The sequence below is a fragment of the Panicum virgatum genome, chromosome 6K (genome assembly GCF_016808335.1).
Source record: "Panicum virgatum strain AP13 chromosome 6K, P.virgatum_v5, whole genome shotgun sequence".
Taxonomy (NCBI): Eukaryota; Viridiplantae; Streptophyta; class Magnoliopsida; order Poales; family Poaceae; genus Panicum; species Panicum virgatum.
Window position 1 is genome coordinate 41,460,579 of NC_053141.1, and position 65,199 is coordinate 41,525,777.

The window sequence follows — 65,199 nt, forward strand, 5'->3', positions numbered from 1 at the left end:
CTCCCCGTCCTGTCATCATCGCAGCACACACAGAAGAAAAGCAAGCAGGCAAGAGCAAAGCCACTCCCAGTCCCAACCCTCTCCCACACGCACCGCCGCCAGCCCAAAGCCGGAAAGCCAGCAGCGATGGCCCGCGCCGCCGTGTTCCTCGCCGTGCTCCTCCTCGCCGCCGTCGCGGTGGCGCCGCTCGCGGCCGAGGCACGCGAAGTCGTCGCCGACGCCGCCGAGGGCAGGTCCCTGGCCTCCGACGCGCCGTCCGACGCCCCCGCCCCGAGCCCCGACTCCGCGTCCCCTTCCGACGCGCCGTCGAGCTCTGCCGACGCGTAACCGCGGGGCTCGCGCCGTCCGGAGGGTCTGCAGCGGATGCATGGCACGACCCGGGGAAACAATTTTTTTTCTCTTCATAATCTCTTGGAATAATGTGCACCTGATGATACGTGGGTGCTTGTCCAATTAATTTTTTCCCGTCTTCTTTTGTACACCAGTCACCTTGCTCTTTTGTGGTGACATATATAATTTTTTTCCCTTTTTTGATTGAGCAGTGACACATAATATAATCAATTGATTTTTGATACCAACATTTTTATATGTTGGAGTACTCCCGATACCATATTTGGATGGCATTAGTTTTTTTAACAAATTCAGTGCCAAACAATCTTTTGTGGGATTTCTTGGATTGATGAAATGTACTTCCTCCGTCCCATGAAAAGTGCAATCCTGAGTTTGAAAAAAATCTCACAAAGAGTGCAATTCTAGAGATTGGATCTTAATTACCTGTCTAATTAAGTGATCAGATTTGAATTGCATTCCAAAACTAACTATATGTGGCAAATAATTGAGAGCATGATAGTCTTTTTACGCCACCACTGATCTGTCCGAAAAATCTAAAATTGCACTCTTTATGAGACGGAGGGAGTACGGAGATTGTTCACACTCGCAACCACTTTCTCAATTTCGTCCTCATGGGGGTCAGCATTTTGAAACTTGGAGAGACATACATTTTTGTGTCGTCAGTAGCTCTCACGTCCACGCTCAAAACTTGAACGGCAAACTACAAAGTTTTGCTGTAGATCCTAACTCTTAAGTCGAAATACCGAATAAAATTGAGGCAACATTAAATGGATCGTTTCAACAAACACAGCTATATTGGACGACTTGAAGTGCAACCACAAAGTCCACAACTATGCTAGTGCAATGCAACCACAAAGTCCTCAACTATGCTAATTGGCATCCTATCTATTGGGTTGAAGCTACAGCTTTGGCTATTGGCTGCTTGACACCATAGGCGGAAGATCTCATGCGGGTCATTTATTAAAAAAAACAATACAAAGTTAATTTTTTTATACAAACAAATGCGTAATGCTTGTCACACGATTTTGCGTTGAGGCTACTTTAGCAACAACAATGTAAGACAATGGTTCATTATTAATACATTACTTTGAAATAATATAATTTTTGAGTTTTTATTAGATTGATCGGTGAGTTTCATGAAGAAAATCATGAATGCACACATTAGACAAAAGTGCATCATGTTTTATAATAATACTATTGAAATTTAGCATCTACAATTTGCTATTAAATCCTCAGTTTGTTTTCAATTTCCAATAACCAGGATAACCGTAATTTATTACATGAGTTCATACAGAAGGACGTATGGCCAGATAATTGATTTAACCAGCAAACTTACCTCTGAACTATTAAAACAATTACTAAATTTAGGTAGGCCATATCTTTCTTTTTAGTGGAAAAAATCCAAAGTCTGAAACAAATATATCCTATTATGGTGAAAATACTAAGCTATGGTGAAAATATAATATAACATCACCAGCAAACTATAGTTCCTAAGGATATATATTGAATCTGACCATTTGGAATATACAACTGTTCATAGTACTGATGGTACTTAAACTATTTTCACATAGTATTTTCGAAGTTCGACATACTCATGCATTTAGAAATTGTCCTACCATAGACCATGTGTTTAGATCCGCGAAAAACTGGTGAAAAGGGGCACATCGGATACTGTAGTATATTATAGTACTTTTTGTTTGTTTGTAGTAAATATTGTCCTATTATAGGCTAACTAGGCTCAAAAGATTCGTCTCACAACGTACATCAAAACTATGCAATTAGTTTTTTTATTTACTTATATTTAGTACTTCATGCATGAGTTATTTGTTATATTTAATGTTTCGATGTAATTTTGATGTGATGGAAAATTTGGAAAATTTGAGGGAAGTGAACACAGCCCAAGGAGAAAGATATTCTAAAAAAAGCAAGAAGAAAGATAGAAGCTGAAAAGGTGCGATAGATATCAGTAGGTAGCTGGTGCTTGTGGGGCCCACCCACGCGCATTCGCATCGACGGCGCCGAGCGCAGCACGCCCACTGTTTTCACACTCCGCCTTGCACGTTGCCACTAATCCATTCACTGAAGCTACAGCCGCCGCTGATCCCCTCTGATTTACCTGACACGTGGCAGCTGTCTCTATGGCTGCAGCCCGCGCCGTCGCTGAGTTCGCGCGCGGCCAGTACCGCCCATGAGACAGCACATGTGGCCCGTAGCGTGGAAACGGATATTTATTTGAATGTCAGATTTTTGATCATTTTTTTTTCGATTATGGATAAATAAAATATAAAATTTACTATGTAAATTCATAGACTTGTATTTAACATTGATCTTGTAAAGATTCATAAAAACTAAACCTCAAATTTATCATATATATTCTCAAATAATAGATATAAAAATTCGAATACGGATCGGATACGGATTCAGATGTTTTTTCACCTTTTTAATTGTAGGGAGCAAATAATGCATAAAAATCTATACAAAATTTTATTCTTATGTGTAATAATATGCTTGATAATATAAAAAAAGGTTAGCATAAAATTTCACGCATATCTATTTTAAAATATCAAATTTATTCTGAGAATTCGGATGTCTAGTTCGACCCTTCGTACCTACCTTGCCTGAGCATGCCGCCGTCGTGGCATCGGGAGATGGTTTGGGAGAGGAGAGAGCTCAGTGACGACAGACGCGAGATGCAGCGGTGCAAGAAATAGCTAATTTTGGGAGGGTTTCGACTCATGTAACCATGGGCATTTTGGTCTACCCATGTCAAAACTGACAATGAAGAAGCGCATGTTGACGGAAAGCACTAACAAAACTAACAGTAGTGTTATTTTGGGAATAAAATTTAAATCTAATGTCAAATAAGAAAGTTTGAACTTTCGAGGGTTAAGAAAGGAATTAGAAACTTTACTGATGTCAAATAAGAAATTTTTTCTTACCTTTTCTTAAAAGATTGCAAAGCAACCCTTTCGTCATGATTTTTGTTGGATGGATGAAATGTACAATGTTACGTATGTGACCCATTCTCACAGCAAGGAGTCACTCTCTCAAATCATTCCTTATGGTAGTCATTATTTTTATACATGGAGAAACAAACAATTCATGTGTCATTATCTCTCGTGTATCCGTTCGAAATTTAAAGAACACGCTGCGAAATTTTATTGTAAATCTAAACTCTTAAGTGAAAATACTAAAAAAGTTGGGATCACACTAAACTAAATTTGTTTGGAAGGGAGATATTGGCCTAATTGACACCATAGCTTTTGGGTTGAAGCTATAGCTATGGCTGCCTGACACCGTACCCTAAGATCTCCCACGGTTTTTTTTTCAAATACAAGCTCTAAATTCTTATACAAATGAATGCACAATGCTTGCCACATGGTTTTGCACTGCTGCTACTTTTGCTACGACTATTTAATCATGATAGCGGTTCATTATTAATACACTATATTTTAATAATAGAAAGTTTTAATGATTTGAAGAAAGTTATGAATATACATTATTACAAAAAGAGTGTATCATATTTTTCAATAATACTATTGAAATCTAGCATCTGTTATTGGCTATCACATCCTCCACCTAATGTTAATCTCCAACAAATCCTTATACCCACTATCTATTACTCCATCTCTGTATATCCAGATGCATAATAACAGTTTTGTAACTAGAAAAACTAAAGTGATCTATAATTTAGGACAAATGGATTATATGAATTATGTATAAGCATTTATGGCCAGATGAGGTTAGTACTATCTAGGCTCCTAGAGACGTTTCCTGGCAGTGAAGTATGGAATCACCAAAAATAGACTCCTGTTTACACTTGACACGCATGGCCACAAATTATATATGTGTTGGCGCATGTCACCATCTTTTGCGGTCTTGCCCCCTCAACTATGTACATATGTCGTGTCCATTGTCACCTTCTCCTTCTCCTATAAAAAGCACACCACACCATCTTCTTTTCAGCAAAAATATATAGTGCTGCATTCCTTCATACAAAACAAAAGCGACTCCTGCTCCCGTTCCCACACACACACAACAACACCGCTGAGCCAAACCAAGCCAACGATGGCACGCGCCATGTTCCTCGTCATACTCCTCTTGGCCGCCGTCACGGTGGCGCCGTTCGCTGCCGAGGCACACGACGTCGCCGACATGGAGGGTAGGTCCCTGTCAGCCGATGCACCATCGTCCGATGCCCCAGCCCCGAGCCCCGACTCATCCTCGAGTCCATCCGACGCACCATCGGGTAGCAGCTCTTCCGATGCGTAAGCACCGAGTCGTCCTTGCCATCAAGGGATCTGCAGTGGATTTTGTGGCCTGATCGAGCAAGATGATCTCCTGCTTCCTAGTTCTTTAGAATAATGTGCACAGTTCACCTCATGATATGTGGGTGCTTGCCTGACTAGAATTTTTTTTCTCCCTTATTTTGTACACGGGTCACCCCATGCGCGCTATGCCCTTTTGTGGTGGCATAATTTTTTTACTTCCGTTCTTGAGTGAGCAACAAATGTAATATAAATCAATTTATATGTGCCTATCTATGTCAGCGATCCATGACAATTTATGGATGGCATTATTTTTCTTAGCAGACTGCCTAATAACCCTTTTTCAAGATTTGTTGGATTGATCAAATGTACAATGATTTAGACATCTGTATGTGACCCATTCTAGCAGCAAGGAACCACTTTCTCAATTCTTTCCTTGTGGCAATCGTGATTTTGATACACGAAGCAAACAATTTATGTCACTATCTCCTGTGTGCCTGTTCAAAACTTAAACAACAATCTACAAAGACTCTTTTGTAGATCTAAACTCTTATGTGAAAATAATGAAGAAGTTGAAGCCACATTAAACCAATTTGTTTGGAACAGAGATATTGGACATGGAGTGAAGTGACAGCTGTGCTAATTGGCATCATAGCTTTTGGGTTGAGGCTATAGCTGTGGCTGCTTGATACCCTAAGATCTCCAACAGATCTTCTTTTTGCAAAAAAAATACAAGTTTTAAATTTTTTATACAAAGGAATGAGCTGTGCCTATCACATAGTTTTGCAACAATGGTACTTTTGCTGGGATTATTTAGTCACGATGGCGGTTCACTATGACACTGTTACACAAAAAGTGCATCATATTTTGAGAAAATATAATTTAAACTAAGCATCTTTTTTTTTTTTGCTATCACATCCTCCACCTGATATCAGTCTCTAACAAACCATGATACTTGGTATTTATTACTTGATCTATTTGAAACTAGGCAAAACTATAGGTCTTTTATATTTGCTATATACATATGTATTAGTATGTATCTAGATATAGTGTATGTTTAGGTGCATAACAAAACTATGTAACTAGAAAATAAAGTCAAAACGATTTATAATTTGGTACGAAGCAAGTATATTTCAGTTGATATAGAATCACTTATGGCCAGATTATTGATTGTAGCAGCAAACTTAGCTTTGAATTATTTAAAAATAATTACTATAATTGGATAGGTCATATCTTTATTTTTAGTGGAAAAAATGCAAAGGAATAGTTGAAACAAACATATCCTATCCTAATAACAGTACTAGATTATGGCGACAATGTAACATCACCACCAAACTAAGGTTTGCAAATGCATTGAATTTGACTGATTGGAATATATAAACTTTTGGTATTTGAACCATTTTCACTTAGTATCTTGAAGTTTTCAGGATACTCATGCTCCAGAAAATTTTACCTTGGATCTACAATTATATACATTCAATCTCATGATCCTATATTCCAATCTATCAAATATGCACGAGATTAGTGTCATCCAGGCTCCTAGAAACACTTCCAACTGAACGTATGCGAGTGAAGGGTGGAATCCCCAAAAATAGTCAGCCATTTACACTTAATGCGCATGGCCACTGATTGTATGTGTCTTGTTGCATGCCTCCATTTATAGTAGTCGTGCCTCATCAACTATATATAGTTATGTCATGTCCATTGGCACCTTCTCCTTCTCCATGTAGAAAACACACCACACCGCCTTCTCCTTCTCTTCACAAAAATATACTTCACCTACCTTGCAAAATTACATATTGATCCAATAATACAAAATATTTCAAACAATGGGGCATAACCTCATCGTTACAATGCTTATTATTCTAGGCGTTATTGGAGCGGTGGCTACACCATTCGCTTGTGCATCCAAATCTCCTACTAGCTCTCAAGCCAAGGAATCTAAAGCAGCAAGCAAATCACATAAAGCAGCAGATGGGCCAGCTGAAGCACCCAAAGCGCCCACCGAGGGGCCTGGAGCCGTTGATAATGAGCTTGCCGCGAGTCCCAAAGCAAGTGCTGAAGGGCCTGGAGCAGCAATGAAATGGCCAACCGAGGGCCCTCAATTTGTTGAAATGGTAATCAAGCATCCCTTCTTCAAAACACCACCTCCATCTTTTTCATCTTCTAGTGACGGCCTCCCCACCGACCCGACTCCAGAAGGCAGCATGTCCTAAACATTGACCAAGTTTCAAGGCAAGGCCCCCAATATATTATGCATGTATCATTATATTTACTACGCCTTTATAGAATGTGCAAAAGTGTAAAGGATTACAATTTGTGCAGCATTTCACATGGTTAATTAGCTTCGTGTCTTATTTTACTAGCAAAAAAGAGATGGCTCAATTGTTCCATTTTCTATCAAATATAGATGTTAACACCTGCTAAGCATTGATGTCTAAACAAGGATTGGTTTCTAGCACCTCATGCATCCCATGTGAAATATTGTTTCCTTTCTAGTACCTAAAGCTATGTACACTCCCCAAAAATACACATAATCTATTTGGGTTTGTGGACATTATGGAAACAAGACAAATTCATGGTGGTCCGCCCATTCCTTGTCTATTTGTAATTTATCACTGCTAAGTATGCAAGTCTTAATCATTTTGAGTCATTAAATTGATTAAAAATATGGTAAAATGAACTAGAGTGTATAACATTCCATGCAGTTCAGTCTAGAAAGGAGACTACATATCACCATAGTTAATTAGTTGGCATAAAAAATGGTCGTTATGTACCCAGATCTATCCTTTTATCAACTGATGATGAAGAGGAAGCGTGAAGCCTCCAGCCGCGGGGAGTTGGGCTTCTTGTTTTGCCTTTTGTTAGCTATCTAGTTAAACTGCTAGTTTAGTCGTTGTTCTTTTCCTTGGGAACCCTGGGGTTAAACTTGGATCTTAGTTGTAATATGATAGTGCTCTTGGTCTGAATCAGGCCTGGAGTGTCTGAACGGCACTTGGACGCTCCCCCCTCTCTTCTGTCTCGTTCTATCTGTGGCAGAACCGCCCGAATTAATCCGGCTCAAGTGCGATAACTATCACCATAAAGGTAATCCCGGATAACACGCACTTCAAACGGAGTAATTCGACAGTCCAGTCGGGTAAAGTCCCGATGAAACCACCTGAGCTGCAATCAAAACCCAAAGCTTACATGCAACTCACATGAAGGTGAGTCCAGAAAGTACAACATTTCACAAATATATTACATTACAGAGTCTTAACTTAACTATTACAAACCAAATTCGAAATCTCAGAAAGATACTTGAAATTCAAATTGAAAGTAGTTCAGAGTTCAACTGTAGCGGAAATAAAGCAAGTTCTAAATGACGATACAAAATGTCATGATGAAGCCCGTACATGACATCACTCGGCATTGTCATCGTTGGCCGGAGTCGGATCCCACTCCACCGACCAACCAGGAGGTAAAGTACACGGTCAAGTCAAGCTAGCTATCTGATCTTCAAACGTATCACCTGAAAACAAAGTTGAGCCACAAGCAAGGCTGAGTATACTAATACTCAGCAAGGCTTACCCGACTATGGGTATACTTAGCCCACTACCTAGACATGCAAGGCTTTTGGCTGGAGGGGTTTGTTTTGCCGAAAAGCAACTAAGAGTAAATCCTTAATTTCCGATTTTAGCTTCAAAATTCTAGTTCAATTAATCATTCTAAGTGAGCATCTATCCAATAGCATACATGGTGGAAAATAATTATTGTTCATCATTCAACCATATTCATCATCATCATTGTTCCACTTCTTACTCTATGTGGCAAAAGAGTTAAGCAGTCTCAATAACTGCGAGAAATGGACGATTCGAATCGAATTTGTTAACCTGGCCAGGCAGACCTAAACACATGCATGAGAACCGAGTCCCCACACAATATTTCCCTTTTTTTCGGCTCGTGGATCAGGGTCACCATCCTCGACTACAGAGTACGCAGACTCTGTACCCGCATGTGCGCGCATGAGAAAAAGTTCAAAGAGGGTGAGGGAAAAGTCCACTTTCCGGTCCGATCACGTACTTAAGCTTACCGATTACCATATTTCTCGGCATGTGGTTAGTACATTCAAACGCTTAACCACCACTACCACACACTGCGGCCTTAACATTTTCACTAAACAGTCGGGGCATCAACAAGTACCATAGCCCCACCCATGGACCTTATGATTGCAGCAGGTAGTAGACATTCAACTCCTACAAGCTCGCGAGTGACAGGAAATCACTCGACTTCTACTGAATCATTAGCTTAGCTATCTAGCGACCTAAACCAACTAGTGTTCAAACATAGGTGCCTAGGATCATGCAACTAAGGTTTCAATCAACTTCTATAAACTTAAATGCACAAGTATATAGAAACAATAAGTTGCATAAATTTGAAAGTAATAGATCATGCTCCGGGGCTTGCCTTCCTGAACGTAGCTACCCTTGGGCTCTTTCGAAACTTGGTTCGGGTCTTCAGTGGCTTCAGTTAGATTCACTTGAGCTTCACGTTGCTCACTCTCGGACTCCGGCACCAGCTCGTACGTACCGTCAGTGAGAGTAGTCGAATCTACATGAAATGCACATGCATGAGTTACTTTAGTGGTAACGATTTATTAATTTCTTCACTATAGAGTTGTAATCCAACAACTCAAGTTCAGTTGTTAAGCATCTCATATACAAAACATTGGGCAATCGTTTATTGAGTATTATCTAACATGATTTAATTCCTAAAGGAAACTAGTGTTGAGCTTCAAAACTTTTATTCATTCATGCAACTCAAGTACTTTTACTCACACTAGTTAAAAAAGCATAAATCAAAATTCAGAGTTGCAGATATCCTATAGTCATGAAATTTTTACACAGGATGCAAAACTTAATCATCATACTACTGTAAAAATTTCAGATTTAACTAAGCAGTACACAAAGCATGAAAAATAGCACAATATATAGCTGCATGGATCAAAACTAAATTCCACAGACTGTTATACTGTGATTATGAGCTTCAAAATTTACAGGAATGGTTAAAAACTTAAGGAAAGTCTGTAGTAAAAATATTAAATTTTTCCAGGCAAAGAAACTATTTTTCATGATTTAGTACATTTCTTCTTACCATAAATTATTTGGACCAGTTTGACTTAACTAAAAATTGCCAAACTTTCTCTAAAGAATGCATGCATCACAATAGAGCAACTATAAAAGTTTAAGCTCATGAATAATATCAGAACAACTTGGATAAATAAAACTATTTATCCTAGGCATACAAAAAGTCCTAAATAAAACCTATAGCTAGGAGTGTCAAATGGCCACCAAATTTTTTTAAAAGGCTAATCTTCTAACATGAAACATACTGACCAAAAATGGTAGTCATGCAGTGTATAGAACTTGAGATCTAATTAAGTGCCTAATAAATTTGTATTTAATCTAGAATAAAAACCAGTGAGCAAATGAAAAAGTGCATGTAATAAAAGTTGTAGATACAGTAACATGGAACTCACATCAATTGAGTTTGTATTTTTCTGATTTTCCTACGAATTTATATCAATTTTACAAGTTTGCTATTTTTGAAAATAAAAAGAAAAGAAAACAAGATCTTGCATCTAGGTCCCTGGGAAGATTTGGGGGCTTGCAATCCAGCCCCTGGCCGGACTTGGAGCAGGGGAGGCGGCGGGCGGCCGAAATCCGGTGCCTGTGGTCTTCAGCGGCGAGGGCCCGGTGGGGGAGAAAATTGTGGCAGAACCGCCTAAATTATCCCGGCTCAAGTGCGCGGGCCATCACCACAAAGGCAACACCGGCTCAAACGCACTTCAAACGGAACAATTCTTGGTCTGTCGGGTAACGTCCCGATACAACCACCGGTTCTCGGATCGAACAAGCATACCCCGCACGAAGGCGAGTCCAGAGATATTACAACCACAATTTTTACATCACAGGCATAAAAGTTATTACAAACCGGTTCTAAAGCATTAATACTAGACCAAACGTAGTAAAGCAGTTATACAAGCCACAACTATAAGTTCAGAGTTTAAAACAGCGGAAGATAAAACACGACGGCTACAACACGTCGCAAAAGGACACCAGGCTAGCCCAAGCATGGTATCACTCGTCATAGTCATTGCCGGTCGCAGACGTCTCCCACTCTACGGATCAGCCAGGAGGCAACGAGCAAGGGTAGGTCAAGCTAGCGATCTGATCCTCAAAACTCATACATGAAAGAAAGTTCAACAGCAAGGCTGAGTATTCTAATACTCAGCAAGACTTAACCGCCAACGGGTATAAATAGCCCACTTTAGCTAGACTATGCAAGGTTTTGTGAGGCTCTGGTTTTCCTTTTGCTGAAAAGCAATAAAGAGTATGTCCTTACTTTCAATTTTTAGCTTTCAAGATTCTAGTTGATTAACCATTCTATGTAAGCAACTACTATTCAATCATGGTAGAAAACTAAACAAACATCAAGATTGATAAATAATATTGTTGCTCTTATTACTCTGTGTGGCAAATAGATCAAGCAGTCTCATTTCATCGTGAGAGGCAGACGATTCTGAATCAAAATTCAACCTTGCAAGGATAAACCTAGCACACACGTCTGGAACACCGTCGGGTCATTCCCAAACAACCGTTGACCTTTTTTTCCGGCTTGTGGATAGGAACACTCTCCCCGACTACAGGGCTCCAAGGTCCACCCTTCTACGAGGTCCACCCTTATCCCTTGAAGTCGCAGTGTTGCGCAACATAAAAATAAAACCTATCTCTAAGAGAGAGTGTCAGGTATATCCACTCCCCGGTCCAATCGGCTACTAGGCTTGCCGCGTACCATATTGACGGCATGTGGCTAGTACTTTCAAAGACTTAACCATCGCTACCACACACCGCGACCTTAGCAAGTTCATTAACACAGACGGGGTCTCACATGAAGTTATGATATCGATCACAACCCCGTCCATCGTCCTTATATTGATAACAGAAGTAAACAAGCAATGCCTATAAAGCTCGCGAGTGACAGGCAATCACTCGACTTTTACCGGTCCTATAAGCTTAGCAAGTAGTCAAACTTAGGTCTAGTGTTCAGTACATAGGTTCCTAGGATCATGCATCTAGGGTTTCAATTTAAATCCTAAGAACTGTAAATGCACAAGTAAATAACAGTAAGTGATAATAATTTGAAATATAGGTTATGTCCGGGGCTTGCCTTCTCGATAGTTGCTAACTATTTCAGCCCTAGGCTCTTCCGAACTTAGGTCCGGGGCTTCAGTTAGTTCAGCAGTGTTTACTTGAGCTTCAATATCACCTCCGTCAGACTCCGGGATCAGCTCGTACGTCCCGTCCGATAAGGCAATCATGTCTATATGTAATGCAAGAACAACATTATAAATACACACATGGGCAATCGTTTATAGAGTAATTAAATACCAAATTTAACTACACAATGCATCATGATCAACAGCACAAAAGAAGTTGACTAACTTCATAAAATGAGTGGTGGTTGATTCCTATAGCAATTAATTCCATGTTTGCTAATAAATAAATAACTCAAAGCACAAACAGTAATAAATTTAGCAAAAATTACCCTAAGCAGAACATGAACAGATTAAGCTACCCTGTAAAAATCATGCCAAGACATGTAGCCATTTAATCACAACAATTCATTCATTCAGACAACACCTAGCACAAGCTTGAATTATACAGGTCAAAATAGAGCAATTCAGAAGCACAAAATTTAAAAAAGGTTGACACATAAATGATCTAGCAACTGTGAATATTTCATGATTTTATCTATAGAGAATTAACTCTGAGAAAATAAACAAAATAGAAAGTGGATTAACAAGATTCATTTTTAGCTCCTGTTCTAGTCATGAACTGATGCTCAAACTTCCTGGACAAGCTAATCTACTCAAAAAGAACATGCACAAATATTTTCACGATTTAATATGAACAGAAACTATTTACCATAATTAAAGTCTACCAAACAAGGATTAAATCAAAGAAATAGCTACACAAGAGAACTGATCATGAAATTTTTATAGAAAAGCTAGTGTCACATGAGTAAACTACCATAAAAGTTTCACTACAAGACATGGCATTATACAGTATTTAAGAAAAAGATAAAAACAACCAATATTTATGCACTAGTAACACAAATCAAATTCTACAGCAAAAACTTGTAACTAAAGCCTAACATATTATGGTTCTACTGCATATATCTCTTCAAGAGGATTCCAAAACATCCAGATTTACTATTTTACGAATTTTCCACGAATTGATATTGAATTTCAAAGATCACAGCAAACTATTACAAACAAGTCCCTAAAGGCACTATTCATCTGAGTCTCTGTCTATTCAAATAACCCCCCGGGTTTTCTGGAATTTCAAACCCGAGGTCCTCGGGTCGGGTCGGAGGGGGAGCGCGGGTTTGACCGGCGGTTTCCCGGCGAGGGGCTCACCGGCGGCGAGGGTGGAGGGGTGCGTGAGCTTCACGGGTTTAAGGTGCACCTCTGGGTGGTCTAGGGTTGTGGGGAGGGGCTCGGAGGCGGCGGCTCGACGGAGCAGGGCGGCTCAGCGGTGGAGGCAACCGACGGCGAGGGTGCTCCGGTGAGGGTTGGGCGAGGGGAAACGGTCTGGGAGCTGCGCTAGGACGAGGCGCGGCTAATGGTGGGGGCTATTGGGGTGGAGCGGGTCTGTGGTGGCGGCTCCGCGGCGGGGTGAGCTCGCCGGGGTTCGGGGTGGTGCGGCGGCGGCGTTCCGAGGCGTGAGAGCGAGGGGAAAGCAAAAGAGAGAGAGGAATGGATTTCTGGGGCTCTTGTAGTGCTCGGGCGCTCGCTAGAAGGGTGCGGCGGCTTCTGCAGCGGGCTCTCCACCGCGACGGCAACGTGGCGGCGGCGCGGGTGCTTCTAGACTCGGCGGCGCGCGTGGCACGGCCGGGGAGCTCCAGCGCGAGGCAACAGGAGGGGGAGGAGGAGCAGAGCGACGCGTGGGTGCCAGCGCGAAGCGGAGTAATGGCCGGGAAGGCTCTCCCCGGCGCCGGCGGGCGGCGCTGTCGGTGGGCGGCGGCGAGAACAGAGCAGGGAGGTGGGAGATGGGGATAAGGGTCGTTTTGCAATTTCCAAAAATTCCAGGGACCACTCTGTAAACCAGCGATAACTTTTAAAATAGAGCTCAAATGAAAAAGTGCTCAACATGAAAGTTGTTCAACTTTTCAAGATCTACAACTTTTATGTTGTGCAAAAATTCATTTGATCAAAGATTCAAGATCTAAAATTAAAAACATTGAAGGGATTTTGAATTCAAATGAAACTTGTCTTTTTCAATGCAATTTCACTTTAAACTTACACTTAAAAGCAAATTTTGCTGCCATGCATTAAATGCACTGAATTTTTGCAAAAACACCCTCCACAAAAGCTATAATTACACAACTTATTCAACATAACTATAGAAAGAACCTTGCATAAAATTATAATTACACATATAACCTTTATATTTACAAAAAGATCCTTTTCAAGCAATTCAAGCACATGACGCATAATTTGGTTCTAAATACCCTAAATTGGCTATTTAAAAACCTGGGCCATCACAAAGATAGAGGAGGTCGAGGGCTACCACGAGGTGTGCTTGGACGGGGTTGGGGAGGCCGGGAGGGGGCTCGCCGGCGTGAAGCAAGGGGCGGCGGCGGGTCTGGCTGGCGGCGACGGTGCTTCGGCAGCCGTGGGCGGAGGCGAGCGGGTTGGGGAGCTTCACGGGAGCGAGGGGAACCCGTTCCCGGTGTTGGTTGGAGTCGAGGGAGGGCGGAAGGGGGTCCTCCACTGGGAGCTCCTAGGGGGGGCGGCCATGGCGGCACCGGCGTTCTGGCTCGGTGGGGGCAAGGAGCGGGCGGTTTGGCGGCTTTGGGATGTGGAGTGGGCAGTGGTGAAGCCGCTCCGGGGGTGGACAGGGGTGGAGGCCACGTGGAGGGGGTAGCTCGACGGCGAGGCCGAGCGGCGGCACGGCAATGGCGGGCTGCGCGCACGAGTAGGGTCCGAGCTCGGCCTTATATAGGCGCACGAGGGAGGGGAGTCGGTGCTGGGGAGGCCGGACAGCTCGGGCAGGCGGGCAGCGGCCCGGGCACGGCCGTGGCAAGGGAATGGCGGGCATGACGCCGCGTGCTTGTCGCTGAGCGAGCATCTGGACGCGACGGGCTCGACGAGCGGCGGGTAGCGACGGGGCAGGCAGGGGTGGTAGCAGCGGCGCAGGCTCGACGAGGCATCATGGCCGGGCAGCGAGCTGGCGTGCGTGCGCAGCGAGCTGCGCTGCGCTGCTCGGCTCTGCTCGGGTGCTCAAGTGCGGGGAGTGAAGGAAGAGAAAGAGGAAAGAAACGAGAGAGAAGTCAGAGAGTTGACTTTAGTTTTTCTCAAAATTTTCAATTGAAACTCGAAAAAATTTAAATATGGAAGTTGTTGAAAATTTAAAATCCTACAACTTTTGTTTCAGACACAAACTCATCTGAAGTTTAGTTTGAAAGATAAAATTTGAAACTTAAGTGTATTTGAAAAATGTCCTATATGCTTCGGAATTCGAATTTTTCTACCATTTTTGTGTGACAACTCAAAAAATTTGAACACGAAAGTTGTTCAACATTTGAAACTCTATAACATTGGTTTTGGGCAAAAGTTTATTGAGCTATGTTTTAGAAATTATTTTCAAAGCATATTTGTTTAAAATTTGAAAGATAGTTTAAATCTTCGAAAATTGTGATTTGAATGACACGTCATTTCATGTGCAAAATTTTATTTTCTCTCTTTGACTTCAACTAGACTTTGATTTATCATGGCGTTAAGATTTCTATTCATTTTCACACGCATGCTTGCATTGGGTTAAAAGTTATTTAAGGTTTCTGACCTATGCACATATACACATAAACACACATACATACGCATGCATTTATTTCCACGTTTCTTGGTTAATGATGTATGATTTGGTGCTAATGACCCTAGTTTAGCTAATTAAACACCTAGGGTGTCACACTATCCCCCCTCTATTTCTCGTTTCTGTTGTCTGAAATGGAAATGGGGTTGCGCCTCGTCTCAAAAAAAAGTTGAAATTAACCTTAATATATACATCATATCATGATTTCATTCGACATTGAGTGACGGATCTTACCAAATTTAGCATTGTTCTCCAACTGACTATTGGGCCCCTAATAATTCCTAGACAGGCGCCAAACGAAAAACATTTGGAGTCAAACTCCCGTCGTGCCAGATCCTCCCAGCCCACCGACGCGCGGGGCCTCATAACTCCACGTCATTGATCCGCGGCGCTCGAAAAATCCTCCTTCTACCTACCTCCCGCGCCATGTCAGCAATCCGTGTCAATCTCTATCTCGTTTGTCCTCTGGAATAGTGGAGCGTAGCCAAACCCACCTAACCCCTCCACGTCAGTGATCCTTGGCTCGCACATCTCACCAATCACGGGCTCGCAGCCTACCTCCGAACCTCTATAAAGCCGCACCCCCACCCTGCCTTCCTCTTCACCAAGGAGATCCAAATCCCTAAGCCTTTTTTGCATTTCTTCATCTCCGCCTAGATAGTCGAGAGGCCAACTCACCTTATCCCGATGGCACCTAAGGCCCAGAAGAAGCCCGTTGCGGAGGAGCCGGCGACTGAGAAGGCCCTAGGGGGGAAGATGCCTAAGGCTGAGAAGGGGCTGCCGGCCGGCAAGTCCGCCGACAAGGACAACGAGAAGCGCAAGAAGAAGGTGAGGAAGAGCATGGAGGTATACACGTTATACATCTTCAAGGTGCTCAAGCAGGTCCACCCCAACATGGGCATCTCCTCCCAGGCTATGTCCATCATGAACTCGTTCATCAACGATCTTTTTGAGAAGCTGATGGCGGAGGCGGCCAAGCTTGCGCGGTACAACAAGAAGTTCACCATCACCTCCCGTGAGATCTAGACCTCGGTCTGCCTCATCCTCCCTGGCGAGCTCGCCAAGCATGCCGGCTCCGAGGGCACCAAGGCCGTCACCAAGTTTACCACCTCTTAGGCAGTGTGGTTGCCTTCTGATAGTCTCCGTCGTGTTTAGATCTATAGTAGGTGCCGCAGCCGCGGTAGTTATCCTGCTCTCGTCAATCTATATCTATCTAGTAGTTGGTCTCCTGAATCATGTAAGGAGGTTGTGTGTGCGCTTTTGTGATCCTGGTGTCATGTTCCTGAATGGTATGGTTCATCATATATTGCAATTTCTAATTTTATTCTGATTCTGCGATCTACAATTTCCATGGATGTCCGGCTTGAGATCGTAGCACTTCTACTCATGGGGATATGGCTGTGAAATTGAGGACGAAATTTTACGAAACTTGAAAGGGGAAAATCAACATCTCGCGAGATTGCAATTTTGGAAGGAAAAAAAAAAGAAACTGTAGCATATCCCTCGTGAGCCGCGGCTGCCTAAACCAGTTCACCATCCCGAAACGAAACCGTTAACCCCACCACTTTCCCTTTCAAAATTTCGAATTCCGATCCCCACCCCACTCTCGCTCGGCCGCTCCGCGTCCACCCCGCCGCCCGGCGGCCGCCCCGCGCCGCGCCACCGGATGATCAAACCCTAACCCAAACTGACGGCCGCCGCCGCAGCCATGGAGGCGCTGTTCATGCAGGCCTTCGAGCGCCGGGACGCGGCGGAGGCGCAGATGCGGCAGCAGGTGGCGTCCTCCTCGCCGCGGGCCACCTGCCCCCGCTGTGGCTCCTCCCACCCGATGCCAGTGATGGGGCCTTGGAGCTTCGGGACGGGGCGGAGGAGCAGATGCGGCAGCAGGTGGTGTCCCACTCCCTGTCCCTCGCCTGCGCCCTCATCGCCGCCGGCTACCGCCCCCCGGCGTGGCTCCTCCAGGCCCCCGCACCCGCAGACGTCGCGACCGATGGTACGTACCTCGATTTCTCTCCCGCTTGTTGCATTATGGTTTGCTAGGGCTCCTGCACTTCAATTCCTTCTCGGGGTTTCCGTTTAGGTTTATAGTGTACCAAGCCACAGTTCATTTCTTTGTTTGGTGAAGAGCATTCGAAGTTCTGTGCACCTACAAATGACAATGTGATATCAGTAGAGGTGCTGAAGTTTGAATTTCTGTTCCAGTTGTGAGGGTGTGACATATTTAATGGCTATCGAGACATTTTCAATTTATGCTGTCACATAATAGTAGGCTGTCTGTTTCCATGTGCTATAGTTAACAAAGACCAAATACTGCAATAAATTGAGACCAAACCTTCCTACTTAAGCTGAATTGATCTAAACATGATAAAATGGATCAAGTGGGAGAAATTATGCACTGTGATTTTATTTGTCTCCAGTCTGGAGTACTTTATCATTATTTTTCCTCATTTTTGTGAATTTGTCCATCCATGGTTCTATAGAACACAATCTTTGGGGTTTTCTTCTGCAGGAAATAATGTAAAAAAGCTATTGGTTGATCTCGCTAATCCAAGAAGTGTAGATCCTGTGCATCGTGTATTGACTGAAACCAATCATAAGGTCAGTCTTGAAGCTGTTGGTGCCAAACCAGGTATCATGAATATTTCCAGTTCAGCAGAAATTTTCCATCATTTTTTTGGTATTACATATTGAAACATCTGGTAAACTTTCAAGCTCATCGGGGCACAAATTATATATATCATTTGAATGATGTAGTTCGATTGCGTATGATAAGGTCGTGTGTATTTTTGCTGAGTAACAGATGGTGGGTATGTTAGTCCAAGCTACGGTTCATGTCTTGTTTGGTGACAGTTATGTGAAGTTTGAGTCTCTATTAGGGTTATGACGTTAAAATGTTGTATTATTGTCTACTGATATTTACAGTTTGCTCCCTTTCACAATAATATGCCTATTTCTATGTGCTGAAAAATCATAAAGTTAGCAAAGTGTAACTCAAACGTTATGGTGTGCTTCTTGCTTAGCTGTACTAGTCATTAGCAACTAGTTGAACGATCTTTTGAGATGAATACGATAAAATGTACTCCCTCCGTTCCAAATTGTAGGTCATCTCGGGAAATCTAGATACATAGTTTTTATCATGTATCTAGATATATGCTATTGCTATGTCTAGATACATTGCAAAATCTATGTATCTAGATTAGACAAAACAACCTACAATTTGGAACGGAGGGACTGAGGGAGTACTTATTTAAGAAAAGGACTGGGAATATAGTGTGCTGCGATTTTGTTAGTTTCCAATATTGACTGCTTTATCATTTTTCTTCACAATTTTTGTGAATATCTATGTCTCTAGAGAACACATGCATGTCAAGGATTTTCTTTTCCAGGCAATACTGTATGAAATTTGTTTGTTGATCTTGCTAATCCAAAAAATGCAGATCATGTATTTCCTGAGATAAATCATTGGGTCAAACAAAAAACTGCTGAAGTTGTTGAAGTCGAACCAGTTATCATGAATATCACCAGTTCAGCAGAAGTTAATCAGTACCAGAAATGCACATGTGAAACTTTCATTCATTCTACGGGCATGTGTGTTTCAAGTGAAGGCCCATTGCCTCCCAGTTCTGTTGAAGTAGAACGTTCTGCTTTTAATTTGCTGCTTCAGAATGACATATTGCATTCTGTTGATGCTGGTTTCGATGAAGCACCTCATCCTGCCACCAGTACATCACCACAAAAGGAAGCATCACACGCTGCTGAAACTGAACCTCTTGAAGACCCAAGGTCTATTGGTACCCAACTGCTTAAGATTGATTCATTTCACTCACTTAAACCTAATTTTCTGGAAGGCCTTGATAGTGTAGTTGCATCAAATCCGAAAAATGACCGAATTGCAACAACAACAACAACAACAACAACAACAACAACATAGCCTTTTTTCCCAAGCAAGTTGGGGTAGGCTAGAGATGAAACCCGAAAGAAATAAGTTCAAGGTTCAGGCACATTGATAGCTAGTCTCCAAGTGCTCCTATCCAAAGCTATCTCTTTAGAGATAATCCAATCCTTAAGGTCTCTCTTAACCGACTCATCCCACGTCAGTTTAGGTCTACCTCTACCCCTCTTTACATTATCGACCCGCTCAAGAACCCCATTACGCACCGGCGCCTCAGGAGGCATTCGTTGGACATGTCCAAACCATCTCAGCCGATGCTGGGTAAGTTTCTTCTCAATTGGTGCCACCCCGACCCTATCCCGAATAACTTCGTTCCGGACTCTATCCCTCCTTGTGTGCCCGCAAAACCACCGCAACATCCGCATCTCTGCTACACTCAGTTGCTGGACATGTCGCCTTTTTGTAGGCCAACATTCAGCACCGTATAACATCGCCGGACGAATTGTTGTCCTATAGAATTGGCTTCATTACATACTCTGACACTGCTGTTGTTGATAAAGTGATAGAGGAAACTCATGTCATCAACGGAAAGCAAGTAAGTTATGTTTTCCACTATTCGGTGTCACCATTCAGGAGTCGAATTTCTCTATTTTTTAATTCTTCATTTCAGCTTTGCCGTGTCAATGGCTGCACTCTGTATACTTGAAGGTCCATTATGTGATAACTGTATATAACATCAATTGTTTATTCTTTGTGGCAAAAAATTTTGTTTTAGCCTACAGCACTTTGTTAAAAATCTGAAATTACACCTTGTGATTCAAGTGCCTATGTTTTCAATTTTTATGTTTAGCAGGATTTCTCATTTTCAATTATTATCTTTTGGTTAGCTAGTTGTGAATGCATTTAATCAAACGTGACTGTTGCTATGTTTATCTGTATTGCTTTGTTAATTCAAGCAATTGGCATGTCAGTGTCTATCATCTTGCAGTGATGGATTTGCATACTTCTAATGGTGTTTCTGATTACATTTTTTTTTACCAATTTTATTGCTTTGTTAAATTGCTCATGTTAATGGAGCTATAACAAATGTGATTTACCACTCCTCAATTTTCTATCTGATGTTTCATTTTGGACCATACCTCATCCGCACCATTTACCTTCGCAATCCCCATGTGTCACAGCTGACAGTAGTACTGCCTTCTGTTTACTCCAGGTTGAGATTAAAAGAACCATACCAAAGGGTGCAATGCAGTCTAGCTCTAAGGATTTCAAGACTAGAAAGATATTTGTTGGTGGGCTCCCCTCAGCACTAACAGAAGGTAATATCAGTATGGCATATGATGGTCAGCTTTGTTTTATATTGGTTTTTGCCTGATGGTTCTTCCATTTGTTTCCTTGATCAGATGATTTCAAGAGTTTCTTTGAAAGATATGGGACTGTGGTAGACCACCAGATTATGTTTGATCGTGAAACAAAACGGTCTAGAGGCTTTGGATTTGTAGTTTTTGCTTCTGAGGAAACTGTAGATGATTTGTTAGCAAACGGAAATATGACTGATCTTGCTGGTTCAAAGGTGAGTCTGCAGTTCGTTAAAGAATTGTCACAAATAGTTATCCCCTCCACAATGTACTTATGGTGTAAGATATGTATAGTAACAACAACAACAACAACAACATAGCCTTTTTTCCCAAGCAAGTTGGGGTAGGCTAGAGATGAAACCCGAAAGAAATAAGTTCAAGGTTCAGGCACATTGATAGCTAGTCTCCAAGCGCTCCTATCCAAAGCTATCTCTTTAGAGATATTCCAATCCTTAAGGTCTCTCTTAACCAACTCATCCCACGTCAGTTTAGGTATATCTCTACCCCTCTTTACATTATCGACCCGCTCAAGAACCCCATTACGCACCGGCGCCTCAGGAGGCTTTCGTTGGACATGTCCAAACCATCTCAGCCGATGCTGAGTAAGTTTCTCCTCAATTGGTGCCATCCCGACCATATCCCGAATAACTTCGTTCCGGACTCTATCCCTTCTTGTGTGCCCGCAAAACCACCGCAACATCCGCATCTCTGCTACACTCAGTTGCTGCACATGTCGCCTTTTTGTAGGCCAACATTCAGCACCGTATAACATCGCCGGACGAATTGCTGTCCTATAGAATTTGCCTTTTAGCTTTTGTGGCACCCTCTTGTCACAAAGGATGCCAGAAGCTTGCCGCCATTTCAACCAGCCAGCTGAAATTCTATGCCTAACATCTTCATCAATGTCGCCATCCTTTTGTAGCACCGATCCTAAATACCGAAAAGTATCCTTCTGAACCACCACTTGCCCATCTAGACTAACGTCTCCCCCCTCATGCCTAGTCGCGCTGAAATCGCACATCATGTACTCGGTCTTGGTCCTACTAAGTCTGAACCCTTTCGACTCTAACGTGCGTCTCCACAGCTCTAACTTCCTATTAACCCCTGCCCTACTCTCGTCAACTAGCACCACATCATCAGCAAAGAGCATACACCAAGGGATCTCACCTTGTATATCCCTTGTGACCTCAAGTGCAACAAGTGCTGAAAATGATCCAAAGTCAATTGATAGTGCTGAAAATGTTTCTCTTGGATCACCACATTCTACAGTTAGTCTTCTGGTTGAGAAGGGAATGCTGCACTCTGATGAAGCTAATTTTCTGGAAGAAAGTAACTCCATGGCTAGTCTATTGCTAGACAAGGAACCAACATTAACTGATTCTCTTGAAAGACCACATCTGATGGTTAGTCCTCTGCTTGAAAAGGATAAACTGCAGTGTGTGAATATTAATAATCATCATGAAGGACATTATTTCATGCCCAGTGTACTGCTTCATAAGGAGATAACGGATGCTGCTGAATCAGAATCTTTCCAAGGGCCAAGTTTTATGGCCAGCCCTCTACCTGAAAATGATTCATTGCACTCAAATAAACCCAAGTTTCTGGAAGGATCTGATTGTCTATCCAGTTCACCGCCAGAAAATGATGCAATTGAGACCGCTGAAAATGTTTCTATTGAAGTATCACAATGTACGACCAGTCCTCAGGTTGAAAAGGGTACACTGCACTCTGCTGAAAATGTTTATACTGAAGTACCACATGATACAGGAAGTTCCATGGTTAGTCCATTGCTTGAAAAGGGATCAACATGGGCTGATTCTCTTGAAGGATCACATGGCATGGCCAGCCCACCAGTTGAAAAGGATATGCTGCATTGTGCTGAAACTGATTTTCTTCAAGGAACTTACTGTTTGCCCAGTCTACTGCTTCATAAGGAAGCAGGACACACTTCTGAAACCACTCCTCTTGAAGGATCTTTTTGTTTGGTCAGTTCAAAGGATCCCTTGAACACAACTGATCATACTGGAAAATTAAGAAAAATCAGTCCTTTTGATAGATGCAAAAATGAAAGCTTCAGAACTCTAGAACAGAAAAGCTCAAGATGTCATGTGCTACCTATTCCAATCAATGAATCTGCTCTGCAGCCTTATCAATTGGTTGATAATACTTCTGAGGCACAGGATGTTTGTATTTGGAATAACAAAGATATACCTGCAAGACCAGAAGCTCCGAGTGCTACATCATGCAAGAGTGCAAGAGCATTGCACACCGCAGAAAGGAACAGTAGAATGTCAACAAGCAAAAGCTTAACTTGCCTACAATATCATGGTAATGTTTACGCTTCCTCCGGGTCAAAATTCTTGCCCTTAAGTAACAGCATGCTTTTTGCCTTCTTACTGTAACTCTTAATCATGCAGACACAGAACAGAAGGTATGCTTTTTTGGTAATGCCATGGAACTAAATGCTGATTCTTGCGCAATAGTGAGTGATAATGAAAACAAGTCTCCAGAACCTTCTGCCCAGCCCTTATGCAGTTCAGGATCTAGAAAGAAGTTTTCTTCACTCATGTCAGAAGCATCAGATGTTCAAGGAACTAATTCCATGGCTTGTCTATTGCTTGAAAAAGAACTAATACTAACTAATTCACTTGGAAGGCCACATTTCCTGGCAAGTCCACTGCTAGGGAAGGCTACATTGCTTTGTGTTCAAACTGATCTTGACAACCTTATGCCAAAGTATACAGATGATGGTGATGCTTGTCAGATCAGCACTGTTTCTTCAGGAACAATAATTAGTCACAATGATTACAGTATCGGTAGTGCTACAAATGACTTTGTATCTGCAGGGAGTGGTCACAGTGATACCAGTACTGGTAGTGCTAAATATGCCTTTGTATCTGCAGAGAGTGAATCAGCTCAGATGCAATCTTCATTGGCTAAAATATCTCTGGAATGTGTTAAGACTGGTACAGCTGTGGAAGCTCAAATGGCGTCTGCTGCTCAGTTCACATTGGTTGAGAGTGTCCAAAGGGAGTCAGTATTGGATTCAGTTAAGTGCCAGCCTAAACAGTCTGATCTCACTCGTGTAAAATTTTCAAACAAGGATAAATCTGTGTTGCCATCTGGCTCAAGTGGTGCTTCATCTAAAAGAGCAGGTGTACACTCCGCAGAAAGTAACATCACAACAAACGAGAGCCTTCAAACAGTGATCGATAGACAATACAACTCTCCAAAACCTTCTTGTGGATACTCGTGTAGTTCAGGATCTGGTGAAAAGTTTTTTTCACTCGAGTCACATTTTCAAAGAACTGCTAGTCACATGGACAAATTAAGTTCAAGTGGAATTGTGGTAAATAGGAATCCATCTTGTGAAAATGTAGAGATGAATGAACAATCAGAAGATCTGCACGATTCTTCTAGCACAATGAGCACATCATTATCATCCATGGACAATCAAGATGACATCCATGACCAGATAAATATTATAGGAAATCTCTCGGGGAAGGCACTACCTTCACTCTCCTTAAGTAGGTTGGGATCATGTGGATGCATTTCGCCCAATATTGAGGGAAGGAGCAATGCAAGTAACCAGACAAGTCCATTGGCACATGAAGTTCAAGCAGCTGCTAATTATTCACCTGAAAGAAGTATGTCTACATTGTCAGATGCTATCTGTTGTAGTTCTCCAATCTTACAATCTTCGCTGTTTAGTGGCAGCAGTCTGAATACTAAAGTAACAACAATTCCTCCTCAGAAGCCTGAAATGTACAGCCCGGCCATTAATGATGGGGCATTTCAAGCATTTTGTGAGTCTACAAAGTTGATCAGCTTGAGTTCCAGCCTTTCTGCAAAGTATAATATGAAACCACTCGATGCTGTGTATCAGTCACTGCCATCTAAATTTGAGAAACTTATGAAACGACCCCCTGCCTGTTTGTTAGACACTAACATGCTGGATCCAAGTTATGATAGCAAGAAATCAGGAGTTCCCGGCAAATATAGTTTGGATTTTGATGGTGCATTTATGATGTCCGATGACCATGGTTCTTTTTCTTGTGATGTCCAAGAGGATAGTGATATTCCTTTGAGCCTTTCAGTTGAGAAGTATAACCTGGAAAAGCTATCTGAAAGAACTGGATCAGGTTCAAATTATTTGAGCTCCATACCAGAAATAGCCTGCTTTAGAATTGACGAAGATAGGACCGTGCTAGGGGAAAATGAGAATCAAGTTAAATTATCCATTCCTATCAGTAGAAATTATTCAAGGCAATATTTGGCTGCCAAAAAGCCGCTTGGGTATGCTACCAACATAAATGAAAGCAAAGGAACAAGTAGCCTAGACTTAACAGCTAGAAAATCTTACACAAGGAAGCATGATCGCCGTGTGCATATTGGAGTTAACCAGGACATAAAGAACCTGAAGGAGAACCGTACTTCTTCAATTAGGAATGCGGGGAAAGTGACTCATCCGCTTTTTGACAGATTAAGCAAGACGGAAATGTCATTGAGCAAAGGTGAAAGGAGCAGAAGCAAAACAAATATTGAGAAAGGATGCAGGCCTAGAAATATAGTATCTAATATGACATCATTTATACCACTTGTAAAACAAAAGCAACGACCTCTAACATCACGTGGTAAGTTTAATCTGTTTGCAGCTATTTTTAATTCGAAACTGATTTTAATACAACTGTTCAAGTGTAGTCTTGCAATATTCTATCATCATAATTCATATGCTCGATGTTGTACAAAGTACTACATTTTCATTTTCCTGAATGGGCACATCAGACAATCCATTAAATAAAATTTCTCACTTGCAGTCAAAAGAGATGTTAGAGTTAGGGCACTTGAGGTGGCTGAAGCTGCAAAGCGTCGTGAAGAGAAGAGACAAACTGAGCGTGAAAAGCGCAAAGCAGCTGTGGAATTAGAGCGTGAAAGATTAAAGCAAGAGAAAGAGCACAGACAGAAACAAGTGGCGCAGCAGAAGAAAACGGATGCAGACATTATTACTAGAAAGAGGCAGAGTGAAAATGATGGAAAGAGGGGAAATGAAAGAAGAAAGAAATGCGTTGAAGGGGCACCAAAACATCAAAAGCAGCTGGTGGAAAAAAATGCACTCCACAAATGCCATCAAGGATGCTTGTCCAAACAATACTGTTAGTAAACACTACTACTATCATCACCATTTCAAATTACTATATGAAATACCTTTTTTTAGTCAGTTTAAACATTTCAGGATGTCAAGGATCCGGTAGAGAATTTAGTGAGAGGGTTGAAGAATCAATTATTATCAGATGAAAGGCTGGAATCTGTTCATAGGCTTTTGCCATCTCAAAGAAGCAGTATAAAGGGTGTGTCTGCTGATTGGAAATCTGAAGGTTCTGGGTTTCAGGTTCAGGAAAGCTTGTCACACGATGTGGATATGGTATACTCTTTCTATTGATGTATCTTAAATAAATTTAAACAATCAATAGGATTGACACCTTGACGGTACCTTTTCTTTCCCCCCAAGGGCTAAAAACTTCCAGTTTAAATCTTGAAATTGGAAAGGAAAACTATAACTTTTTTATCAATGAGAATAGAAAACGCGTAAACGAAGTCTTGTTTGGTGGGTCAGATTGTCATGACATCGAATTAACTGGGAATCTAGATAGCAGAGCTATTGCAGTTGTCAGTAGTAGATCTACACTACAAGCTGTTAGGGCCAGCACATGCTATCAATTAGGGCATTCCATTTCTGCAAACTTCTGAGAAACTTCTCCTACCAAAAATTCTGGCTATATGTCCCCGCAACAATTCTGTAATAAGTACAATTAAATTCTCTGTAATGCCTTTTCGAATTTTGTGGACATATAGTGTAGGAGAATTTTTGGTAGGAGAAGTTTCTCAGAAGTATATTTTGGGTCAATAACTGGGAATTCTGTTTTGGATAAAGTTTCTCAGAATTACTTCTCCTACACTATATGCCAACACGACTGTTCATGGATAAAGTTTATGGATAAAAAAATATACTTTTGGAGTTTATGGACTTAAGTGATACAAATTACAAGTTTATTGACCCAAAAATGCAGTTTCAAAGTTTGTGGACCTATGTTTTCAAAGTTTATGGACCTAACTGACACAAATTACAAGTTGATGGACCTAAAAATGCACTTTTGAAGTTGGTGGACCTAAATGACACACCCTTACAAGTTGGTGGACCTCTGGTGCATTTTACTCTATATAAAAGAATGCAACTGAAATTTTAATATAAACTTAGTTGTGGAATCATCTAGTCATTCTCTTGCGAGGATAACTTATCACACACATTGTGGCAATTTTTTTTTCTGCCTGTATACATATCAGTATATCACACGCAATCCGATGTATATCTGGTGGTACATCTTGAAACAATTGAAATGCTGAATAATTATAGAACAGATAATATATTGTTAAGTGTAAATGTATTAAAAACAGTGGGATCCTTTAAATCAAATGATGCGTTATTGATTAACTGAATGTACTGGTCTCCTTTGTGGTTGCATAACTGTATCCTTTGATAACTTGGAGAAATGCTCAGGTGACACCCGTCAGTTCATTACAAATGGGACTGAATTGCAGGAAGCTGCATTATTGGTTTCTTTGATTTTCTTTCTTTGCCATGTTTATGGTTTGAGAAGTCTCTGAATTTACTGCAGGACTATGAAATGTCACCTTATGAAGATTCTGATGAAGAGGATATTGACATCTTGGAGCATAAAAGGGAAATAAGACATAGACGTAAATTGATTCCATCATGGGCTGAGTAAGTACTCTACACTTAAAGTTATAACCAAAGTATCAATGAGTAATTCTTTTCCAAAGTCAGGTACTTTTTAGATAATACACTGGGCGCACTATCAAACTTGTTATGGGCCAGCTGTGCTCTAGTTGAAGTCGCATCTTTTTTTCTTCATGTTTGTTTTTTGCATCCTAACTTAATGTGAATCTACTTATAACATTTCTGTGAGTAATGCCCCTCTTTTGAAGCAGATTTGGAAATAGTCGTCCCTTACAGAAACCAAAAACTTCCTGCCAGGCTAATCTTTGAAAAATTGTTGCTAATCTATGTTCCAGTGCTGGATTCATGTTGATCCTGCTAACTACATTTTGTTCATACTTATTTTCAGGACACAGAACTTGAATAAAATCTTGCTATCCAATCAGGCCCTAGACCCTAGAGAAGTTTTTGCTTACAAGTGTTCTTTCAATTTATCTGATGGTAAGCTCCGCTGAACCACTTAATAATGGGAGTAACATTTATTTCTGTTATTTGTTATGACTAAATTTGCAGTCCTACTTTTTGTGCAGTTCTTACATCTGGCATTCCTCATTGACCTTTCAATTAGCTGCCCGTTAACAACTATTGTAATTCTGTAAAAAAAATAATGATCTTTCTCTTGCATCAGTAAATTCCTTCTTCGGCAACACAATGTACAGGCAAATCTCCACCCTCCCTCTCTGACACTGCTAATTACCCTTCAATACACTCTACTGTGGGAGCAATTCATTTTAGTAAAATTACTGTGCTGCAGATGGAACCACGCTGCGATCACTGTTGTACATATTATGACTTTCTTTACAATAGAATAGCAATTTTCTCTGATGCTAATACTGCTAGGTGCAGGTCGAGCATGTTTTTTTTGGTCAGATTATGCTCAGGTTTTAGACGTTATTAGTGCAGTGGAACTGGTCAACTGGCCTTGCTTATGTTCATTTTTATAGCGGAGATATGTGCTTGTTGGGGGTGGGTTAGAAGTCTAGTAGAAACCAGGTGATTTTGTTTATAAACTTGAGCAAGGGAGGGCTGGAAGTTGTCTACAGAGCTAGATTCAATTCCTGTACATCATATGTTAGGATATTGCGGGATTCTGGTTAGTTATTCTGACCAACTCATTTTTTTTGTAAGACCACAGACCCCTGCATTTTTACTGAATAGCAGTAACCAAAATGAGTTAAGTTTCTGCCTGCACAAAGAAACCTGGGACAGGATAATTCAACATTTTTGTAATCGGCAGATGAGGCTGTTCTGTGCTGTGATGGCTGCAAAGTAGGACCATCTTGCAACCCTGTCAGCACATGTGGTGTATTGAGATATCTAAAGTACCGAACAACAAAGCTATCGGCAGAGTGCCATGTAAACTGTACATCATATTGGGACCAAGGCCAATTATATATATTGCTGCTGTTTCATTCACCTAGTTCTTATTTTGACCTGCATTTGCCAACATTGCAAGTTGCAACTCTTGTCTCTTGATGCCTCATGCCGACACAAAGTGCAACTCTTGTCTCTTAGCTCAGTTGTAACCTCATATTTTCTTTGGGTAAAGTCCGTTTTTCAACCCTGAACTATCACGATAGTCTGATTTTGGCCCTTGAACTATGAAACCGGACATCCTATACCTCCAACTAACGAAACCGTTTGAAAAACAACCCTGGCTGAGCCAAAGTCGGTTTTGCTACAGTAAAATTTCCGAATTTCTGGAATTTCACACCTCTCTCAATTAAATAATAAAGAAAGCATAGTTAATATTGTCTAAAAATCATGATATTTTTTGGGAGGTAGATCAAAATACAAAGAATTTATTTTGGCTAGATGTGATACATTAAACATAATGAAATTTGAATTATAAAATTTTAAATATGGGTAGAATTCAAAATTTCTTGAATTTTTGGGTTAGCTAAACCTTTGATAAAAATGAAATAAAAATATGATAATTCATAATTTTTTATTTAGTTTAATAATGTATTTTTTATTGGCCCAAGTTTTTATGAAAGTTTTTGAATTCCTTCGCAATGCTCAAATTTGAATCAAATTTGATTCCTCAAATTTTAATTTATGAATTTTCTATAGAACTTGGGCCAATAAAAAGTACCTAACTAAACTAAATAAAAAATTATGAATTATCATATTTTTAATGCATTTTTATCATAGGTTTAGCTGACCTAAAAATTCAAGGAATTTTGAATTCTACCTATTTTTAAAATTTTATAATTCAAATTCCTTTATGTCTATTGTAGCACATCTAGCCAAAATAGATTCCTTGTCTTTTGATCTACCTCCCAAAAAAATATCATGAGTTTTAGAAAATATTAACTATGCTTTCTTTATTATTTAATTGAGAGAGGTGTGAAATTCTAGAAATTTTACTGTAGCAAAACCGTCTTTGGCTGAGCCAGGGTTGTTTTTCAAACGGTTTCGTTAGTTGGAGGTGTAGGATGTCCGGTTTCGTAGTTCAAGGGCCAAAATCGGACTATCGTGATAGTTCAGGGTTGAAAAACAGACTTTACCCATTTTCTTTCTTCCCTTTTTTTTCCCAGCTGCACTGCACCTTATATTCTTGTGTGGCATCTTTTGAATCTGCGTCTGCTTTTTTTTTTTGAAAAAACTCTGAATCTGTTGTTGATGTGTGCTTTTCGTGGAACCCCTGGGGGGTCTGTTCACCGCATTTGCGAGTGGAATCGACCACTCACAAATGCCGGTGCCCCCGTGTGTCTCTGGCCGCCTCCGCCTTGCGGCCTCGTCTCCGGTCGTCGGATCTCACAGAAGAAGAAAAACAATGTTGGTGCTTGAGGTGAAAGATAAACAGTCACTCTGTTCGCTGTGCTGTGGCTGGTGGCTGGTGCTGATTGGTTGTGAGAGAAAAGTACTGCTGGTTGGTGCTGGTTTGGTGTGAGAGAAACACTGTTGGCTTGATGCAGCAAACGGAGTGTCGCGGGTCCACTTGCAGCGACGGAGCTTTCTCTTCTGCGACGTGTTGGCCGCGCCTCGGGTGTACGATGAGTAGAACCCCCCGCCCCCCTCCACAAGTGGGATGATAATAGCAAGCACACTGCACGCCCTGGTCCATGGGATTTGGATCCATCCCGGTCAAAGACCAATCTGGCTAGTTTAACGAACATATTGGCACCTTGGATTCTGTCCTCCCATCATCTCTGAAAAATCCAGCTCCAGCGTGGTCGCTAGCTGCGCATGTGGTGCCTCGAGGACTAAACCAAGTTCTCGTAGGGCAGATGCCCTTCGACCGTTCCTGTCGAGGGGCTCCATGTGCCGGAGCTCATGGCTCCAAACCTAACTAGCCCTTGTTGTGCCAATGGAAGCTTAGGCTAACCTTCATTTGTTTACGCTGGCACTAACCATCTCATTGGCTCCTCTGATCCTACAAAGAAAAGAAAAAAGGCCAGCTCGTTTGCTGTTGATTGCTCGTGAGCCAAGTTTGAATGCTCGAGTGGTCAAACCATGGTGCATAAACAAGAGTAGTTTGAATACTACTCTTGAAAGATTCCTATCGACCTGCAGCCTGCCGCCTGCAGCTGCACGGCTCGGCTTGACGCAGTTGCACGGACCACGTGGAGCAGGCTCGCCGGGGAAAAGATTGCAGAACCGTGTAGCTTTGGCACAACGGAGGCATTGCTGTGCCGGTGTACGCTAGGGAATGTATGTCCCTGTTGACTGTTGCGCTCTGGCCCCCGGTGTCACTGCCCGTTTGGAAGCCGCAAACTCCCCTAGCCGCCCTATCAAAATCTCTCAAAAAATCCTGCGCTCCGGACATCCACCGGACCGGCCACTATAGCCGAACTGTTGGCGATTGATCTCTACCGATTCCCGTAGCCTTGGCACGCCATGAACCACAGGAACGAAGCTTGGAAGTAACCCCTGATGAGCAGGAGCTTTTGGATGGCGACGGCCGTTGGGGCAGGGCAGGCCAGAGGGCGGGAGGGGCAGCAGCAAAAGATTCCGCGGTCCTGGCCGGAATCTTTATGTGTGTGTGTGACCGAGTAGGGCTCTGACATGTGGGGACATCTCGATTGTTAAGCGCCGCGGAAATGGATTGAGAGGCCGGGAAAAACCGCGAAAAACAAATGCGAGGACGCGTCGGGTCTGATCCTGAATTTCCTGATCCACGGCGAGCAAAAGCTGATGGCCCGTGCAGGGTTAATGAGCGCTCACTAATCATTGCTCAAACCCTTTTTTAACTAAAAAAACACTTCTTTTTTTTGAGTGGATTGAGCACAAAACTCTTGGCCCTTGGTAGTGGTTTCTTAAACAAAAGACGGCCGCGAATTCCGAGGCGCAGACGGTGCTTTGAGCCTCGAGGTTAGCGGCGGGATTAACATTAGCGCTACCGGCTTCTACTGTTACCCAGAGGGCGAGAGCCGCGTCGGGGCATGGGCGAGGAGGGGACAGCGAGTGATTGAAGGCCGCGGAGGCTGTTCCCTGCTGCCATTTTTCTCTTGTCTTGGCCTCTTGGGAGCCCGGGGCCCTGCCTCTGCATTCCGAATCTGCCCCTCGAGAGACAAATGGCGTGGAGGCCTCAACTCCATTTTTGGCTTTTTGTTCCCTTTCAATTTTCTTTTTGCTTTTGCAGTGTCTCTCTCCCCCCTCGCATCGTCTTTGCCATCTTGGAGTCTTTTAAGCTCCGAAAAGTCACTGAAGTTGGAGTCCAAAACGTTTTGAATACAGTCCATCCACAAAAAAAAAAGGTTTTGAATACAGTACAAACCTTGTCCGTTTGGTATCCTGTCAGCAGATACTCCGTCTTGGGGGGCGTTTTCTAGTATTCTAAGCACGGTAGAAACAGAAACTTGCCAAGAAATACTCTTGTCACTGGCAAAGCAGGAGTACAACTGTACATGTACTATCTGATTAGGAGTAATTACAATATTACCAAAGATAATCACCTTGGATTGGAGGCTCCACCCAAAAGTGACGCTGGGTCGGTCAAAACTGGGACGCGCGCCGGCCTCGGGGACAGTGAGTGAACATGTGAGGAGTAAAAAAGAAGAGCAAATATTTTTTTAATCAAACTCAACAAGAAAAGCACTGCCCCTCCCCTCTCTCTCTCTCTGCCGTGCTGGGAAGTGGGTCAGATCGGCGACACTTGTTTATGAGCCCGAAGCCCCAGCTTTGGCCCAGCACCCCACCCCTCCCCTTGGAGCTTTGGCCCTTCCCTTCTTTTCTTTGCGCAGCCTTGCCCGCTCTGACTGCCCCCACACAGCCGCCGCAGGAGGAGCACGCCGCCCCCACTTCGTCTCTCTCTCTCTCTCTCTCCCGGTATATGATCGCAAAACATGGATGGGTGCAGTGCTAATCCACAATCCGTCGCGCATCGGCCCGGACATTGACAGTACATGCACTTGGTCTCGCTCCTTTCCTCCTCCCCCTTCACGGGTCGCGGCCGGCCGGGCCGGCAGCCGCCGCAGCGCCATGGCGGCCTAGCAGAGGTACCTTGGTCTCCCCCCCTACCCTACTCCCGGTGTGGTTGGTTGCGTGGCTGACTGATTTGACTGATTGGTTGGGGGCGGTCACCCGCTCCTCAGATGTTGGGCTTCTTTTCTTGATCTGTCGATGCAATGTCGCCCATCGCTTTTCTTGATCTGGTTCGTTTCGCTTTTCCCGGTGCATTTAATGCCCCCCCCCCCCCCCCCTTGAGTTACTGCCTCCCATGTTCCGCGCGCTAGATGGGGATGCGTTGCTCTGCCTGGCTCATGTGATTTCCGGTGTTCGTCCTCTACCACAGCCGGAGGACCTCTTCTTTCCAGGGGAGGATGAGGGAGAGAGAGAGGGCTTCATGATTCTGCAGCTGTTCCAGGTCGCAGTGCTTTTTTGTTGTTGCTCTCTTGTCCCGGCACCTCTTGGCCGCATTCATTCCCCCCACATCTTTTCCCGGCAAATGCTGTGGCCTCTCTGTGATTTTTGGGACCTGTTTGTGGTGTTGCGCCCTTTGGTGATTCTTTGGTTGATGCGCTGGATCTTGTGATTCTCGGTGTTTCGGCAGGTGCTTGGTCGCGCCTACCTCCTTGCTCCTGCCTGCTAATCTTGTGGGTAGCATCTTGATATTTGAGCTGGTTTATGGAATTTTTTAGGTCTCCCAGTTCCAAACCTTGCTAGTCCCAGGCAATTTTTCTGGTGTTTTTACCCCCTTCATGCGTTTCATTCTCGTGTTGGATTCGTGTAGAGCACCCAGTTCTTTGTTTTTAGACAGCAATATCAATGGGAACGTGCTAATGTTGTTTCCTTTGTTCTTCGTTGTCAGTTTCAGATGCCGAAGAACTCGATTAAGGCAGTGAGTAGTCTTGCTAGAGTTTGGATAAGGTGAAGCAAGGCCTGGGTGTCCTCTCAGATTTGCATTCGTGCAAGTCTACATGACCAGCATGTCTGTCGAGGCTGCAGAGCAGAATGTGCCTGGACACCAGGTCAAACCAGGGGCTGATCCAGTTCCTGCAAAGGAGAAGAAGAAAGATGTGGACGGCACGCCCGAGCTTACTGCTAAGGAGATTTTGGAGGAGCAAAAGCCCTCCCATCAGCGGCAAGAGTCTTCTGCATCTATGATGGACAAGGGTCCTTCCAGCGTTTGCTCAGACTCTGGTGTCCTTGACGAGCCGCTAACCCCACAAGGCGATTCTGGGGAGCTGAAGGATATTCAGAGCTTGGATTGCAATGGTAACCGGGAGAAGAATATATCGCAGAAGAGCAGCATAAGCGAGAGCTTTGTTTCAGCAAAAGCCAGCGATGGGACAAACAGCCTGAGGAAGACCAGTGGCAGTGCTAAGATCAGCGACCGAGCTGATTTCCCAGAGAGTGGGAAGAACAGCATGTGCCGCCCGAGTGCAAGCAGCAACATTAGTGATGAGAGCTCGTGCAGTAGCATGAGCAGCAGCATGACAAAGCCACATAAGGGGAGTGATTCTAGGTGGGAAGCCATCCGAGTGATCAGATCAAGGGATGGCATTCTTGGTTTGAGCCATTTTAGGCTGCTGAAGAAGCTGGGTTGTGGTGATATTGGCAGCGTTTACCTCTCTGAACTGAATGGGACAAAGAGCTACTTTGCCATGAAGGTCATGGACAAAGGGTCTTTGGCGAGTCGCAAGAAGCTTCTTCGAGCACAGACGGAGCGGGAGATACTACAGTCACTGGACCATCCGTTTCTTCCAACACTATATACCCACTTTGAGACAGATAAATTCTCATGTTTGGTGATGGAGTTCTGCCCCGGAGGGGACCTGCACACTCTTCGACAAAGGCAGCCTGGAAAGTATTTTGCTGAGCAAGCAGCCAAGTATGTTCCAACTCCTAAAATCACATTATTCCTCACATATATTACAATTTTTTTTGAAGTTTTCTAGTCCTATAGTGATTATTGTTCTTTGCTGCATCCAATTTCTCCTTCTCTGTTAATACTGACTACTGTAGTAGCTTGTATCGTATTTAATTATCCTTGCATTTTCCTGCACAAATCCGTTGCTTCTATATAGCACTTTGAACTTGTCTAGTTTATATTTGTACTATGATATAAAATACACTGCCTGAGATCAGATCGGAAATGCTTATTGGTCTTTTTTTAAGGTTCTATGTAGCGGAAGTTCTACTCGCACTGGAATACCTGCATATGCTTGGGATTATATACCGTGATTTGAAGCCAGAGAACGTCCTTGTTCGGGAAGATGGGCACATCATGCTGTCTGATTTTGACCTCTCCCTTCGTTGCGATGTAAGCCCTACTGTTGTCAAGTCTTCCAACCCTGGGTCAGATGCACTGCAGAGGAACAACCAAGCATACTGTGTTCAGCCTGCTTGTATTGAGCCGTCCTGCATCCAGCCGGCATGTGTCGCTCCAACTACTTGCTTTGGTCCCCGATTTTTCTCCTCCAAATCCAAGTCCAAGAAGGAGAAGAAACCGAAGCCGAAGCCTGAGATTGTCAACCAAGTTAGCCCACTGCCTGAGCTCATTGCGGAGCCAACTGATGCTCGTTCCATGTCATTTGTTGGCACCCATGAGTACCTGGCGCCAGAAATAATCAAGGGCGAAGGTCATGGCAGTGCTGTGGACTGGTGGACCTTTGGTATATTCCTGTATGAACTCCTATTTGGTAAGACCCCTTTCAAGGGATCAGGAAACCGGGCTACTCTCTTCAACGTTGTTGGTCAGCCCCTGCGATTCCCAGAGTCCCCAATTGTGAGTTTCTCTGCTAGGGACCTGATAAGAGGATTGCTGGTCAAGGACCCACAGCATCGTCTTGGCTACAAGCGAGGGACTACTGAGATTAAGCAGCACCCATTCTTTGAGGGTGTCAACTGGGCGCTGATACGGTGTGCGAGCCCTCCAGATGTACCAAAGCCTGTTGAGCTGGAACGCCCACCGAAGCCGGCCCCAGCTAATGATAAGGCGACTCCAGCTGCCAATCAGAATGGCACAGATAACTTTCTGGAGTTTGAATTCTTCTAGCATTGTTTTCCTTCAGGTTTTTGAGCGTGGGCTCATGCATGCAAGCTGGTGTATAAAAGGAGGAAGATCAGTTCGGAGGCGTATCCTGTGATGACCAGTGATGATCCGTTGTAGACTGTAGCTCTGTTTTGAGTAGGTCTTGTTCTTTCTTCTGTTGAACTGCTTATGATCCAATTTATACGGGTCAGTGTTGCAATTTTTAGAGAATCTTGTGGTGCTTAAAGGACGCAGGGAAATACTTTCACCCTGGCATTGTAAATCCTGTTCGATTTGGCATAAATTGCAACTGAATTTTCTTCATTGAGCATGTCTGGTACTGCATAACCACTTGATAGTTCTTGTTTCTTGGTGGCTTTCAATGTAAAATCATGTCTGGTTGTTGCAGTTTGTTGGCTGGAATGGGAGGTAGCTGGGAATAACCAGCATCGGAACCAAAATGTTGTTTGGTCGATCTCCATGTGTTTGATTGATATTTGTGTAAGAAATGGAGCATGTATAGCAACTGGAAAAGGCAAAAACTCAAAACATTTGGAAGGTGTTTGGTGTAGTGATTAACAAAGACAAACATTTGTTGTTTTATCATACTCAAGTAGCAAGTCATTCTCAAAAATTCTCTGTAGCATGGTGAGATATCCAGTTCCCCTGATGCTTGGTTTAATTTATCCATGTACGTACGTATGTGCCATAAGAAAGTATGAACCATAGTCACAAAGATTCGGGGTCGATGGGGTTGAGGAACGGGGTCGAGGAACGAGATACGGTCCTTGTGAGAGGTTTTTACAATGCAGGAACGAAAATGACCCCGCGTTTCCGGGTCGGGATTGGTGTTTCCGGGTCGAGGAACAGTACCCTCGACCCCGAATACTGTGACTATGGTATGAACTTGCGAGATGCGCAAAAAGAAAAGAGGGCAAGAGTGCCAGACTGCCAGTGCCCAAGGAGGAAGACGACGGTTTGCTATTTTCTCAGATCGGGTGGTGCTAGACGCAAATATTAGGAGTCGCTCGGACAACTGACAGTCAAACTATCACACAAAATCCAATAACTATTTTTTTTGTTCTGAAACAATTTTTTAATTGTTCGGAAAAAAAATTATTTCGAAAAAAATCGTTCTGAAAAAATTTGACTGAATTAGACATATAAATCGATTTATTAGGCTAGTTTAGACCCAAAACATAAAATCTAGAGTGGGAGAGGCCAGTCTGACAGGCTTGCGCCCGTGCTAGAGGAGTACAGAATGCACCACAGATACCATCATCATCCTTTGCCCTGTCACGGGCTCACGGCATGGCAAGTCGATTTTGTCACGGATGCTGGGCCCTCTTCCTCAGCAGGTAACAAGACGGCCCGTTTACACAAGCCCCATCGCCCGCTTCGTCGGCCCGGAATGGCAGACCAACTGATGCCAGCCGTCGGAGAGCAGGATTCCTATATATCTTCTGCAAGATATTTACTTACATATCTTCCGCAAGATATTTACTTACATATCTTCCGCTTTAAGATTCACGCGTAATATTAATTGGATGGACGAGATGGAATGCATTGGCACATGGCGCGGAGATAGGACGTTAGTACGCTGTCCATACACGCCAGTACCTAGGCCGTGGTGTATTGCTGGACGATTTGTACTTTTGCTTCTCAAATTTCAAAATTGATTTTCTCTCTAGTAATTCATCCAAATTTAATTCCGTTTGAACTAAGATGTTATTTAGAATTTTCCTAACAAAATGAGACCCAATATGACAAGTTTATTTTTGATTTGCTAGTGTAACATTTTATATAATCCATTTCCACATTTTAAATATACCATTTCAACACTATCATGTAAAATGTTGGACTATGTTTGCCAAAATGTTGAACAAGATTTAATGAAATGTTGAACCTAGTGTTTGAAATGTTGAATATGATATCTCAACATTTATACATGTTTTCATTTGCAAAAATAAAATTAAATACCACCCATCACTAGTTTAGTTTTAAGGATATGACAAGAGAGACAGAGGATTAAGAAAACAAGCGATTATGATGGGCTTATAGTATATTTATTAGCCGCGGAAGTTCATGCGAACTTTGCAGTGTCATCGTATTAGCAAACCATATTGTTTTCTATTGCGCACATAGAAAACGCGTAGCAACTCTGATGCATTTGAAGTTTCAAAAAAAAAAACTCTGATGCATTTATGCTTAATGGGCCGTTCTAGATGTATACTTGAGCCACTGATGGATCAAAGATGTATAACTAACTATCTAGCGGAAGATAGATAGGGACCCCCATCGGAGAGCCGTGGAGAAATAGGCTCGGCCCGGCTTCGTCCGGAGTTGTTGGCGGCGATCTGCCGATCCCGTTGTATCTTAGCTTGATCCTTTACATCTCGCGAGTGTTTCTGTACTCTAAACATCCATGAAACCTTGAGGATGCAGATTTCGACACGAATTGCAGGATGCAGTTTGTACTTCGCGTGGACCATATGTTCAGGACGCCCTCCTCCTTAGTCCTTTCCATTTTGCTGGCTGCAGAGGAGTAAAGGCAGCTGGGCCACGATGAGCAAGTAGTTCTTCTGAATGTGATGGCTCATGAACTCGTTTCCATGTGTTGGGTAAACAGAACAGGAGGCAGGTGGACAAACAACCAGCCTCGTTAGGAAAGAAAGCTGTGGAGCATTTGCAACGGCCGGGGAAGGATCCTGCACACGCATTCAGAACAGAAAGAGGGGCCGTAGAATCTGCAGTGAAATACGGGTTCGCTAGCTACCGGCCTACCGCCTACCGGTGAGCTGCGTGCCGACAAGCAGAGAGCTGCTGCATCTGCTCAATGCACTGACCCACTGACAGTCGCATCGCAGCTTGGGCGCATTATGTACTCCTACAGGCAGGCATGGAGCAGGTGCCCATTGACGCCTGCACACTAGCAGCAGGGTTCAGGGATTATCTTATCCTTCTCATAGGCCAATGCCACGAGCAAACTGCAAGCTTTGCTACCCCAAACACACTGCAGTACAGCAACAAGCAGCGAGCCGATGAGGCGCTGACAAAACCGGCAACGAGCCATCGCCTCTGCAAGACTGCAACTGCAAAGTGACCAAGGGTGCGGTGACAAAAAACTTGAAGAGAGTCACATGCTGGCATGCCGAGCAACGGGACACGGACTCGCTTGCTGAATTGAATCAATGCCGACAGGGAAAGAACACAGGACGGATTCTTCAGACGGTCACAACACATGCCGCCGTGATGAATCTTGTGATAGCCGTTGCGGTGGTACCTGCAACTGCTGCTTCATCTACATAGGTCATGTGACTCGCCACTTGCCACCTCCAAACTATCTTTTCGTGCTTTGGATCCAGTGCACTTCTGAGGCCTTGCTGGTGGCATACGGCCGGCTGAAAGAAAATCCAGGATGCCTCCCTCGTTAAGTTAGCTAGAAGTTTGCCAGTGAGTTCATGTCGGGGTCGACCTCGCCGTGGGCCCATGGTCTCAAGTCTCCATACTTGGACTGAATTGCATTTCTACTAAGCTAGGTCTTGTTTTGTTCTCTTCAAAATTCCAAAATTTTATAAGATTCTCCATTACATCGAATTTTTTGACACATACATGAAATATTAAATGTAGATAAACAAAATAACTAATTATACAGTTTGTCTATAATTTGCGAGACGAATCTTTTGAGCCTAATTAACCCATAGCGGGACAATAATTATCAAATACAAACGAAAGTGGTACAGTGCTTTACATCCAAAAATTTATGCATCTAAACAAAACCCTAGTACTGCATGACAAGGATGCGTACTGCTGGAGCAGCTTATACTGACTCTGTTCAACACAGACACACACTGCTACTTTGATTTTGTTTCAACAAGGCGGCGGCACCTCCTCTGTCCTGTCATTTCATTCCGTTGCCAAACCATGCTTGGACTTGTCAGTCGCCATTGCCACCCTATCAACGCATCGCACAAAGTCCTCTCCTATGATCGAGATGACAGCCGAGCACTCCATGGATGGTATCTTCTCCTAGGTTTGCAGCAAGGGAATCTGCTCATACCCATAGCCGGCTAGCTGCCTAGCAGAAGCAGACTAGTACTACCGATGCAATGCAAACGCGTGCTCTGCCGATGCCGCTGCCAGTTGAACTGTTGCAGGACGACACTGCGCCTGCTCGCTCCATTGCAAACACTAGCATGTGATGCTACAGCCCTCACCGTCCAGTGAGCTCTGGACCACCACCCACTTTTTTCTCTACTTGGCCTATAGTATGCATTGGTGCTCATCTCAAGAGGTCACATGTACAAATTGGATTAGAGATGATGGCCCAGAATATCCTATCCTTTGCAGTTCAGCAGCCTCCGATTGCATTAGAATCTCACGTGAGCGAGCCTGCTGTGAATCTGTGATGGGAGTCGTTAACTTAACGAGCAAAGCTTTTGCGTGCCCAATTCTTTAAGAAGACGAAGAGAATCTTGGTCAATTGTCAGTCGGTGTCGTCGGATCGAAGAAAGTTAAGGATCAAAGATGCTAAAGATCTAGGATTCCTTGGGCACTTAGCACGGCAGATCGAGAAAGGCAGCCAAGCATGGATCGACATCGACCAGCAGTGAGCACACGACGACGAGCGAGTCGTCGCCAACACAGCGGCGAAGCCACATCGACCGGCGGCGTCCAAGATTTCGGTGCCAGTCGTTCTCTTTGCTCCCCGGCAACTGCACGCGCGCGCTAGCTGCCGGACGACCGCCATCGTTGAATCTTGCCTCCGATTTTGTTTGCTCCAGACTTTCAGTAGTGCCAGAATTAATGGTTGGGTACTGGGGTCAGTCTGAAAGCAACGAGCAATTTTTTTTTTGAAAAGGAACAATTTTGATTTCCAGCATATGCATGTCAGCATGTGCATTGATGTATAAAATTGTCAGTACATGTAGCTGCGAGCAAAGGAAATCAAGTGTCACTTTCTCCATGAAAAACAAGCTAGGCAGCAATGTTCAGTATCTACACTGCAGAGAAGCATGGAAGAGAGGGCCAGGTCATGTGAGAAGGGGAACAAGCAAAGCTTTTGCAAGTTGAAGTTTTATTGGATAGCATCGTCGTCTGAACAAACGTGCGCCAGCATTTCGGTGATTTTTCTTTTCAGTGCCGTTCGTTCTCTCTTGGGCTCCGGCAAATGCACGCGCGCCCAAGGTGTGTCGGGCGACGGTTCTTGGATCTTGATAAGGTTGCCTCCTGTTATTGGGTGTTGTTTCAGTGGCTGAAATGGTTCTCCTCGTTGCTGGCCACTTGGGTCCGTATGAATGCGCCAGAGATTCCCGGCACATTCATGCATACACACACTGATCAACTGATGCATCCACCTTGTCAGTATGCAGCAATCTAGATTCTAGATTATTGACTCTATGTTGTCTTTTACTCTGAAGAAAACAAATCAGTTATGATTTTATTCTTTTGCAAAAAAAAAATCAGGCGTCAGAGACAAGTTGATTTTGGTATTGTCTGATGAGTAAAGTGCAACTGGATTTTGGCGTCTTAAATTTATTGAGGGAATTGCTTTGTGGTTTATTGGTGGATATGAATTCTTCAGTCAAGTACACTCCAGTGATCAGATGTCGCCTTCGCAAAAAAATAAATGAATAAATTATCAGTTGTTGGTGCTCCATGCCTCCATGATATCATATCTAGGATCCTAGCTAATTTATTGGTGTTAAAGTACCAGGATTTGCACCCCCTTTTTGAAGCTAAATCTATTCAGATTTGCAAAGTGGAAGGTAATTCTGCATTTCTGCTAGGACTGACACCATATGGTTATTGCTGGTTCTAGATTAGACACCTCCATTTATACAAATGTAGCATCTGGAGGTTGCATTCAGCACTGAATTTATGGTTTTTATATTCATATTATTTGTGAAGTGCTTGGATCCATCAGCTATCTCTTCAACTGTGCTAGGCATGGCAGGACCAACCATAAACTAGGAGAAAACACATGCTCCAAGAAAGCATTGCCTATCAGAAACAGTGTCTGATTTATTCACTAACTTTCACACATCTGGTGTCCGAAAGCTTTATCCAATCATTTTCAGACCTTAAACAATTGCCAGCATAATATCTACAATTAAACAAAGTACTACTTGCTAAAAGTTTCTATCTTTTTTTAAAGGATGTACTATTACTGTACTATAGACACTAGTGCATTGCAGTTGCCCCAGTGACTTTTTGTCAGTACCGACGATCTTCATGGCATCATGAATAGTCGAGCTGTTCCTTCACAGCTTTGAACTGCTTATGTAAATAGAGACAGACAATGCAAGGGGTGAAGGGGACCATGCAGCTGCAGAACAGGAAGCTCAGTTAGGCGGCCATATCCCTTGAGCACCACCCACATTTACTTGCAAGCTTCAGAGGAGGATGAAGACGACCCTTAACCTATCAATTTGTCATTTCGCCGATTCAAAAAAAAAAAATTGTCATTTCGCAGGAGCTACTCGCTACCAACACAGCCCCTAATTGGTCTGCCCATCTCGTTGTGAGGTGCCCCATCCAAAGAGAAACCTTCGTTTTTATATATAAGAGCAACTCTTAGGTGGAGGGTTGGCAAGGAGTGTCAGAAATCAGAATGGATCCTCAGCAAGTCGAGCTCAGCCACCTTGACGGCCAGGACGCCAGGCCAGGCACCAATGGTGGAAGAACAGGTGAGCTGTTCTTGCCTAGTTCTTGACTGAAATCTGACGAATTCTTCATCCAGAGAAGGAATGCTCCTCAGCGTGAAGCCTGCAAAATAGCACTTTTTGTTCAGTTCTGAGCTTTCCCATCTTCTGCAACAAATTTTTCGTTTTCTTTTTTCTCACTGGAAGTGAAGCAATAGATTCTTGTTCAGATTCTGAGGAGGAGGTAGACGACTGCCCAATCGAGGAGGTCCGGCTCACCGTGCCCATCACCGACAACCCGGCATTGCCGGCGCTGACCTTCAGGACATGGTTCCTGGGGCTCATCTCGTGCGCGCTGCTGGCTTTCTCCAACCAGTTCTTCGGGTACCGGCAGAACCCGCTGTACATCTCCTCCCTCTCGGTGCAGATCGTCGTGCTGCCGCTCGGCAAGCTGATGGCCGCCTGCCTCCCCACGAAGGCCGTCAGAATCAGGGGCACCAAGTGGTCCTTCTCGCTGAACCCGGGGCCATTCAACCTCAAGGAGCATGTCCTGATCACCATCTTCGCCAACACCGGCTCCAACTCGGTGTACGCCGTCGGCATCATAACCATCGTGAAGGCGTTCTACCACCGGGAGATCCATCCCCTCGCCGCCATGTTGCTCACTCAGACCACCCAGGTAGCATAGCCAGACTACCGAACATCTGATCCAAGTGATGGTATTTTTGAGTTCTTCTTTCATCTGACACTACCTTGAGAGTTGAGTCCATGAACAATGTTTTGTTTTCAGTTGATGGGATATGGCTGGGCTGGCCTCTTCAGAAAGTTCCTTGTGGACTCCCCCTACATGTGGTGGCCTGCAAACCTGGTGCAGGTTTCCCTCTTCAGGTCTCCACTCCAAAGTCCAATCCAATTATTTCTCTGATCAGTGATCACCAACCTGTTACGTTCTTGAGATGCAAGTAATTCAGTTGATTGTTCAGACCAAGCTTCTGAATTTGACTCTCCTTTTTTTTCCCCCAGAGCTCTGCACGAGAAGGAGAAGAGGCCCAAGGGAGGGACGACGAGGCTGCAGTTCTTCCTCACCGTGCTCATCACGAGCTTCGCCTACTACATTGTGCCCAACTACCTCTTCCCGACCATCTCCACCATCTCCCTGGCCTGCCTGGTGTGGAAGAACTCCGTGACCGCGCAGCAGATCGGCTCCGGCGTGTACGGCCTCGGCGTGGGCTCCTTCGGGCTCGATTGGGCCACCGTCGCCGGGTTCCTGGGCACGCCGCTGTCGACGCCGGCGTTTGCCATCATGAACATCATGGCCGGCTTCTTCCTCATCGTCTACGTGATCGTGCCCGCCGCCTACTGGACCGACGCCTACGGGGCCAGGCGCTTCCCCATCATCTCCTCCCACGTGTTCATGGCCAACGGCAGCCGGTACGACGTGGACAAGGTGCTCGACCCGAGGACCTTCCAGTTCAGCCAGGCCGGCTACGACGGCGCCGGCCAGATCAACCTGAGCATCTTCTTCGCCTTCACCTACGGGCTCAGCTTCGCGACGCTGGCGGCCACCCTGTCGCACGTCGCCCTCTACCACGGCAGGTCGATCTGGGAGCAGACCAGGGCGACGGTGCGGGCGCGGGCCGCCGCCGGCGACGTGCACGGCAGGCTGATGAGGAGGAACTACGCCGCCGTGCCGCAGTGGTGGTTCCAGGTGATGCTGGTGCTGGTGCTCGGGCTCTCCGTGTTCACCTGCGAGGGATTCGGCCGGCAGCTGCAGCTCCCCTACTGGGGCGTGCTCCTGGCCGCCGGCCTCGCCTTCTTCTTCACGCTCCCCATCGGCATCATCACCGCCACCACCAACCAAGTACAGAACACTTTTTTTACAGTTTTACTTTTAGTTTACCTCAGATGATGAGTCGATCTGATTTCTTGATGAGCATGCAGCAACCTGGGCTGAACGTGGTGACGGAGCTGATCATCGGGTACCTGTACCCGGGGCGGCCGCTCGCCAACGTGGCGTTCAAGACGTACGGCTACATCAGCATGTCCCAGGCGATCATGTTCCTGCAGGACTTCAAGCTGGGCCACTACATGAAGATCCCGCCGCGCTCCATGTTCATCGTCCAGCTGGTGGGGACGGTGATGGCGTCGTCGGTGTACTTCGGCACGTCGTGGTGGCTGCTGGAGAGCGTGCCCAACATCTGCGACCCGGCGAGGCTGCCGGAGGGGAGCCCCTGGACGTGCCCCGGCGACGACGTCTTCTTCAACGCGTCCGTCATCTGGGGCGTGGTCGGGCCGCTGCGCATGTTCGGCCGGCTGGGGCGCTACGCCGCGATGAACTACTTCTTCCTCGCCGGCGCGCTGGCGCCGGTGCCCTTCTGGGCGCTGTCCCGGGCGTTCCCGGGCGCCGCGTGGCTGCGGCTCGTCAACACGCCCGTGCTGCTCGGCGCCACGGGGATGATGCCGCCGGCGCGCTCCGTCAACTACCTCATGTGGGGCGCCGTGGGGCTCGCCTTCAACCACGTCGTCTACCGCCGGTGCAAGGCCTGGTGGGCGCGCCACAACTACGTGCTCTCTGCCGGACTCGACGCCGGCGTCGCCTTCATGGGCATCCTGTCCTACGCCGTGCTGCAGTCCAGGGGCGTCGACGGCGTCCGCTGGTGGGGGCTGCAGGTCGACGACCACTGCGCGCTCGCGAGGTGCCCCACGGCGCCGGGAGTCCGCGCCCCCGGCTGCCCCGTTCACTAGGCACCCAGGCAGTAGCATTCTACTAGTATAGATAATCTCAGTCAGAATTCAGAAAAGATTGCTAGGAAAATGAAACAACGCATGCAAAGGCATGCTCCAATGTCCAGTTTGCTAGTACAGCAACTATTTGTTCTACTCGACAAGCAACTGTACAGAAAAAACCTAAAGCAAAGCTAGTTTGTTAAGACACAAGTGCCTTTTCTTTCTCGTGAACCATAGCATCGTCATACAGTGCCTGTCAGAACATCATGCAGATATGGATAAACTTCGGTTTAAAGTTGCTCAAAATCGTTGAAGAGCTCAGAATTGTGAAACCGTGTAAAAGAATCAATAGTGAGCTAGATGAACTTGGTATCGGAGAGCACAGATAAATTACTAGACATTGCCCTTCAGGGATAAATCAGAGGATGCTAAGTGATCGAGACTGTCAATCCTAACTTTTCAGACAGCAGCTAATCTGTTCCCCCAGGTATGCTTACAGAGTTAATTTAAATCATCACAATACCAGAATTCTATAAAAATGCCAAACAAAAACCTTCAATATGAAATCTAGTCTGGATATGGGATATGGGATAAAAGTTAAACCTCAGGTGAACTATAAAACATGTACATGACATAAAGCTGGGTTGGAGGCTACCCGCAGCTGCATTTTCCTAGCAATGCTGGGTAGTGCGTACCCTCTAATGACAGGGAGCAAACATGCAGGGAAGATTGAGATGGAAGGGCTCTTCTTATCATCCATACGGGTGATATCGTCCAAATCCACCAGTAAAGCTTCCCTTATTCCTGTCAGGTGTGCTAGCAGGTCCATAACCACCTAGAGCAGGATCATATGCCACACCATAGGCAGAACCACCATAGCCAGAACTACCAGGGCCAGGGCCACCAAAGCCCTCATCAGCACCACCACCAAAACCAGAATTACCAGGGGCACCAAAGCTCTCATCAGCAACAGTGCGTCTATAGCCACTCAAGTCCCCACCAGCATAACCTCCACCATAACCTCCATATAACCCAAAGCGACTGGGATAACCATATGAAGATGCAGCTCCATATGCCCCTAAACCTGCATAGTAACGACCATATCCAACACCAAATTCACCCATCCCACCATAGCTGCCAAGCCTACTACCGCTGAAACCTGCATCGCCCCTATAAGGATCAAATCCACCACCCCTGTAACTGCCATAAGGATTAGCCAATCCACCATAGTTATCAGAAGAAAGGTGGTCCCTAGAGCCACTATCATATGAAGATCTAGAACTTCTACCACGCCCTGATGGAGGTGGGTTTGAGGATTTCTTTGGTTCTGCCTTCTTGATCTCCACCTACAAACAAAGCAAATGACCTAAGCCCTGTCAATAACCTATGGGGCGTTTCTATTAATTAAGCATGATGTTCCAGCACAGCAGTTGACTTGAATAGAATATTGCATTTTCTTTTTGTTGATGTTACTATACATATCTTACACCATAAGTACATTGTGGAGGGGATAACTATTTGTGACAATTCTTTAACGAACTGCAGACTCACCTTTGAACCAGCAAGATCAATCATATTTCCGTTTGCTAACAAATCATCTACAGTTTCCTCAGAAGCAAAAACTACAAATCCAAAGCCTCTAGACCGTTTTGTTTCACGATCAAACATAATCTGGTGGTCTACCACAGTCCCATATCTTTCAAAGAAACTCTTGAAATCATCTGATCAAGGAAACAAATGGAAGAACCATCAGGCAAAAACCAATATAAAACAAAGCTGACCATCATATGCCATACTGATATTACCTTCTGTTAGTGCTGAGGGGAGCCCACCAACAAATATCTTTCTAGTCTTGAAATCCTTAGAGCTAGACTGCATTGCACCCTTTGGTATGGTTCTTTTAATCTCAACCTGGAGTAAACAGAAGGCAGTACTACTGTCAGCTGTGACACATGGGGATTGCGAAGGTAAATGGTGCGGATGAGGTATGGTCCAAAATGAAACATCCGATAGAAAATTGAGGAGTGGTAAATCACATTTGTTATAGCTCCATTAACATGAGCAATTTAACAAAGCAATAAAATTGGTAAAAAAAATGTAATCAGAAACACCATTAGAAGTATGCAAATCCATCACTGCAAGATGATAGACACTGACATGCCAATTGCTTGAATTAACAAAGCAATACAGATAAACATAGCAACAGTCACGTTTGATTAAATGCACTCACAACTAGCTAACCAAAAGATAATAATTGAAAATGAGAAATCCTGCTAAACATAAAAATTGAAAACATAGGCACTTGAATCACAAGGTGTAATTTCAGATTTTTAACAAAGTGCTGTAGGCTAAAACAAAATTTTTTGCCACAAAGAATAAACAATTGATGTTATATACAGTTATCACATAATGGACCTTCAAGTATACAGAGTGCAGCCATTGACACGGCAAAGCTGAAATGAAGAATTAAAAAATAGAGAAATTCGACTCCTGAATGGTGACACCGAATAGTGGAAAACATAACTTACTTGCTTTCCGTTGATGACATGAGTTTCCTCTATCACTTTATCAACAACAGCAGTGTCAGAGTATGTAATGAAGCCAAAACCCCGCGGCTGAGATGTGTGCCTATCTTTCATTATTACTGAATCAATTATTTCCCCATACTGGCCAAAATGCCGCACAAATGTAGCTGCACAGAAAATAGAAGCACAAAAATCAGTAAAACAAAAACAGAGCTAACCTGAGTAGGGATGCGACTGGGTGCCACCAAGGGTCACTACCGATCCTCTTTAGTTCAACTGTTACTACTAGTTTTCCAAAAATGTGTCCTAAACCTGAGAATCTACTAATCCTACAAGGGAAAATTTAAGACGCGAACAGTCGCGCCCGCGCGTGACTGCGCGACCACGATAGTCTGCTACGGCCTGCGAGGGGATGACGGGCCGCTGTCCGGGGCCCATCTCTTTCTCTCATTAAAAAATATTTTATCTCACTCATACGAGTTCCGTTTTGAGAACCGATTGCACCATAGTATTCTACTCGACGAGTCGAACAAAACTAGATCCCACTTACATATGTTTCGATGACGTTTTGCAACAGTATCAAATTGCTATATGCTATAACATAAGTTGCACAGTATTGCATACATAGATTGTCACAGTTCTAATATACAAGTTGCCATAAAAAATAGCATTTCATTTATATGAGTTTGTCATAAAAGCAGAGTGTCCACCAACAACTCATTTGGCAACTTATGTGTAGGACATCCTTCTATATTTGTGGCAAATTATGTATTATATGTGTAGCAATTTATGTTTACGACACCCTTCTGTGTTTGTGATAACTTATGTGTTATATGTGTGGCAACTTATGTGTAAGACACCTCCTGTTCTCTGGCAACTTCTATATTACAAGTGTGACAACTTCGTATAAGATTTTTTTTCGGCAACTCATGTGCATGACACTTTTTCTAGTCTTTGTGACAACTCCTGTGCATAACAAATTATGATTTCATGATAAATTTCTTTTTTTCTTGACAACTTAAACAAAAAATGCTATTTTTTGTTGTTGCAACTCTTACTTTACAAGTGTGGCAACTTATGTGTAGACACCTTGACAATTTATGTGATAGCATATAACAACTTGGCACGAGTGAAAAATATCATCAAAATATATGCAAGTGAGATCTAGTTTTATTCCTCTCGTCACACAGAACGCAATGGTACAAACGGTTTCAAAAACAAAAATCGTATGATGGAGATAAATTATTTTTTTCTAAAAAAATATATGGATTCTATTTTTTTTTGGACAACACACCACCACCTGCTCTCACGACAGCGACGGGTCGCGCGCTGCCAGCCAGCGCGACCCGTCGCGCGTTATCTTCGTCCATCCTACAATTCACTAGTGTTCACACATCAGTTGATGAACAAATGATAAGCAGAATGGAACAAGGCACGAATTGCAATATATTGATGCATTCGCAGTGCTACATCATGCACTAGTCTATAAACTATTCCCCGTGGTTCTTCAGCCCTATCCCTCTATCTCATTAGGAAAAACTGGCATCTCACTGATTACATCGATAAGGCAGAATAGTTTACAAAGTTTATATAAACACTTTCTCCATCCAAATTAAAATAGACATTTTCAGTGGATGTTACCAATTCACAGATTCAGGCATTACATGTTACAATCATTGGCAATGGAATATAATACACCCAACAAGATCTTCATCAGACATAAATGCAGATATGGTAACAGGGCCAGTTGCAACTTGAACAGATTAGCTATCACTGTAGGGAAGCGTCAAAATTCTTGTTGTTTAGGTGCATTGTGTAAAGCTCGCACTGGTCACAACTCAGAACACAGCTTAGAATCCATACTAAACACAGACCATCACTGCAATCTTTTTTTGAAGCAAACATCACTGCAGTTTTTCACACGCTATAATTAATAAATTAGCCGAGGCAAGCTATCATCATTGCAGCACTGCAGCGCAAAGCACCACGCATCCGGATACCAACTGAATACCGCCCACGCATAACGCATACCGCTTCCTCCGACCCACAGAAAACCCCCAAAATTGTACAGCCGAATCGCAATCGCCTCACCAATCCACGCGGATCACTACAAGAATAGCACGCCAAAATTGTACAGGAATCGATCGGCCTACCATCTGTGGTGTCCCGCGGCAGCCCTCCGACGAAAATCTTCCTGCGAGCCAAACGCCGCGAATCAGACCGCCAAACCGAGAGATCCCGTAAACTCGGGAGGGAAGAGGGGGCCGGGAGTCCATACCCCGGGTTGCCACCGCCGCCTCCGTCGCCGCCACCGCCGCCGCCGCCGCCGCGCCGCCTGGTTCTCGTCTCCGCCTTCCCCATGGCCGCGCTAGGGTTGCGTACGGAGTTGGGCAGCTCGCCCTTGGTTTCACTCGCACAGATGGCACAACCGCGTGTCGGCGTGCGCGCTCGCGGCTAGAAACGGTGGCCTTGCCTGCAAACCCAAATATAGGGTTAATGAGGGGTTTTTTTTTTCCAATCCTACTCGCGGCCCGCTCGGTAGAGGCTGAAATGGCTAATTATATTTCTCGTGATAATTTCTAGTCGATATATAGGCCCAACTATCGAGTGGGCCGAGAGTAGGGGGAAAAAACGGCAATTCACCAAATTATATTCACTAATCTCAAAAAAAAATTATATTCACGGTAATACGTCATATGGACTCTGTTATATTTGTAAGGCGGAATTTGGCTAGTGATTTAAATAAGTGAGTAACGATTTCCGTTTGGCAATTTTGATCCAAAACTAGTTGAATCCTAGCCCCGTAAGAAATGTTTAGCTCATAAATTTAGATTTGTGGCCTTATGATCCGAATTTCCCGAATTAATTATCTTTATTGCATAATTCATGAGCTCGCGCTAGGGACTTTTGTTTGAACCAGCGTAATGTATTAGTCTTCCAGAGTCTGATTTACTTCACTGAACAAAAATAAAGAGATCCAACATGTCCAGAAAATTCTAACAACTTTTGGCCAGGCTGCTTAGGTCAGCGACCATAACTATTTATCGAATCATTATGCAAAGTCTTCCTAAGCTGTGAATTTATTTCTATGCACTTACCTAGGATTATTCTCAGCAGCTTTAAAACGGGTCGTAGTGCACCCACTCACCAATAAAAATATTTTAGCAAAAAACTGCGGACTGCCAGGCTGGTAAGACTGAACCATGCAAGAAACGTTGGTGAACTATGTCCGTCCAATGGTGCCCATCTATTTTCTTACATTTTTCACCTTAAAAATGGGGGTACTTGGAAAAATCGACAAGATTGAAAGGATGTGTTTTTTATGTAAAAGGACACAAGATGCAAATGGTATCATTATTGCCTTGTCAATAGGAGAAGTGTATAGGAACAAACAAAAATTCAGAGGTTTTGGGCATCCTCAAGCTCTTCCATTATAGTGGCTTTTGACATGAGTGGACTGAACCGGATCGGGTTGAAACAACTCCACCATGTGATGCCACCGACATGCATTTGTTGTGGTGATGCAAGAAGGAAAAGTTACTGTTCAAAGGCCATGCTCTTGCAGGGTGATTATTGACAATGAATGAGACTTTGGTACCTCATGCAAGAGGTGCATCTCGCACAACCGACCTGATAAGATAATGTGTCGATGGATAGCAGACGTTGTGTGCATGTCCAAGCTAGCGTAATTACCCAAATTCCTTTGACAATCAGGCGAAAGCTCATGTAGTCACGCTAAGGGCACAAATTAGTGATTTTTTAGCTTGGTACAAAGCAAAATTCTCCAAACAAGTTGGCAGATCTAGAAGAGAAGCAAATGCACATCTTTAACTCCATTTTCTGTGAGCGCAGAGGGGCAGCGGAAGCGTCAAGATTAGCAAGCTAATTATTACGAGCATTTCACCGAACACCTTATATCAAAACAGTCCTATAATTTCGATTCATCAAACATGGTGTTGTCCAAACTTTCCAAAAAGAAACATACTTGTAGAGATTAACTTACTGACACATCAATCCCCATCATCAACATATCAAAAACCCCATACATGCATCATATGCCAATCTCATCCATACACTATGAACTCGAACAATACGACACCAATAGCAAGCAGGATATCAACCAATCAATAAGTATGGCAAGATAAATACCGAATCACAGGTAGACACAAGGATTTACGTGGAAACCCCTTGCGGGAAAAAACCATATGCGGCAACGAGCAATCAATCCACTATGAAGATGAAGATACAAGAGGTGGGAGCCAACAAAATTGGAGGAGGCTCCAAATCCCTTCCGATTTCACTCTCTAAAAGATGGATTTGATAGATCAAAACCTCATCTCTCAAATCTCATCTCCCCCCTCTCAAGCCCCAAAGGGGAAGAACAAGTCCCTGCTCTCTGTCTATTTCCGAGTTGGGAGAGAGTCAAACAAAGACAGCTTTACAAAATAGCCCTAAGAGCTCTAGAATATTACAAACAACCCCAATTTCGGCATACAACATGTATAGAACTTATTTTGCATAACAAATGAGCTAATGAGCTTTCAAATTGGTGAAATTAGAAGCTGCACATCACATTTTCCTTTGACAATACCCAAAAGTTTAGGAGTCAATGCGAGCATGGGCGCACCAACTAGCGTCTTCTGCCAAGCGACATTACGTGGTTGTTTGGAAGGGCTCCCCAAACCGGCTTCACCGGTGAAGCTAGCGAAGGAAAAAAAAACCTAGCTTCATCAGACATCTAGTTCGTCTTCTGCCAAGCGACATTACGTGGTTGTTTGGAAGGACTCCCCAAACCGGCTTCACCGGTGAAGCTAGCGAAGGAAAAAAAAACCTAGCTTCATCAGACATCTAGTTCATTTTAGCGCTGGCTTATAAAATAGTTTCACACTATAGTATTTCGATTTGCGTTAACTAAGGTGAAGCTGAAGCCAGACTAACCCTTTCAAACATGCCTACATTGATGGACCGGTGGCTTTGTCTCTGTCACCATTGCAACCAAGCAAAGATGAACTGGAACTGTATTCATGATGTACGCGGAGAACATCCGGAAGGACACTAATAAGAGCATCGATGGCTGATCTCAACATTCGCCTAACATTGCTGGCCTCACCATATGGCGAAAAAATAGAAGATATTATTGGCATGATTTTCAGTTGTTTATGTTACCACAACTTATGTAAAAGCTGCTTATGATCAGTGCTCCTGCACGCCTTAAAACCACCTTCCTTGGATATGTTAATCATTGTTTACTAGTGCCATGAATCACGATGGATGGACGGCTGTGGGTCAAACACATTGATCGGCTAATCAAATCTCCGCGCCACAGCACGCTAATCGTACCTCCTTGCCTGGCATAGGAAGCTTCCTTGAAGGAGCTGGGACACCACTTGCAGCGTAAACTAGGGTTGTTTGGATTTAAGGATTAAACTTTATTCCATGTCAGAATTTTACTATTTTAAAGTATTAAATAAAGTCTAATTATAAAACTAATTGCAGAACCTTAGGGCTAAACTGCGAGGCAAATCTAATGTGGTATATTAATTCATAACTAAATAATGGTTACTGTAGTATCACTGTATCAAATTATGAATTAATTACTCATTAGATTCGTCTCGCGAATTAGCACTCATTTATCAAAAAAATTATAAATATATTTTATTTAATACCCTTAAATAATAAAGTTCTCTTTGATACGACAGAGGCTAAACTTTAGCCCCTGGAAACAAACAGGGAGTAACACAGAACTTTGAGAATGTTTAGATGTGACAGTTCCGGTAAACAATGCCGTCTGAGTGCGTACGTACGCTACCAAAACATCATTTGACAAATCCCTCAAAAGAAACATCATTTGAAAAGTGCATTTGCTCAAAAGAAAAATGGGGAAATGAAGGAGACAGCATTCTCCATGTCAACGCAGCTAGAATATGGTTTGGTTCTTGCCAGATATAGCGAGACAAGCTTTTTGTCTGTCGTGGACACCCAAAAATCTAGCAAAATTTTGACATCAAACAACTCTAGATGACCAGATCTGGTCAGAAAGTACAAAAGCTCGTCTCCTGTCTTCCCAAAACCTGCCAATTCTCCTGTAACTGAAGTTTAGGCCACTTGCGGACTGTTGGGGACGCCACCTCCGGCCATCGACCGAAGGCCCGCGGTCCATTCGGGTCCAACGACAAGGTCTTCAGCCGGCCAAGAACCTAAGCGATCGAAGGGCTCTGGGCTTCGAGCGAAGAGAGGCGAAGACTAAAGCGCCGACAGCGAAGACGAAGGCAAGCGGAGATAGGCGAAGACCAGGGCGCCAACGACGAAGGCGAAGGCTAAGCGAAGAGAGGCGAAGACCAAGGCGCCCATGGCGAAGTCGAAGACAGCGAGGAGATTCAGCGAGAGTCGACGGCGAAGCCCTACGAGGAGCTGCGAGGAAAGGCGTCGGGGAGCGAGCACGCCTGACGCCGCGAAGGCCAAATTCGCCGAATGATGACGTGTGTCTTTGGGCCCAGTGGGCAGTAGAGGCCAGAATGTAATCTATTGAATGATGTAAAAATACGGTTGATGAAGCGTCCCCTCATAAGAGAAGACTTAAATGTGATACAAACATCAGTCTCAGGAGACTGATGACACATTTATTACATCAGATGGTTCATTACCGTACAACTCTACGCGGTAGTGAGCAGAGAAGTGCCACTATCGCGAGGATTACAACCCACACCCACACAACGATATTAATTATAAAAAGAGGGTCCTCAGAGTCTTGCGACATGCGGAATCTCCTGCGGGTGACCCAAATCCACAGGCAAGGCTGGGTGCAGGACGGTACCCTACTCAACGTCCTCTGGAACGAAGTCTGGGTCTTTCTCTGTAAAAATTAAGAATGTGGTGAGTACAAACGTACTCAGCAAGTCCAACCACACCCATGGAGGGGGTATAAACAGAATATAATGCACAGGGTAAATCAAGGATAAGGCTAGGGTTTGATTTGCGGAAAGCAATATTTTGTGCAGGGGTTCATTTGAAAGAAAGCATTTTCCAAAACCAGTTTTCTTGTACCGAGTAACACGAGGGGTTGATCCACACAAGATCCAAGTTTTAAGCTGCTACCGGACTCCTCATCCGCCGTAGCACACGGCATAACTGCCGGACACATTTCCAAAACAACTCACGCCAGCCCATCCCAAGATAAACACTAGTTATGTGACCACACCGTAACTCGCCCAGTATCGTGGGCACGGCTATTCGAATAGATTCATAACTTTACAGAGGTGTGCAACTTTACCCACAAGTGGGGTACCGCAACTCGATCACCTTAGTGTCGGTGCAGATCCCAACAAAGCCATTACCCACCTTAGCTAGACCTGACTAGCCATCACGGGATGCACCAAGGGGTTATTGACCTATCACATAGAGGTTTTAACCGGGGCATAAGTCACACAGAGCTAATCCCTTCTCCTTGATCACCCGTTGCTCTCAACTCTCCTGGTGGCTATCAGACTAACTAGTGGGGTTTATGCTAAGCCGTTGCCCATACAACGGTCGAGTGGTTTGCACGATAGTGGAGTTAGGTGAGATGGTACACCAACTCGGTCCTTAGGGGTGACGAGATGGATATCTCCCTTCCTTGCTCTGCCACACAGGCACGAGCACATCAATCGGCAAATCACGCAGAAATGCCATCCATCCCGTCTAAACTTATCTTTCAAAATCTCACACTTTTATCCCTTCCCACACATACACCTTTTCTTTATAAAATAAGTTGTAGTTTGTATAAAATCCTAAGCGTTCTAGCAGCGATTAACGTCCAAACAATCACATTCAGACATTAATCTAGGTGGTCAAGGAATGGTTATAACAAATCAAGGGGTGGCTATCCAACCGTGTTTTCAGCAGGCAAAACATATGCAGGTTTTGTAAAACAGGCCAATGGGTTGTGTTTATAAAAACTAGGACAAAAGCATGCATCAAAGGATGGGATTGAACTTGCCGTCTTCGAAGCCTTCGGGGAGGTCCTGGTCGAAGCACTGTCCTTCGGGCTCGGGGTCGCAGAACTGGTCCTCGTTCGCTGGCTCGCAGTACTGCTCGTTTACGAGCTCTCCTTCGTTCACACCGTGATCTATGACGCATACAAACAAACACACAATCAAGAAACAGAAATAAAAGTTTTATCGTTGAGCTCGATTCGGAAATAATTAAGATATGGAGTTCGGAGTAATATTTTTGGGTGGTTTCCACATGGCATGGACAAAACTATGACATGAGAGGCGTGGTAAAGTTTCAGGTAGATCTGAGGTCGTTTGGCGCATGAAATGATAGGTTATATAGAGTTTTAGGGTTAAATAAGGGTCCAGGGACTTATTTGTAATTATATTTGAGAAGGCAGGGGCTTGGTTTGTATTTTAGAAACTATTTGGGTTATTCTAAAAAAGGTCAAGGGCTCAATTAGAATTTTGTTTATATGGGAAAAGGGTTTATTTGGGAATAGAAACTTAGACATGGTTTCTTTTGAAAAAAAGGGCAAAAAGGTGGAGGGACTCTTTAATAAATAAAAGAGAGGGGAGGGGGCTTTGGGCCAATATGCCCCCCTTCTTCCTCCTCCCTCCCGAACAGAACAGGGGAGGGGGACCGGGGCGTCGGCGGCGCCGATTCCGGCGGCCTGGGGGCTCGGGGGTGGCTGCGGAGTGAGGGAAAAGGGAGAGGGGAAAGAGAGGATCCGATCCCCGGCCACACCTCGTGCGGAGGTGGCGCGTGGCGGCCTGGCCACGGTGGCCAGCGGCGGCGGGTGGAGGCGCTAGCGGCGGCGGCGCGGCAGCTGAGGAGAGGGCGGCTAGGGTTGGCGGCGTGGCTCGTGGTTGTGGGTGTGGGGCTCGGAGGGCTCTTTATAGGGTGCGAGAGGCGGTGGGGCGGTGCGGGGTTGGTGGAACGCGGCAGTGGTGACCAGCGAGCGGTGCGGGGTGGCTTAATGGCGCTCCCGCCGCTTGCTCGTATCGCAACGCGGCGGCGCGGGCGGCAAGGCGGGATGGGACGCGTCGGGCAGACTGCAAGCGGCGCAGGTGGTGCTGTGCGTGCACAAGGCGGCCGGCGGTGAGGCGGGGCGCCGCACGTGGGCTCGGCGGGCAGGGGGATGATGTGGCTAAGCGACGGCGGCGCGGAGAGCGCACGTGGAGCAGTGCGTGGGCGGGTCCGGAGCAGGGTGAGCGGGGCCGGGCGGTCGGCGAGCGGCGCGCGTCGTGTGGCGCATGCGCGCGTCGAGGTGATAAGGAGGCGCGGCGTTGCGGCGTGCGCGTGCGCGCGAGCGGAGGGGGCAGCGGCGGTGCGCGCGCGCGTACGTTCGCGCGGACCTTGCGTGCGTGCAGGGGCGGGGAGGTGGCACCAAGCAGAGCGGGCGGCGCCAAGCGCGGCGAGCGGCGTCGCGGCCCGCGTGGAGCGCGTGCGCGGGGCGCGTGCCTGGGCGTGTGGAGGTGAGTGGGAGGCGGCCGCGCGAACGGGGAAGGCAGTGGCTAGGTTGGGCGCGCTCGGCGCGTGGGCGGGCCGGTGCGCGCGGCTCGGTGCGACGCGGTGCGCGAGCGCGAACGTGCGCGCGCGGGAGCGGAGCAGAGGAGGGAGAAGGAAGGAGAGAGGGGAGAGAAAAAAGAAAAGAAAAGGAAAATGGAAAAAAAGAAAAAAGAAAAAGAAAAGGAGAGAGGGGAAGGGAAATAGAAAAGGAAAAAGGAAAGAAAAAGAATGGGAAAAAGAAAAGAAGAGAGGGAGAGAAGGTGCGCGCAGGCGGCGATTGCGGGGTGCGCGGGCCAGGGGAGGCATGCGCGGCATGGCGCGCGGGCCAGGGGAGGCAGCGGTGCATGCGGCCGGCGATAATCGCGGTCGGTGGTCGTGCGTGTGCCGAGCGGCACGGGATGGGATGACGGCGAGGAAAGAGAGAGAGCGAGGTACGGTCGGCGAAAAAAAGAATGGATGGAAACGACGAATGGGATCTGGTGTTGGAAATCAGGTGTTCGGGACAGAGAAAAATTCCGGTAATTAGGGTTCAGGGTTTTAGGAGGATTTTGAGCTCAACGATGAAAAGAATTTTTAAAAAAATAACTTAGCGCGTGATTTAATTTTTTGGATTTTTGGGATGTTACAGTTGAGCCCCTGGAATATTCCGGGAATATAGTTGTTAGGGGCATTATGGTGTAATAACGGAAGGTGGTAGGTGAACCGTCACCTATAAATACCCGACCCCTGTACATTAATGGGACACTTGGAAGAAAGAGAGAGAATTCCGCTTGATTGTGCGAAACTATTGTGTTCGGCTTCGAGTTATACTCTTCGCCTGGTGTGCTCACTCCTCACTGTTGTAGTGTTCGTTCGTTCCAGAGGCACTCTCCACCAATAGTTTGGCGCCCACAACACGACGGAATCAAGGACCATGAAATTTACACCATTCAAGCTGCTGTATGGCGAAGAGGCTGTCACGCCAGAAGAAATCAGACTCAAATCGTGGAGGACGTCCGAAGAGGCAGGAGCAGCAGATGAAGACATAAAGCCTTCGATTGACACGATCGAGGCAGGCAAGATACAAGGTGCAATCAACCTGGACAGATACCAGGAAGAAACCCGAAGGTGGAAGAACAAAAAGGTGAAGCCCAGAGAGATTCAAGAAGGAGATCTTGTGCTTCGCAGAATCCCGAAGGCCAAGCAGAAGGGTAAAATGTACAGCAAATGGGAAGGACCGTTCATTGTAGTTTCCATGGTGAGACCAGAAGGCTGCAGACTTCGCACGATGGAAGGCGTCGAAGACCCGTACTGATGGAACAAAGACATGCTGCAAAAGTACTATGTTTAGGAACAGTGTAAGAGCCCGCGGAGAAAAATAACCGAAGGGGCTCAGTAGCTTAGTCTTTATTTCCGCAATTTTCATTTTCTGTTTGCGAAAAATTCGCACAATGTACTGAAGGGACCGTACTCTTTTCCTCACAGGGGAAGCCTTCACACATTTCAATTTGAGCGTCGAAGGTGTGAGGTTTTTAATGAGGCGGAACCCTGTGTAACTCCTTATGAAATATAAGCAAGGCCCCCAAAAAAAGAGTGTCTTCAAAAGCAGGTATATTCCAGGGGCGTCGAAGCATCTATCCCTCTTCGCCAAGCGAAGAGGGGAGTCATCGGCGCATAAAGCAAGCGATGATGCTTGAAAAAAGTAAGCACAGGGCGCAATCCCTAATAGGGCTTCGCTCCCCTTAGCTTCACTTCCGACTAAATTAATAACAAAGTCTTTCGACGCAAAAAGCCTAAGGTAGAAAAGTCCTTCGGCGCGAAAAGCCGAAGGCAGAAAAGTCCTTATGTGCGAAAAGCCTAAGGCAGAAAAGTCCTTCGGCGCGAAGAGTCGAAGGCAGAAAAATCCTTATGTGCAAAAAGCCTAAGGCAGAAAAGTCCTTCGGCGCGAAAAGCCGAAGACAGAAAAGTCCTTATGTGCGAAGAGACTAAGGCAGAAAAGTCCTTCGGCGCGAAAAGCCGAAGGCAGAAAAGTCCTTACGTGCCAAGAGCCTAAGGCAGAAAAGTCCTTCAGCGCGAAAAGCCGAAGGCAGAAAAGTCCTTATGTGCGAAGAGCCTAAGGCAGAAAAGTCTTTCGGCGCGTAAAGTCGAAGGCAGAAAAGTCCTTATGTGCGAAGATTCTAAAGCAGAAAAGTCCTACGGCGCGTAAAGCCGAAGGCAGAAAAGTCCTTACGCACGAAGAGTAAGGCAACAAAATCATACGCGACCTAAGGCTACATCGAAGGCACGTAAATTTTCATCGCCCCCGCAAGCCTAGCGAAGGGGGAGTGGTGCTTCAAAGAACCAAAGCACACTCGATTGCGGCGTGAATGAACCAGTCAAACACGTTCACCCTCCGGTTTGAGCAAAAGGGGGGGTGGCGCTTCGCAACACATGAAATTTTGCACAATCGAAGGGTAAATAAGGATGCTGGAATGCATTCATTGCACATATAAGTCATAGTTTGTGTTACAACAAAGACATACGCTTCGCGCAAAGGTGAAGAGAAAACAAATGTATAGTTCGCGCGCAGGCGAAAAACACTCGAAAAATCTATCAAACTACGAGGTTACATCTGAAGTTTCTTCCTCAAAGATAATGCGGTCCAAATCAGATATGACTTCGCGGACCGCGATGTCTATTATTTCTCCGGCAGTCTGACGAAGGAAAGCTTCAAAGTCAGCCCCTGCAAGCGAGGGCAACTCAACATTAAGAAGACTCTTCGTCAAAAATTCTCTTGCGACGATACATGAATTCATGCAGTTCCACCACTTCATCCACGGGCTCCGGCTTCGGCTCTAGAAGACCCATGGGTGCACCATAAGGCCTATCGGTGTCCAAAAGATGTTTTATTTCGCGCCGAAGCCGGCGCTCGGACAGAATCTTCGCGTGCCTTTTAGGATCGCGTTGGAATTCGGCAAAAAAAACGCTTCGTATCGGCGTTCCGACATTCGTATATACGTTTTTTATTAGACCAGAAGTCTTTGAAGGAAAGCCAGGGACGGCGAGTTCGGACTTTTTCCCAGGTTAAACCAGAAACATAAAAATTCCCGCGGTTTATACGCCAGGGAACGGTACCTTCGGTGATCCGCGCAGGGGCCAGCGCAGGGTCCTGCGCAGACACCGAAGGCGTTAGATACAATAACATTTTTTCTTGTTTAAATACAATAGTCTAAGATAGCAAAATGTCTTTGGCCTTCTCCTCTCACACCTCGCCTGTCTTCGGAGCACTGTCCTCTTGACCTCCAGCAGCTTTGCCTTCGCCTTGATCGGGGACCTTGCCTTCGCCATGGCCAGGGGCTCCGCCTTCACCGCTGGCAGAAGCACCGCTGCGCAAGTTGCCTGCCTCAGCCTCGCCAAGGAGGCATCGAGCGAAGAGTTCAGCTTTTTCTTGGATCTAGGAGAAAACAAACATGTCGATAAGCGAAGAAGCTAATAAAAAGTGAACTTCGGGAACCAGCGAAGTGGTACCTAATCTTTCATGTGCTCTAACTCCAAATCAACGAGTCCCCACCCCTTTTCATGAAAGTACTTCGCGAAGTTCTTGGCGATATTCTTCGGCAAAGTAGGAAGAGACTCGGGCCGCAAGGAGTCCAGCGAAGGCCACTCGAAGGACGCGTCCCAAAGAAGTCGCAGCTGAGCCTTAACGATGCCCGACGAAGAACTGCTGCTCTCCGCTGGAAGCAAACGGCAGACAGCAGCGCTAAGTGTACGCGCCGCAACCGTAGCTGACAGCTCGCATTTGAAGTCCGCACCAGATCTGGCCATCGCCAACGAGGCACAGATCCAGCGGAAGAGCTCTGCCACTTCGACGTTTTCTACTTGTGATATCTCCGGAGGGTCAATGGCGAACTTCCCGAGCAGGCCGTGCATGTCAGCCTACACCAAATCCGCGAAGGAGCTAATAGCGGTGCGCCATCGCTGGATGACATCTTTCCCGCGAGCGCGCTGGTCTTCGGCCACCCTCCGGGCCTCTTCGGCTTCGTTTTTAGCTTTTTCAGCATTGGCCTTGGCCTTCTCCGCAGCGAGTGCGTCCCGGCGAGCAGCTTCGGCTGCCTCGGCATGGCTCTTCGCCCCAGCATGTGCAGCGACGAGGGCCTCCTCGAGAGTAGTTTTCTCCTTTTCCAAGGCGGCCACACGCTCCTCCACTCCTGCCAACTGCGAAGTTCGTTCGTTGTCAATCTTTAATTGGCGGGAGGCGCAGCGCGAAGCGACGAAGGCCTTTAAGGAGAGGTCTTCGATGTCTTGTAGCATCTGGCTTACTTCGGAGGCCATTAGGCGTTTCTCCATAAGGGGAAAGCCGAAGGAGGAGCCGGCCTCGGCGAGGAATCTTCTCTCCCGATCGCTGCTCGAAAACCGAAGGCTGCCGACGATGTTGCCCCTGATCAGCTTCGCATCCGGCATCCTGAGAGTGGCAGCCACCTCAACAGTGTTGGAGGTGCTTACGTGGTAGCTGCTGCTCTCTGTTGAGGTGGACGTCGCGGGCCTTCGAAAAGAGGACCTGGCAGGAGGAAGCTGGCCGCCCTCGCCGACACTGCCAGTTGGGCCCGTCTCAGGGGCGGCGGCATGCTTCTGGGGACCAGGGCCGGAACCTTCCACGTCCTCGCCGCTAGACGACGACGTCGATGTCGATTTTGTAGACGAAGGGGGCCGCGGGCGAGGTGGTCACCGGGTCTTCGGGGGCCGCGAAAGCGTACTGCATCTCAACTGCCAGCTCGTCATCGCTGTCTGGCTCCATGGCGCTGTACTCCAGAGCCAGCGAGGGCTTCGGCAGCGGAGCGGTGACCGTAATAGGCCGAGCGGCAATAGGAGGCGAAGCGGCAGCAACGGGGCTCCCCTTGCCTCCGTCGTCCTCGGATTTCCCAGCGCTGCGAAGGGGCGACGAAGTCAGAAATTCGAGAAGCTTTGAGCGCTTCGCTACGGAAGGACCAGAACCACTTTTCTTCCTCTTCTTTTTCTCAAGCGCAGCAGTGGCGCCGCCCGTGCCTCCAGCTGTGGTCGCCACTTTCTGAATGGCAATCTAGGCTTCGGCGAAGAGCTGCGGGGCTTCGATCTCAAAGAACGAGAAAACTCGGTTGCCCCGTGTGCCACCGAGCTTTGTCTGCAGCAGATCATACTCAGACCCAGACACGGGTCCAAGGATGTCATCAGCACGGGCCTCCACCTCTGCGGCATCAATTTTTGCATGCCAAAGACAAAAATTAGAAAGCTTCAAAAAAAACTCACGTTCTTTCTGAAGTCCGAAGACTTCGCTGAAGTTGGGCATCAGAAGCCCGTAAACTTCCTTCTCCGACGGAGCCCAGGATGACACGGTCCAGTTTTCCCGCACGGGGAAACAACCGCACGCGACGAACTCCTCTGTGATGTCCCGCATGCTTAGCACCTTCGACACCCCGCGAAGGATGCCCAGATACGCTTCGTTGGCAGGACGCGAGCCACGTCCACCTTTGGGGTGTCGCCCAAATTACCAAGCTTCCGGACAACAAGAGGGCGGCGCTTCGTCTCCGGGTCGAGGAGAACCTTCTGGTAGAACCAGAACGAAGACCAATCCCCTGACCACTTGTTCTTTGACGCCCCCACGGGGCTGGGAGCGGTCTGCTGGAACGCGAAGGTGTAGCACCCGTACTGGGGCTCCATCTCCGTCGACTTCTCATCGGATCCTCAGACAGAGATAGTTTTCGGTTGATAGTGCACTCGCATCACCCGAGCGAAGTTATCAGCAATGGGAGCGAGACGGCATGTCTTCGACAACCACATAAAGAGACTAATCCAAGCGAAGGAGTTCGGCGTCATTTGATGTAGAAAAACGCCGTACCGAACGAAGATGTCGACGACAGCAGGGTCGAGGGGAAAGCGAAGTCCACCCAGGAAGAAGTCCTTGAAGACGACCACCCTCATCTTCCTGGGGCTTCGTGTAGACGTCCGTCTTCGGTGGAACCCGCCCTAGGCCAAGAGCGAGAACCCCCCTCTTCTCCATGTCTTCCAGCATAGGCAGTGTCATCTTCGTCGGCCCGAAGAAGGTGGTAGGCGGGGCTTTGCTCTTTCTCGAAGCCATGACAGGGTCAGGCGGGTTCGCCATGGTGCTGGCGAAGATAAAGGAGCTAAAACTATGCTAGTTCGCGACGAAGAGGCTCAAAGGCAGAAGTAAGCGAAAGAGTTCAGAACAGGGAGGCAATGTGAGCGTACCCTATATGTCCCGGCACCCTCACTTATATAGGGGAGGGGGGTCGTGAAAAGTCCGTTTTACCCCTCCAGAATTTTTGCAGAGTGAGCGCGCGTGGAAGGGCAACGTCGGAATTTCGCACCGGACGCCTCGATCGACGCGACAAAGGAAAAAGTCAAATTCATTTAAGCAATTCATTAATACATTTATAACGCCTCGATGTCTAGTCTGTTACTTAACAGGTGAATCGAGAAGACTCAGGCCTCGACGGACCGCAAAGCGATCGGTCGAAGCCCGAAGGGTGGCACTTCGGGAGACGAAGTCGAAGTCATCGCCCCTCCGAAGATGGGCAACGACTCCGAGGGGCTACTGTTGGGGACACCACCTCCGGCCATCGACCGAAGGCCCGCGGACCATTCAGGTCCAACGACAAGGTTTTCAGCTGGCCAAGCAACCTAAGCGATCGAAGGGCTCTGGGCTTCGAGCGAAGAGAGGCGAAGACCAAGGCACCGACAGCGAAGACGAAGGCAAGCGGAGAGAGGCGAAGACCAGGGCGCCAACGACGAAGGCGAAGGCTAAGTGAAGAGAGGCGAAGACCAAGGCGCCCATGGCGAAGTCGAAGACAGCGAGGAGATTCAGCGAGAGTCGACGGCGAAGCCCTGTGAGGAGCTGCGAGGAAAGGCGTCGGGGGAGCGAGCACGCCCGACGCCGCGAAGGCCAAATTCGCCGAATGATGACGTGTGTCTTTGGGCCCAGTGGGTAGTAGAGGCCAGAATGTAATCTATTGAATGATGTAAAAATACGGTTGATCCCCTGGAATATTTCAGAAATATAGTTGTTAGGGGGCATTATGGTGTAATAACGGAAGGTGGTAGGTGAACCATCATCTATAAATACCCGACCCCTGTACATTGATGGGATACTTGGAAGAAAGAGAGAGAATTCCGCTTGATTGTGCGAAGCTATTGTGTTCGGCTTCGAGTTGTACTCTTCGCCTGATGTGCTCACTCCTCACTGTTGTAGTGTTCGTCCTTTCCAGATGCACTCTCCACCAACACCGACTTGCAGTCGTCATCAGACAAAACGCAGCTTTTCTTCTACCAGAACAGGGCCGATGGTACTTGAGAAAATTCCTTCTCCGGCCCTAGAAAAAATCGTGCTCCTCCCTATGACCTTGGAAAATAAAACTTCCTTATTTGACACCAATTTTACTTTCTATCTCCTCTGTAGCCCTACCGTTACCTTCGTGAGCCACTTCCGTTCGTTTCTTCACTTGCCGTGAGAGTTTTGGACGGGCGCCGGCATTTCCCTGGACGTGGAGCCAGCACATGTTCCGGTGACGGGCTCGCGGGCAGCAGCACGCGCGCCTCCGCCGTTCCGCAGACCTGCATGCGGCCGCGGCCCTGCTATTGCATGGCGCGCAAGCCCGCGGGGGCGTCCTCGTGGCCCCTGGCGACGCCCCGCTACGCCTCCACCTCTGCCTCAGCGACCGCCTACTGGAGCCGCTCTCCGAGCTCCGCATTGCGCACGGCTGAAGCCGGCCTGCGCCGCCCGCAGGCGCCGCGCCACCGCGCGTCCCACTGCCGACCGCACGGCGCGTGCCTCCTCCTGCTCCTCGTGGCTGCTGCCTGCTAGCGAC

The 65,199-nt window shown here is 45.5% G+C and overlaps 4 protein-coding genes and 1 pseudogene across 12 annotated transcripts; 4 read left to right on the top strand and 1 right to left on the bottom strand.

The window, feature by feature from the left end:
• The first annotated feature begins 16,147 nt into the window (after positions 1–16,147).
• On the top strand, positions 16,148–16,862 carry LOC120712727 (histone H2B.2-like). 2 transcript variants are annotated; one of them, XM_039998586.1, is made up of 2 exons: positions 16,148–16,242; positions 16,288–16,862. In XM_039998586.1, exons 1-2 carry the CDS (start codon positions 16,223–16,225, stop codon positions 16,559–16,561), a joined length of 294 nt encoding a protein of 97 aa, XP_039854520.1. In that variant the 5' UTR covers positions 16,148–16,222; the 3' UTR covers positions 16,562–16,862. The 2 variants fall into 2 exon arrangements, with proteins under 2 accessions (XP_039854520.1, XP_039854519.1); XM_039998585.1 differs by having other exon boundaries at positions 16,156–16,862.
• Positions 16,863–17,139: 277 nt separating this feature from the next.
• LOC120713501 lies at positions 17,140–28,997 on the top strand (annotated as a pseudogene).
• A 3,764-nt stretch (positions 28,998–32,761) lies between these two features.
• LOC120712728 (serine/threonine-protein kinase D6PK-like) lies at positions 32,762–36,353 on the top strand. Of its 6 annotated transcripts, none has more exons than XM_039998592.1 (3): positions 32,762–33,025; positions 33,844–34,860; positions 35,148–36,027. In XM_039998592.1, the coding sequence occupies exons 2-3, from the start codon at positions 33,947–33,949 to the stop codon at positions 36,025–36,027; spliced, it is 1,794 nt and encodes a 597-aa protein (XP_039854526.1). In that variant the 5' UTR covers positions 32,762–33,025; positions 33,844–33,946. The 6 variants fall into 6 exon arrangements, with proteins under 6 accessions (XP_039854526.1, XP_039854521.1, XP_039854522.1 ...); XM_039998587.1 differs by having other exon boundaries at positions 32,765–33,025; positions 33,838–34,860; positions 35,148–36,353; XM_039998588.1 differs by lacking the exon at positions 32,762–33,025 and adding an exon at positions 33,213–33,393 and having other exon boundaries at positions 33,838–34,860; positions 35,148–36,334.
• Positions 36,354–42,294: 5,941 nt separating this feature from the next.
• On the top strand, positions 42,295–45,605 carry LOC120712729 (oligopeptide transporter 1-like). Of its 3 annotated transcripts, none has more exons than XM_039998593.1 (5): positions 42,295–42,692; positions 42,866–43,326; positions 43,438–43,535; positions 43,671–44,508; positions 44,589–45,605. In XM_039998593.1, the coding sequence occupies exons 1-5, from the start codon at positions 42,617–42,619 to the stop codon at positions 45,390–45,392; spliced, it is 2,277 nt and encodes a 758-aa protein (XP_039854527.1). In that variant the 5' UTR covers positions 42,295–42,616; the 3' UTR covers positions 45,393–45,605. The 3 variants fall into 3 exon arrangements, with proteins under 3 accessions (XP_039854527.1, XP_039854528.1, XP_039854529.1); XM_039998594.1 differs by having other exon boundaries at positions 42,300–42,692; positions 42,878–43,326; XM_039998595.1 differs by having other exon boundaries at positions 42,623–42,764; positions 42,878–43,326.
• A 130-nt stretch (positions 45,606–45,735) lies between these two features.
• On the bottom strand, positions 45,736–50,364 carry LOC120712730 (heterogeneous nuclear ribonucleoprotein A1, A2/B1 homolog). Its single transcript, XM_039998596.1, has 6 exons — positions 50,178–50,364; positions 50,053–50,093; positions 47,903–48,066; positions 47,180–47,285; positions 46,926–47,095; positions 45,736–46,720 (listed from the first exon to the last, which is right to left on the bottom strand). The coding sequence occupies exons 1-6, from the start codon at positions 50,258–50,260 to the stop codon at positions 46,127–46,129; spliced, it is 1,158 nt and encodes a 385-aa protein (XP_039854530.1). The 5' UTR covers positions 50,261–50,364; the 3' UTR covers positions 45,736–46,126.
• Between the last annotated feature and the right edge of the window lie 14,835 nt (positions 50,365–65,199).

Excerpts from the sequence above, each read along its gene's own strand:
- LOC120712730 (XM_039998596.1), bottom strand. The coding sequence starts at position 50,260 with ATGGGGAAGGCGGAGACGAGAACCAGGCGGCGCGGCGGCGGCGGCGGC. Across the intron at positions 50,094-50,177 it reads GGCGGCGGTGGCAACCCGGG|GAAGATTTTCGTCGGAGGGC; the intron begins GTATGGACTCCC and ends TTTGGCTCGCAG. Across the intron at positions 46,721-46,925 it reads TTGATCTTGCTGGTTCAAAG|GTGGAGATCAAGAAGGCAGA; the intron begins GTGAGTCTGCAG and ends CTTTGTTTGTAG.
- LOC120712727 (XM_039998585.1), top strand. The coding sequence starts at position 16,223 with ATGGCACCTAAGGCCCAGAAGAAGCCCGTTGCGGAGGAGCCGGCGACT.
- LOC120712728 (XM_039998592.1), top strand. The coding sequence starts at position 33,947 with ATGACCAGCATGTCTGTCGAGGCTGCAGAGCAGAATGTGCCTGGACAC. Across the intron at positions 34,861-35,147 it reads TTTGCTGAGCAAGCAGCCAA|GTTCTATGTAGCGGAAGTTC; the intron begins GTATGTTCCAAC and ends TCTTTTTTTAAG.
- LOC120712729 (XM_039998593.1), top strand. The coding sequence starts at position 42,617 with ATGGATCCTCAGCAAGTCGAGCTCAGCCACCTTGACGGCCAGGACGCC. Across the intron at positions 43,327-43,437 it reads TGCTCACTCAGACCACCCAG|TTGATGGGATATGGCTGGGC; the intron begins GTAGCATAGCCA and ends TTTTGTTTTCAG. Across the intron at positions 44,509-44,588 it reads TCACCGCCACCACCAACCAA|CAACCTGGGCTGAACGTGGT; the intron begins GTACAGAACACT and ends ATGAGCATGCAG.